Here is a 71,811-nt window from a genome sequence, read left to right as displayed (position 1 = left end):
TCGTCGCATGTTTTAGGCTCACTTTAGCATGACTTAGGACTGTTTTGGGTCATACTTGCCATATGCTCTTTGTTTTGTGTAGCTTTGGTTCAAGTCCCTCGACTAGTCTTAAGCTTCAGTCTTGAGCATGCCATGCTTGACTTGTTTATGTGGTTTGGCATCACTCCTAGCCTCATTTCAGGGCATGTAATGTTGTCATATTTGCATGCTTTTCATTCTTTTTAAGTGTTCTTAAAAGTTTCCCTTTTATGCTTAAGTATTGGACCATTTAGCATGCATGTTTGTATGTGCATTGGCCCTCATGTCCTTAGCATTTTGGCCACTAATTTGGACCTATTTGAGAGCCGTCCATTTTGGTTTAAGTCCATCCTTTGCATGTTGTTGCATGCTTGCCTTGCATGCTTGTTGCATGCTTGTTGCGTATTTAGTACATTGCATATTGTTGCATGCTAGTATGTTGCATGTTTGTTGCATACTTGACCCTTTATATGTTGTCACATGTTTGCCTTACATGTTGTTACACAATTTTCATTGGCATTGTTGTTACATGCCTTACATGTTTATTCGTCTAGGTTGTATGCCTATTACACATTGCTTGTTTGCATACTCATGTTGCATTAGCTTGCTTGCATGCCTAGGTTGCACAGCATTAAGCATGCATCATTTGCCTCTTGATCAACCATGATGGAGGTTGGGGTCCCCTTTCCGTGTTTGTGTGCATTTCATTTGATATAAATTGCACACTTGGCCTCTTTGACCATCATGCATTGAATTGTGTGATTGGTGGTCCGAGGGCCGAGAGCCATACTCCCTTGAGTTCATAGTATGATAGGGAGTGTGGTCGTGCAAACATCGCCTTGTAAATGCATTGCCATGCTTTGTTTGTCCTCTGCTGCAGCAAAACCAGTGTTCTGCAAGAATAAATGGCCGGTCGGCCACTTTCAGTGCCGGCCGACTACCAATATCCAGCCGATGGCCCCATCTTTGGTCGATGACTATCCTTCCATGGCTGGTAGTCCTGTCTTTTGGCCGATGACCTCCCACAGTGCTCAAGGAGTGGTTCAGAAGCAGCCTTGGGACTTGCGCAGCTTTCAGAGGCATGAAACAGTGCAAACAGAGGCAATATTTGGCATGGCAACGGGTTTCCGAGCGAAGCCGCCCGAGCATGCATTCATCCCTCGCCTCGAGGTCATTTCAATGCTTTAATAACCTAGACTGGTTATTTATTTTGTTTTGGTTGTGTAATTAATTAATTAGCTACGGTAGTTAATTAGTTAGTTAAATTGTATTATTCTTTCGGTCCCTCCGTCGAGAGGGCGCAATTGTGTAATAAGCGTGCGTGTGTGTGATGCATGTCTTCCAATCTCTATTTCTTTCCCCCTTTTATTTAACCGCTTACGATGGTTAGATTTAGGGCATATTTCAGTTAGCATCCTTAGGCTATGCATGTTTGCATCATTCATCTATTTTTGTACGCACCACGCTCGGCGCATCATACTAACTGCATTGTATTTCAATTCCAAGTTGAATACATGTATCGAATCGTCGCATCTCATATGCCATCTTAGAATAGCCGAGCCTATTTCTAGTTGCATTTCGTATGTGTTGCATTAGTCATCTTAACATAGCTAGGATCATGCATTGATTTCTAACTAGCTATTGTTTTGGCTTGGAGTACTAGGTAAGCTTTTATGCTTTAGCATCTTGCATGAGTGTAAGTGTTGTCATGATAGCATGCTTGTCATGCGGCTAATTGCTTACGTGACCTAAACTGCTTGAATGCCTGTGGGTGAAGGTTGGGTTGCTTGAATTGGGATAATTCATTGAAATCTGTGATTTAGCCTACTTGCGAGTAGCAAACTTTCAAACTGCTTTCCAAACAAACGGATACGCGATGCTTTGTTTCGAATTAGGCGATCTAGTCTATACTTGTGTGTTGCGCGCATCACATAGTAATTCTAGCTAATTAACCGGAATAAGAACGAATGTGTTTTCAAAAACTAGCTATCACTTTTAGTACAGACCGATCTTTGATCGGGCGAGCGGGGGTGCTCATAAATGACCTTCCCCAATCGTACCCAAGTTCCCAAGCCGAGGCAACGTCGGTGATGACGGTACGTGGCCTTAGGCACGAGTTAGGGTTTCCTAAATTTCCCCAAAATAAAATATTTAGGTGGCGACTCTGTATCTGGCAAAGCAGTCCATGTTTGGCACTTCTTTACAAAAATTTGTTTTCCAAAACGATTTGCCGGATTTGGACTCTTTGATGATTTATCAGTCTTGCATTGCACATTGCAAGATCAAATTAAGAACCGTGACAATTTGAGTCCGAACTGTAGCATGAGGCCCTCGGGGCGCGTCTACAGTCGCGACCAAATCAAAGCTGGAAGCGAAGCGCCACAAGGCAGTATCGCCAGAGTTCGAGTTGACGGGAAAAAAGACGGAGCTAGACCTGGTCCAACAAGCTTGCACCACTGCCAATGAGAGATAGGAAGAGGCCCTTTCCAACAACAAAGAGCTGTGCGACCAGGCCATCAAGGACAAAGAAGAGGTAGATGGTTGGATCGCAAAGTTAGAGAAGGCACTGGCAGAAGAGAGGGCCAAATTGGCATCTGAGAGGGCGGCGTACCCCAACTTGTGCGTGGCGTGTGACGCCCAAACGCCCCACTCCCGGGTCGTTAAATACACTAAAATGGCCCTAAAAAAAAATACAAGTTTTGCTCCCAAAAATAATAATTACGAAATCGTCTCCCAATGGTACAATATCCTCCAAATATTCTAATTACCTCCAAAATAAACGATATTACAACTATCTCTAAATTTAATAATTACAGTGGTGGGTCCCAAATCTCTATATTAATAAATCTTTCTAATCTCAATTTTTAGCTCCGTTAAAATCTGCTCCGCACCTGAAAAATAAATTAATTCGGAAAGTATACAATACGACAGGAATACAAGGCTCGGATAAAGAATAAATTAACAAGAATCCAGCAATTTATGACATTAAATCAACAATACGATAATCAAGCAATTTATCAAATTGCAAACAAATCAACTATAATTTATCTGGACCAAATACTCGGTCTTACTCAGTACATGACCAGTGAATAGATTCATTTATTCACCCACCTTACCCAAGCTCCATGCTTATCCGGGCATATTGGTGTAAACAATTAATAAGATTCACTCGATCCATGTACGGAGTATTTCCATGTTATTCAGTTAGACAAATCACCATTTAACACAGAAATATTTGTAAGAAATTTTACCAAATGATCAGAATATCAACAATTCGACTATGAGATGATTTTACAAAATCTATTAATAACCACAATAATCAAGTGGATTACAAATTGAGGATAATTAAAAATAGAGAACTCTTTGGAAAAAGATTTAAATAGAGCATATCGTATAGAACCCGAATTTACCTCAAAATAATTAATTCCATCACCATAAATCTGAAATTGCTCCATGGATCTCCAAAAATAATTCTGATCTCTTGTAAAATTACTAACTCTCAATTTAAATATTCCTTTGTTTAAACTTGTAGATAGAATTTTATTTATAATTGTATGAAAATTTATGATGGCATAGATTTTGTTGCTTTGCTGTTGTTGTATTTTTTTTTTATTTTTTTATTTTTTTTATTTTTTGCACGTAATGGGGAATTGGGGAATTGTAAGAAAAGTTTATTTATTATTATATAACAATATGATAGATATAAAAGAGATGAAATAAATACAAATAAATAATTTAAAATTAAATTCTTATCTAAAAATCTCACCACTAAATTGTTATAATAAACCACCAATACCACTCACTAAATATTAATACCTCAAAAATACAGGGTGTTACATTCTATCTCCCTTAAAATAATTTCGTCCTCGAAATTCCAATCCGAAATGCTCCAAAATTAATTCTCAACTAAAACTCCAAATAACACGGCCATAGCCAAGTTTTTGGTTCACTACTTACACGCCTCGTTCCGTCTCTTTTTGCATGCCGTCGGATCTCCAAAATTTGACGAAAAATAAGATAAATCAGAGTTATAATGAAAAAGATACAAGAACTTGAACCAGTGGGTTTGAAACTAAAATTCTGGGTCTTCTATTCGTGCATGCTACGGTTGTTGGAGAAAATGAATTGAATTTTATCCAGCGTTTCTCGGCCCATGGTGCTACGGTGCATCCTAGTACCTTTAGGTTAATCGAGTGGTCCTATGACTTTGGGGATGACCACCCTTAGGTTTTTCGACGTGTAGAATCCATTTTTGGGGTTAGATCTTTCAAATTCTAAGTCTAAGATGATGATCAACAACTAAAAGTTCTAAGAGAATCCAATGAAAGATCAACGGTGAGATCGTGTCTGATTAATGTGAAATTTCAGCAAGACGATCATGGAGCCAGGATGGTCATGTCTTACGATCAGAATCATAAATCAAATTCGGACGATAAATCGCTAGCAACCTAACATAGTAAGAAAACCCTCTCAACCCTTTCGTTTTTTTTATATATTTGAAATTTTCAGATTATATACATATGATAAAATGTCTAAACTTGTAGATAGAATTTTATTTATAATTGTATGAAAATTTATGATGGCATATATTTTGTTGCTTTGCTGTTGTTGTATTTTTTATTTTTTTTTTGCACGTGATGGGGAATTGGGGAATTGTAAGAAAAGTTTATTTATTATTATATAACAATATGATAGATATAAAAGAGATGCGATAAATACAAATAAATAATTTAAAATTAAATTCTTATCTAAAAATCTCACCACTAAATTATTATAATAAACCACCAATACCACTCACTAAATATTAATACCTCAAAAATACAGGGTGTTACATGGCGGCCGTGGAGCAATTCAAGGGGTTCGCCGATTTCCAAATGGCCATTGATGCCGCGGTTGTCAGGAGCATAGCGATGGAGGGGGAAGGTGGTGCTGGGCCGTCGGGAGTGGCCGCTGGAGAGGAGCGAAGAAGAAGTGATCCAAAGCTTCTAGCGGTCAGACTTCTATAAGCACGAGATAAGCCAGTACTAGGACAACGACTGGATGAGCTTCAAGTATAAGGCACAAGAGCTGTTCCCAGGCATGGTCTTCAGTCTCGTGAAGGTAAGAGAGGACGACGTTGCCCAGACCCCCTTAGATGAGGGGATTGAAGAGGAGGATCTCGCCTCCAGCGAAGGGGATTAATCTCTGTAACGTAGTGTAAAATTTTTGTTTTTGTTTTTGTTTGTTTTGTTTTTGTTTTTGTTTTTTTTTTTTGTACATGCAAGGTCTGTAATGAATTGTATAAAAGTGCAAGTTTGTTAATAAAATGACGAGTTTTCTTATTGTTGTTATTGTTGTTATTGTTTTGATTTGTGAAGTTTAAATGGTTTAGTAGAATTGAATAAAAATGGGTAAGAAAAATTTGGGAATATGAAAATTGATAAATTTGGTAAAAATGGGCAAGTGGATAATTATGAACTGATTTTAACTGAGTCTGGCAGCGACTGATTGTAATTGCATACTTAGTCTGGATGAGGCCAGTTTTGACTCAAACTGGCTGAGTTCTTCGCGCTCAGTCTGGTTGAGACTCAAAGGGTTGAGGCTTTAGTTGACTCAAACTATCTAAGCTATTCCTCATACTCAGTCTGGCTGAGACTTGAAGGGCTCAGGCGGGCTGAAGCTTTAATTATCTCAATTAGGCTGAGTTCTTCACGCTCAGTCTAGTTGAGGCTTGAAAGGCTCAGCCGGGCTGAGGTTTTAGTTATCTCAGTCGAGCTGAGTTTTTCATGCTCAGTCTGGCTGAGGCTTGAAGGGCTCAGTCGAGCTGAGGCTTTAGTTATCTCAGTCGAGCTAAGTTCTCCATGCTTAGTCTAGCTGAGGCTTGAAGGGCTCAGTCGGGCTGAGGCTTTAATTATCTCAATCGGGCTGAGTTCTTCATGTTCAGTCTGGTTGAGGCTTGACTTAAAAGTTGTTACTGAAACGCAACACAGATAACGAAGATTCCAGATTGTTATCATTTAAGGCACAACCCTGTTGATTGCAAATTTACACCATACATGGAAAGGGCACAAACGAACAAGTGTGCAGATCGGGAAAAGAGAACATACAACAATTGAAAAATATAAAAACATGAGGCGCCATTTCACTGGAAGTAACGCTTCAAATGCTCGGCATTCTATGGATGGGGGAGGTCTCTGCCTTCCATATCTTGGAGACGGTAAGTGCCCGGGCGGGGTCTGGCCTTGACAACATAGGGTCCTTTCCATTTGGCTGCTAGCTTGCCCTCGATCGGATTTTTAGTGGCAAGGGTTGCTTCGCGCAAGACTAGGTCACCCACTGCGAACTCTCAAGGTCAGACTTTGCGGTTATAATGTGTTCTCATTTTCTGCTGATATGACGCCCGCTTGACCACAGTTGTCTCTTGGAGCTCTTCAATCAGGTCCAAGTCAGCCTGGCGCAACTCTTCGTTTAGTTCTGGATTGGGGTGTAAAACCCGAGGGGTCGGCAGGCCGATTTCCACTGGGATGATGGCCTTAGCACTGTATGTTAGGCGAAAAGGGGTCTCCCCAGTAGGGGTTCGGGCGGTCGTCCGATAAGCCTAGAGCACGTTCGGCAATTCTTCGGCCCAGAGTCCTTTGGCAGCCTCCAGGTTAGTTTTGATAATCTTCAGAAGGGAGCGATTGGTGACTTAGACTTGTCCATTGGCTTAGGGATGACCCGGGGAGGAGAAACATGGCCTAATGTGGAGCTCTACACAGAATTTCTTAGACTTGGCATTATCAAATTGCTTGCCGTTGTCCGAAACAATGGCTTGGGGGATTCCAAATCGGTAGACGATTGACTGCCAAATAAACCTGGTGGTGTTTTGCTCAGTGATTGTTGCGAGGGGTTCAGCTTTCATCCCTTTGGTGAAGTAGTCAATGGCAACAACAGCGAACTTGGTCTGGCCTCTACCAGTGGACAAAGGATCGACTAAGTCGATGCCCCGCTTGGCGAAGGGGTAGGGGCTGCTAAACGTAATCAGCTCTGTTGGTGGAGCATGGGGGATGTTGGCAAAACGTTGGCATTTATTACATTTGAGCACAAATTCAATGGCATCTTGGTTGAGAGTAGCCAGAAGTAGCCAGTGCGAAGGATTTTATGGGCCAGAGACCTTGTACCCAAATGATTGCCACAGATGCCTTCGTGGACTTCTCTCATCACATAGGTCACTTAAGTAGGACTGAGACACCTGAGGTATGGGCGTGAGAATCCTCGTTTGTACAGTAGACCGCTGATGAGGATGTAATTGGACGACCAGACTCTAACTTTGGCGGCCTGTTGTTTATCGTCGAGCAACTCCCCTCACATCAAAAACAAAATGATGTCTGCAGCCTAGGAGATAGGTTCATTTTGGAGGAAGTGAATCTCCTGCTGATTTGGCGAAGTAGCCGAATGGGTCATGTATTCAATGCGAATGCCGTGGTCAAGGTCTGACTGGTCGGCCGAGGCTAATTGGGTCATTTCGTCTGCCTTGGAGTTTTTTGATCTGGAGAGTATTAAAAAGGCGAACAAGAGGGAGTGCAATGTCCCTGTAGGCCCGCATCGTGTCTTCCTTTGCATCGAACTCCCCAGTGATCTGCCCGACGATCAGTTGGGAATCACTGAACACATGAAGGTGGCTTACACCAATCTCTCTAGCCAGACGAAGACTCGCTATCAAGGCCTCGTATTCAGCTTCATCATTGCTCGTATTGAATAAGAGACAGAGGGCACACTAGAAATACCCGCCCTCGGGGGCGGTGAGGATGAGACCGGCCCCACTGCCTTCTTTGCGGGATGACCCATCAACATGAAGGGTCCAGGAATGGGGGTCTTCTGCCTGGGAGTTGAATTGCGTTGGCGAAGGGGACACATTCAGTGTGAGATTGGTGAATTCCAAGATAAAATCGACGACAGCCTGTCCCTTGATCGACTATTGCATCAATCTGCCTGACAACTCTGGCTGTTGTATGACCTTTTTCAAAGGCTGGTCAATGAGAACCACTATGGAGTGAGCTTAGAAATAAGGTCGAAGGCGCCTTGAAGCTATGACTAAGGCAAGGGCCATTTTCTTCAACAAAGGATAGTTTTGTTCCACCCCCCTGAGAGCGCGGCTGATATAGTAGACCGGACGTTATACTGAGCTATCTTCCCTGATGAGGGAAGTGCTGACTGCAATGTTTGATACGGCTAAGTAGAGGAAGAGAGTTTCGCTTGGGAGTGCTTGAGAGAGGAGGGGGGGTTGGCCATGCACTGCTTAAGTTGTTGAAAAGCTTCCTCAGATTCGGTGTTCCACTCAAAAGCCTGTCGGAGGACTTTAAAAAATGGAAGACACTTGTCTGTTGCTCGAGAAATAAAGCAGTTAAGGGCGGCAACTCTGCCCGTGAGCCGTTGAACCTCCTTGACCGTTCTGGGAGACCGCATTTCTATCAGGGCCTTGATCTTTTCGGGGTTGGCCTCGATGCCCCGTTGGCTAACCATGAAACCCAAAAACTTTCCAGATCCCACGCCAAAGGCGCACTTCTCTGGATTCAGCTTCATTTGATATTTGCGTAAGGTTTCGAAGGTTTCTTGTAGGTCTGCCAAATGATCAAAGGAGAGTTTACTCTTGACTAACATGTCGTCAACGTAGACTTCCCTGTTCCGGCCTATCTGGTGTTGAAAGAAGGTATTGACCAGACGTTGGTAAGTTGCTCCGGCATTTTTTAGTCCAAATGGCATAACACGATAGTGATAAGTTCCTCTGTCTGTGATGAAGGAGGTGTGTTCCTGATCGGCCGGGTGCATCAGAATTTGATTGTAGCCAGAGAAGGCATCCATGAAACTAAGCATCTGGTGTCCGGCTATGGCGTCGACCAACAGAACTATCCGGGGAAGGGGATAACTATCTTTGGGGCAAGCTCGATTAAAATCGGAATAGTCGACGTAGAGTCGCCATTTACCATTATTTTTATGGACCAGGACTACATTGGACAACCATCTAGGGTAATCCACATTTTGGATGAACTGCGCCTCTAGTAGCTTGTCTACCTCAGAGATGATAAGAGCATTGCGTTCCGAGTGAAAGATACGCTATTTCTGGTGGAAAGGTCGGGCGTGGGACTCGATACTGAAATGGTGAGTGATGAAAGAGGGATAGATGCCTGGCATGTCGGAATGGGTCTAGGTGAACACATCATTGTGCTCGGTTAGGAGAGCTGTGAGGTCGACCTTGGCCTAGGAGTATAGTTGGCTGCCGATCCTGGCTGTTTTGGTTGAGTTCTTAGGATCGATGGGGATTTCGACTAGTTCTTCCACTGGTTTCCCTCTGACTAACTCTTCTTCGTCTCTGACGTTGAGTCCTTCGATGATCATAGCTTCCTTCAGCTTGACCTCTTTTAGTGAGGCTACGTAGCATTCTCTGGCTATCGTCTGCTCGCCCCTCACGGTGCCTACCCCAAGGTCGGTGGGGAATTTCATGGCCAGATGATATGTGGAGGTGACAGCTTGGAAGACATTAAGAGTTGAGCGGCTGAGGATTATGTTATAGGCAGAAGAACAATTGACGACAAAGAAAGTGAGTAACTTGGTTGTCTATCATGGGTACTCTCCAATGGTGATAGGAAGATTGATGGAACCTATGGAGGTCACCCGATCCCCCGTGAAGCCGACTAACGGGGTCTGGAGAGGGGACAATTTTTCTTCACCGACTTTGAGCTGGCGATAGGCGTTCATGAAGATAATGTCGGAAGAACTGTCATCGTCGACAAGCACCCGTCTGACTTTGTAATTGGATAGGAGAGCAGAGATGACGAGGGGGTTGTCAAAGGAGAAACGGATGCCTGTGCAATCGGCCTCCGTAAAGGTGATGGGTTCAGTCCACTACTTGGGGTGTTTGAAAAGGCGATCCAATTTGGCGACTTCCTTATCAGAGCCCTGCCTGATTTTTCTAAGTTCGGCTCGCTGTGCCGAACGGGATGGTCCTCCGCATACAAGCCCGGCAACGATGACTCTGATCTCTCCGACCGGGAGAGCAGGGTTTCCTTGGGGTCGGGGTTGTAATGGGCGTCTATCATTGTCTCGGTTAGGTTGTGGGGGTTGTCGGAGAGGGGTTTGTCGGCGACAACCCCCGGCGGGTTCGGTTCTTGGCCGCTGTTGGGGGCAGGCTGCTGTGAATCGATTAAGGCGACCCTAGCGTATCAGATTCTCCACTGGTCATTGGGGTTAATACATTCCTCAGTGTTGTAGTCGTGGTCTTGATGGAAATGACAATACTTGGATTGATCTCGCCGGCTGGAAAGAGACCGTGAGGGTTGGGGCCATTTCAAGTTGTAATCCCGCTGGATCTGGTTCAAGACTTGTTCCATAGGGGAATTGAGGGAAGTGTACCGCTCGAGCCAACCGGGTGGTCGGGTAGGGACCGATCGATCAAGGCGAGCGGGTCGGTCGATATACTGAGGGGCTTGCTGTGTATATTGGGTGTGTAACAACCCCAACCTATAATTAACACAAATTCATGTTTAAGTATGCTAGATAAGTAATTAAAAAGAAATCCCGAGTCGATTATATGTGCATTGCATCATTTTGTGTTTATATCTATTTAACGTAGAAAGATCTGTTCACGTCTTAGTTTTTTATTGCGAATTGAAGGCCTTATTGGCATCTAACTCAGAAATTGACTTGATTTATATGTTAATTAGGATTTATGGAATTTTATGATAAGTTTAATTAATAGTCAATTTGGAACGATTAAATTAGATTAAATAAATGTCCTTTTATTTGGCTTTAAATTAATTACACTTTTGTCCAAATCTAATTAAGGCATTAGTGGATTTTTTTGAGCACCAAACACTCCCAATTCATTCCTTTGATGATACGAACAGGAGAGTGAGGGAAAGAAGGGAGATTTGGTCCAAGACTTGAGAATTTGGATTCAAAACCAAGGATTGCTAGAATTGTTGTCTAAGTGAAGAAGATTAGAGGGTTTCAACTTCAACTCCTGTAGATTCAAGCCTCTAGGTAAGGGATTAAACTCTTAATTGAGTAATTAAGTTGGATTCTACAAGATTATTGATGAATTAAGTGAATTCATGTAGGAATTGCACTAGAATTGGGAAAATTTGAGCCATACCATGCATGCATGTTCGTTTCTTCACAAATTGAGCATGTTTTCAAAGACTTTTTTCATGCATGTGTTCATCTCACTTACATTTTATTTAATCATCATGTTTTCTATCCAATTGTCAAGTTTGATCATGTTTCGAAAAGGTTGAGTTCAAGAAAATTCTTGCATGTTGTGTTCTTGAAACATTCATCAAGTTTATGTTGGAATTTTGTTCAATTGGCATACTTTTGGCCCTTGATTTCATGAAATGATCTTTAAACCATGATGTTTTGTGAGTTTCTAAATATTTTCCAGAATTTTGGCCCAAGAGGATGAGTTTTGAGGTGATAGGTTCATGTTTTGAAGCTTGAGAGCAAATCTGGAAAACCCAGAATTTTGCTTCCACGCTCGAGCGAGGGATCCTACGCTCGAGCGACCGTCTTTTTTTTCATGCTTCCGCTCGAGCGACAAAAGGCTGGCTCGAGCGTAAATTGCAAGCTCTCAGGAATTTACGTGTTTAGACGTACGCTCGAGCGACAAGACTTACGCTTGAGCAAGGAACTGTGTCTCACGCTCGAGCGAGCGTTGAGCGGAGATTTCATGCAACTAGAACTTTTCACATTTTACAGACCACTTGAGCGAAGGAGTCCACGCTCGAGCGACCACTCGCATTTGGCATGTCCACTCGAGCGAAGAAAGCCACGCTCGAGCGAGACCCCTGTTTTAGCAAAAATTCGGCTAAGTGTTTCAAGTACATTTTTACATCCTCATTCTATCCTAGGCATTCCTAGGCCATGTTTAAGACTCTATAATGAGGTTAAAGGCTAGAGACACACTAAGAACAACGAAATAAGTTATGTTTAAACCAAGCATGTTTATTCAACGTATGTATCTACCATGTTATATAGGTCACGTGCCTCAAGATAAGTAAATTGCCCACTTTGCCATCTGATTGGAGCTACCAATTATCTGTGAGTAATAACTCTGTAAAGTTATGTTTAACTTTAATTATTTTCTGATGATATGAAATGATTAGTTTTCTGAAATGCTATGTTTTGTATAAATGAATGGTTGTCCAATTTTCTTTGAAACGTATTCGTGGTATCCTTAGCAGAGGCCATTGCCCAGGGGACATAATACTGTGGCTTATGGTCATGAGGCCCTAGCTCGGGGGATAATACCGTGGCCCAGGCCCTTGCCCGGAGGAAATAATACCATGGCACAGGCCCTCGCCCGAGGGAAAAAATACCGTGGCCGATGTATGAGATATGCTACCCGGTACCGGATGTTCCTCTATGGGACTTAATAAGCTTTACCTAAGAAACATGTTTGTGCTAATGGATGTACCACACATGAATTTGAATATGGACAAGATTATGATTCTATTCCGTTATCTGATTATGATTCTCTCTGCTATAAGATTGAAGATATGTTATGGACATCATTCATTAAAGTCTTTACTCTGTTATTATTCATTGGGCTTTAGCTCACTATTTATATTATGTACATAGGTGAGCACGCACGTGACCAGGCCCAGAGTTGATGGCCTAAGTCCCAATTTTGGTCAGCCAACCTTTGTGCCTCTCGAGCAGGTTCCGATTGAAGTCAAGTTTCATGGTTGTTTTTGTAATCATGTTAAGCTATGTTTATACCATGTTGTGTTTGGACAAGACGTTTGGTGATGTGTATCTGGAAGTGATGTATAAAGTTTGTATCATTGTTATAAAAAGTTTTAAGATATCGGTTCCATGTATGTCTGCACAGCTCTATGGACTATGTATGTCTTGATTAATTACTTCCGCAGCCCCTGCTACATGTTATTATGCCAAGAGGCGTTTGGTAATCCAAGGATTAGTGGCCAGTTACGATGCTAAACCTATAGGGACGGGTTTGGGTCGTGACAGGGTGGGTTTGGTTTCAGATTCCTTTCTCTTCTTCCTGGAGGTTGGGTTTTTAGTTGTAGTATCTTGGCAGGTTGCCAAAGAGTCTTCGGCGTTCATATATTTTTGGGCTTTGGAAATGAGGGTGGCCATGGAGGTTGGAGGGTTTTTAGAGAGGGAGAAGAGGAAATCAGATGATCTTGGTGGCGTTTGGTGTAGCTGTTAAAACAGATTATAGATTATAGCTTAACAGATTATAGATTATGACTTTAATCAGAAGCGGTTAATCTGTTTGGTATAGCTGTTGGATTATAGATTTAAGTTGCTGAGTAGTGTTTGTTAAATAAGCTGTGAAGTAGCTTTTTCAATTAATTTTTATTTTTTATTATTCACTATTTGTCTACATTTTTCATAAAAAATAATAATAATATTTAATAGTCCATTTGAGTCTTTTTCTATTTTTAAAAAAATAAAAAATAAAAAAATCTAAGAGTATAACCGTGAATTAACATGTCCACAGCAGAAGCTGATAATCAGAAGCAAGGGGTGAGCAGCTTCTCAGAATCAGCTTTTTTGACTTAAAATAAGTTGTTAGAATCAGAAGCTGTTTGAAATAAGTTTAACCAAACAGTCCAAAATAACTTTTTAAAAGCCAGAAGCCATAAGTTGGCTTAAAAAAGCTGCACCAAACACCACCCTTAAACAGGCCATGAAAGCCGTGAGAATGACCTTTGTTGTCATTTTCTGCCACTTGTAGGGCTTCGGTGTTGAAACGAGTGACAAAGCTACGTAGCGATTCCCCCTCCATCTGACAAATGTTAAGAAGCTGTGTTGCCGGATGCCGTTGGCGTTGAGCCCCAATGAAATGGCTCAGACAGGAGTCACTTAGGTGTTAGAAAGTAGAAACGGAGTCCGGTGGTAGCTGACTAAACCATAGTCGAGCCGATCCCTTAAGCGTCTTGGGGAAAGCCCGACACATGATCTCATCTGGAAAAGCATGGAGGATCATTAGGGTTCTGTGAGTCTCCAAATGGTCAACTGGGTTTGTTGTGCTGTCGAAAGAGTCGATCGAGGGCACTTTGAACTTGGGAGGTAAGGGTTTGTCCTTGATGGGGGTGACAAATAGGGAGTTGGCTGTTGTTGAGGGTTTATGCTGTATGTTCTGCATAACTCCTTGAAGCTGGAGTTTCATGGCTCGGAGTTCCGCATCCCAAATAAGAACATTATCACCCCCCGAGGGTAGTGGAGGCTGAACGCTACTAGCCTCTCATTCAGGGGAAAGTGTTTGATTGGACGGATGTAAACCTCGAGGTGACGGGTTCATGTCTTGGGGTGGAGCTTGTCGACCCTCTAAGTTGGAGAGGTGGGCTTATTAGAAAGGATGGCTAGGGTTTGTTCTCAATTAGGAGGGACATCTTATGGTGGTAGGGGAGGTATAGGAAGGTTTCGGTGGAGCAAAACGTTGATCAAGGCCTGGTTTTGCTCGGCCAAGCAATTGATGCTGTTGGTGAGTTCTGTGAAGTACTGAGGTGGGTTATTTGGATTGGTAAGGTCGGCTTGGGGGTCGACGACATTATGTTCAGAAGCCATGGATCTCGTTGTGACCATTCACCTTGATGGCCAGGGGAGAAGGAATTATCGGGAACTGGTCTTCGGTAATAATGAGCACAATTGTCACGCGGAATGGTGTTTTCCACAGACGGGAGTCCCCCAGCAGACCCTCCGACGGTTAAGTTAGAAGAGAGAAAGGTTAATGGCCAATGATAGGAGAATAATGATAAAGCACTTAACGTTTTTGTGTCTTGGAAGCCTCCTTATATCCTTTGTTCATCATTTCCTTGTCCACTCCGACCTGTCATATTGGCCGAAAGTTTATGCTCTAGCTTGTCTTGTTCATGGTGAGGCTGCCTCCTCCGACGTAAAGAGATTATCGCATTTAATATTATAAGGGTTTCATTAATGGCTGATGTGTGGTGCAATAACTTTGCAGGATCTTTGTCTGCTCACGTGGCTGGTTCTCCTCTTGACAAGTTTTTAGATGCCATTGATTCTTAGTGTAATGTTGGGTTCCAATAGTGTTGAGCTTTGGTGTTTAAACCGTGTATTAGGCTCCAAGTGGTGGGCCAAAAAGTCTCTATGGGCCCACCGATGTCAAAATTAATTAATAATTAGTGGAATATGTATTGATTAAATTTGGGTGACTATGTGAGGCAAGTCTAACAATATAAAAATCTCAAGAGGGCTTAATGGGTGCAACGTAGGGCCTAGTGGGTATAACTTAGAACATAGGACTGTATTCCTTCTAGATCTAAGGTTCAACTCCTATTAGGAGCAATTCGCTCCTTGGAACTACATCTGCGGGTTCTATCTGAGATTTGTCTGTTCCAAGTAGAGAGATTGTTGTGCGTGGATGTCATGACCCAAACCTGCCCCTATGGGTTTAGCACCATAACCAGCCAGTAATCCATGATTACCGAAGGCCTGCTTAACAGTCAAGACAGTAATACAGAGTATAGGGGCTGGCGGAAGCCAAAACAGTAAATAAAAGGTGTCCACTTCGAATAATTTCTCAATGCCGAGGACCCACGTTTCGGCTTTCAACGGATCTAATCCCCCGTGGAACTGTGGTGGTTTCATTTTCTTGAATTCCTTGGTGAGAGCTATAATCCGGTCATCATTCTGATTATCTGGCACGGGTGGTGCCGGAGGTGGAGGTGGCGGGTGTGGTTGCTGCCACTGTTGTTGCCACTCATGTTGCTGTCTCAAAGCTTCTGCCATTTCCTGTATCAGTCTTTCCATTCTGTCCATTCTGGCAGTTGAGGATTCTTCTATTTCATCTCCTCTAGTTCTCACCATCTGATTAAACTTGCATTATATTTTATACAAAAGGTACACAAAGATGCACGTAACAAGGAGCATACATATTCAGGTAATTTGCAATGCGAGTAATTCACAACTCATAACTTATAATTGTTCATATCAAAACATTTAAGCATATAATCAATGCTTCCAAATTCATATTTATCACATGAATGCATCCTAGATCTTATCTAGACGCTTATTGCTCTTTTTGGACAAGTGTGTGAGTTATTAACTCGTGCTTTGATACCACTCTGTCGCGACCCGAACCCGCCCCTATGGGTTAAGGACGTAACCAGCCAGTAATCCTGAGATTACCTGCGGCCTCAAACCAAAATAGACATAACTCAACAGAGTAAAGGGGCCAAACGGAAGCAATAATCAAAAACTTTGTCCATAGAGCCGTGCTTATATGCACTACAAAACAAACCATACTCATATACGTTAATAACCCACGTCAAAAGTATAGTACCATAAAATTCTTTACAGACAGGATCATCCAACTAAGTCAACCCATGACAGACTATTTACAAATATACATAAAGTCCTTTCCAGCAAGACAAAATATAGTTACATAACAAAATGGAAAGGATAGGTCTCGTGCGTGAGACACAAGGCTGACTTTCTCAAACTCATGTTGTTCCTGGAAGACTTCACTGGGCCTGGGTTTGGACTTCCCTCGGCTCACCTACAAACACATGAATGAGACAACATACTCCAAACGGCCTTGGGCCCAATTCATGTTCCTACTTAACATATGTACATTTATGCAAGGTTTAGATCGAGTGACTGTAGTTCCAAACATACTGGCCTTTGGCCCATTCATTTATGTCAAAACGGCCTTCAGCCCATTCATTTATGTCACAACGGCCTTCGGTCCATATATTTGTAGCAAAACGGCCTTCGGCCCACTCATTCGTGTCAAAACGGCCTTCGGCCCACTCATTCATGTCAAAACGGCCTTCGGTCCGTTCATGTACATCAAAACGACCTTTGGTCCAGTCATTTCTATCAAAACGACCTCTGGTCCATTCATTTCTATCAAAACGACCTTAGGTCCAATTATTTCCATGTCAGATTTTTGTCCACAATCCCAATCAGCAAATCATAAGGCTTATAAGGGAATAAACAATTGGACATTCACAATTATTCGAATATCGATATTACTCACAGTGATCGGCTTGTGGATTTGCCCTGGAGCTTGACCCTACACATTTCATGAACACAAGAGGGTCACTAACAGTTCAATCCGTTCTTTGATTCACATATTCCTCTTTAGGCTTTATTCTTATCTCATTAACTCATTTACAATGCTTAGCATATGCCTAAGAGTGCTTACAAGTGAAAGAGAACGGAAAACAAAACACAGAACGAGCATACAAAATTTCAGAGAACAGGGTCCCCGCTCGAGCGTCAACTTCTCCGCTCGAGCGAACCCTTAAGGCCTGCAAAAGTACTGGTTGCATGAAAAATACGCTCGAGCGTGGGATAGAGCGCTCGAGCGGAAGGCCTGTCTACAAAAGCTCCCCGCTCGGGCGTGAGATATACCGCTCGAGCGGACATCCAACTCTGCAAAAAGTGCTGGGAGCACGATTTTCCCGCTCGAGCGGCTCTTCCCCTGCTCGAACGGACATCAAAAATCTGGGTTTTCCAGATTGAGTTATTGAGCTCCAATTCGAATTCCCAGCTACATTACTTGCATGCAATGGCCCAAATCTCAAATATAATCATACTAACATGGCACCAATGCAAGATTATAACATCATGAGGCTCAATTTCTTGATTTATCTACATGCATGTCCCAAAATATGCCATACTCAACACCAACATAACAAACTCATGCATTCAAGCTCATATCTTCTCAAGTTGTACATTCATGTGATGAATTAGCCACATTCTCAACTTAGATGCACAATTGGTGATCAAAACATGAGTTTCAACTACAATTTACATGGATCATACCCCTTTGAGTTCAAAACATGCAATATTCAAGACAATCACACACATGCATATATGGGTCTCCATTATAACAAATTCAACTCAATTTCCTTATGATCAGACAATTCCATGCTCTAGACCCTCTTTCAACCTTGAATTCGCAAAATGATAGTTAAAAATTTACATGAACTACTCACCAAGGAGTTTAATCTTCACAATCTATGACAATTTTGGTGTTATCTTCAAGGCATTCAAGGACCAAGAGCAAAACTTAGATTTTTCTCCCCTCCCTCTCTCTGATAGCCGACCCTTCTCTTTTCCTCTTAGAGTTGATCAGCCAAATCAATGTAAAGGGAAAGGAATTGGCTCTAATAAGGCTTATAATAGCCCCACTTACATTTTATTTCAATATGAAATAATTGGGTACTCAATTCATCAATTAAATCAATTTAACCTGACCTGGATCAATTTCCAATTAAATTTCACCGTAGGCTCTAAAAATTATGCCAATCACAATGACGTAATCAATTTCGGGTTCTGTGGCCGATAAGGCCTTCAATTTAATTTCCAAAACAGACTATTCAGACAGATATTCCTACGGTGAACAGATAAAATTTCAAAATCACATATATTCACATAATGGCACATAAAATCATGCTAAACACATAATCATACTCAAATTAAGGACCAGTTAGCATACTACGGAACAGGGGTATCACAGTGCAAGTCTCAACATTTATTACAGAACAGAGGCAAAAGGAGAAATCTAAAACACCCCAAACCAGCCCTGGGCTTTGACGCACTCGGAACCTCGAAGTGAGGCACAATGGTTGGCTTTAACAAAACAGGAGCTTAACCTGACGCTCCTTGCATCGGTCCGGTGCCTGGACACCAACATATATATATATATATATATATAAACAGTGAGTTAAAGCCCAGTGAATAACAGTTATGTAAAAAGGTTAAGAATGAATGTCCTTTCAGTAATTAAACAGTCATATCAGTCGTTTAGAAACTGTAGCAGTCATATGTGGTACATCCCACAACAAAACAGTACAATAAGTCTTAACAAACCGAACAATCAGTTGATGGCCATCATAACAGTGACAGTAGTGGTTCCAAACTTGGGAACCGACAGAGATCTCTGTGACAGTAGCAGTAACAGTACAGTAACAGTGAGTTGCTAAGGATGCCACGAATACAGTTTACAAATAGGACAAACATTCGTTCATTAAACAATAATGTTTCAGTAAACAGAACAGTTGATCATTCAGAAAGTAGTCATAATTGAACATATCTTTACAACATTGTTACTCACAGAGCACTGGGCTATAAGCAGCTAATGAGCGTCCTCGGATGCCAACCCTACACAGTTACAGAACGAACACACGCTAAGTTACACACTTAGGAATTAACAACTTAGTCCCTATCTTGACTCGGTGTGGTTCTATACCAATATCCTCATTAAGATTCCTTAAACTAGGCCTAGGAATGCCTAGGATGAAATGAGGATGCAAAGATGCACTTTAAAAACACTTTTTAAAATTTTCAGAAAACAGGGGTCTCGCTCGAGTGTGGCTTTCTACGCTCGAGCGGACATGCAGACAAAGGAGCTCCGCTCAAGCGTGACTTCCTTCGCTCGAGCGGACTGTAAACTCCATGAAAAGTACTGGATGCATGCAATTCACGCTCGACGGACGCTCGACCTCCGCTCGAGCGTAAGACTCAGGTCCTCGCTCGAGCGTGAACTCTCTCGCTCGAGCGGACTGTAAAACACAAGAACTTCTGGGTACATGTATTTCATGCTCGAGCGCAACTTTCCACACTCGAGCGGAAGGGCGACTCAGAGGGTACGCTCGAGCGTGGGTCCAAAATTTGAAATTTTTAGATTCATCCCCAAGCACAAAACTCAAGCATTTAAGCCTCAAACTCGATCCTTTTTGGCTAATTTTCTAGAAAAACACTTTAAACCCATAATACAACATGTTTCAAAGATCAATTTGAGAAATCAAAGCCCAAGGATGAGTCAATTGAACACCATTTTCAAATAAACTTTAAGAACAAAGTTCAAACACAACATGCATGATCTCCTTTAAATTCCAACACCTCAAATCAAGATTAAATTGGCAATTCAATGGAAAAACATGATGAATTCATGGACTACAATCAAAACATGAACTTACATGTAAGATTTCATAAAAACAACTTCGAAATGTCATAATATGAACATACATGCATGGAATCACTTTTAATTCAACACTTTACACCAATTCTTAACTTAAATCACTAATTTACCATGGACCATGCAAGAAATTACTTGAATTCACAATTAAGAAGGTGATTTTCCTACCTTAGGCCTTGAATTCTAGATATGGAGGCTCAAATGTGCAAATTCCCTTCAATCTCTTCTAAGTCTCCAAGCAATTCTCAAATGAAAACAAGCTTTCTCCTAACTCTCTCTCTCTCTCTCTCGGTTATGGTCTAGGAAGATGAACAAAGTGATGCATCAAAATGATATAAAGTGGAGGAGAGGTGGTCTTGAATCAAGCCACTTAGTGGCAAAAGTGCAAATAACTCCAACTAATGTAATTTTAACATTATTTAATGTAATTTAATCATACCAAATCACATTTCAATTAAATCTATCATAAAATCACATAGATTCTAATTATCATAAAATACCAGTCGATTTCAGATTCGGCTGCCGATAAGGCCTTCAATTTACAGTTCGAACTTAAAACATGAATAGATCAATCAATTGATAAACAGATAGAAATGCAACCAAACAACATACTCATGCAATCAGTTTAGGATTTCCTCCTAATCAATTACTTATCATATTCAGTCACAGTTTAACAGTAATCAGAGATGAGGGTTGTCACAGTGGAGTCCTGAGATTAATTAATGTGCATGTAAACTGATTCGGATACTCGATCATAAAAAAAAGTCTACCAACATAAATTAAACAAGCTTTTATTCTTTTATTTTATACAAAGAAACAAAATTTTGTTTGATATATACAAATATTTTTTAAAAAAAATTTAAACACATAGTTTAGTGCCAAAGATAATGGTCAATGGTATAAATGGTCAGAGTATTGTTGGAGGTAGGGTTACAAATAAACATAATCATTCGTGAACATGTTTGAGTTCGGTTCGGTAAGAGCTTGTTCAAACTTAGTTCGCTAAATTCTTTTTGCATTTGAGCTCAAACTAGAGCTCATTAAATTTTTAATAAACAAGCCCAAACATTCTAAAGTTCGGCTCGTTAGCTGGCTCGTTCAATATTTATTATTTATATATTAAATAATATAAAAATATGTATAAAAAATAAGATAAATATGTTAGTTATATATTTAAAAAATATAAATGTAAACAATAGTTAACTATAGATAGTACATTTATATAATAGTGGTAGTAGATATTATTATTTTGATAAGATATTGACTTTTTGTTTAGAATGTTCATATATATATATATATTGTATATATAATTGTATAATCAAAGTTTTAATCGTAATTTTAGTCTCACACACAAGTATGAATTTATAAAAGAAAATTGCTCGTTAAGGCTTGTGAATAGGCTCAAGCTCGAGCCAAGCCTAAGCCAACTCGGCTCGAGCTCGGTTCGTTAAATTTTTATTGAGTTCGAGCTCGAGTTTGTTAAAATCTTAATAAATAAGGCCGAACATGTTAAAACTCAGCTTAACTCGATTCGTTTGCAGCCTTAGTTGCAGGTCACTAAAAGTCATGACGAAAGGGTGATTGAAGACTATATTGAAGGGTAATTGAAAATCACTTGAAGGTAGTTAGAGTCTGTCTGATATCAAGAAAGGGTCATCAAAGATCACTAGAGATTGGTTGATTAACCAATAGTTAACAACAACCAATATCCAAAGGTTATGAATGGCAAAGGTGGATGATTGAGAGGGTGATTGAAGACTATATTGAAGGGTAATTGAAAATCATTTGAAGGTAGTTAGAGGCTATCTGATATCAAGAGAGGGTCATCAAAGATCGCTAGAGATTGATTGATTGACCAATAGTCAACGACAACCAATATCCAAAGGTTATGAATGACAAAAGTAGATGATTGTCCAAAGTGGTGTGAAAGGGGAAAAAAAATTAGAGAAAAATGGTGATAAATTCAATTTAAGAAGAATATAAGATATTAGATTCAGAAAATATTTTTTGTTGGTAAGAGGTCCATACTTTATAAAATAATTTGGTAAGAAGTTCTAAAAGACATTTTGTTTCCAATTTTACCAATTGCGTTTTTTTTTATCTGTTTGACTTTTCATTGACTATATATTCAAATTTATATCTATCTGTTCGTTCAAATTTTTTAACTATCTGTTCAATTTTTTTCTCCTATATGTTCAATTTTTTTTCCTAAATTCTATCCATTTATTCAATTTTTCTTATCGGTTAAAATAACAATTTCTTATCTGTTACTCAAATTTGGCAGCCCGTTCTTTTTCTCTCATCTATTAAAATTTTTATTTTATCTATGTAAATTTTCTATCTATTAAAATTCTATCTACATAAAATTTCTATCTGTAATTTCTATGCGTTGAAATTTTTGTCTTAGTAATTTTTATCTATCAAACTGGTAAACACATATTTGATTGTGTGTTTTTCAGATCACATTTTTCAATTTTCAGACTCTCTCATGTTTCAAATCACATATCCATAATATAAGACTCGTCGCTCGCTCACTGTTTGAATATTAGGAAAATGAAGTGAGAAAAAAAATTCTTCATCGATTCTTAGGGCTTCTCTGAGACTTTTCTCCAAACAAAATTCAAACAATATATATATAGTATAGTATACATGAAATGGGGCAAAGAACACCACAAACTCAAACTCCGAATACGGTGGTGTTAGAGCCAATCGTCACCGATGGAGTGGATGTAGACTCGGCTTTGGGTTTGTAGAGAGAGAGAGAGATCTGAGAAACAACAAGGGAGATCTGAGATCGGTATGAAAACCCTGTTCCGTAATTAGCTAATTGGTCCTTATTATGAGTTTAATTATATGTCCTATATGATTTTGTATGCCATTATGTGAAAATGTGTGATTTTGAATTTCTATCTGTTCACTGTAGGAATATCTGTTTGCTTATCTGCTTTGGGAATTAAATTGAAGGCCTTATCGGCCACCGAAATCAAAATTTGATTGCGCCATTGTGATTGGCATAAGTTTTAGAGCCTACAGTGAAGTTTAATTGAAAAATTGATTCAGACCAAATTAAGTTGATTAAATTAATAAATTAGTGCCCAATTGTTATTATTATTATAATGAAATTAGTGGAGAGTGTTGTAAAAAGGCACTACACCTCAATTCTTCTCCTTAGTTGCATTTTGGCTGATCTTGGACTCAAAATTAGAGAGAGGGCCGGCTATAGAGAGGGAGAATGAAGGATTGTGCCATTTTGGTCTTGAGGCTTGGAAATTTGAAGTCTAACTCAAGATTTGATCATAAATTGGGAAGAGTAAGGCTCCTAGGTGAGTAAATTTGTGCATCTTAGTTTGTAATCTTTGTGAATTGAAGTTGAATGTTGATAAGGAACATAAAATGAATTGATCATGATGAAATCAAGTTGGTTTGTTGATTTGGTAGTCTATATGCACATGCATGTGAGAAAGTACCTTGAAATTGCATGTTTGAACATAAAAATGTATAATCCATGTGCAATTTTAATTGAAACTCATGTTTTGGTCACCTCTTCACCAATTAATTTGTGAATGATGAGCATCTCCCACATGCATGTACAAATCATGGGGGTGTAAGGCTTGAATGTTTTAATTTGAGCATCTTGGTGTTGAGTTGGAGGTAATTTGAGTCTTGCATGTGATTAAATTGTGAAATTGAGCTCCATCGTATTGTAATTGGGTTTGGTATCATGTTAGTATATGATTATGTAAAGTTTGAGCCAAAAACATTCATTTGGAGCCTTTGAACATCGAATTGAAGCTCAAGAACTTGATCTGGAAAACCCATAAATTTAATGTCTGCTCGAGCGGGGAAATCGCCGCTCGAGCGTGAATTTCGTGCTCCCAATATTTTCTGCAGACCATGATGTCCGCTCGAGCGGGTAAGTCCACGCTCAAGCGGGGAGCTATGTAAGATGGACTTCCGCTCGAGTGTCCAAGTTCCATGCTCGAGCGTAAAAATGACATAGCCAGTACTTTTGCAGGACTCATTGGTCCGCTCGAGCGAGGAGTCCACGCTCGAGCGGGGCGGGGACCCTGTTTCCTGAAATTTTGAAAATGCATTCTGTGTTCCGTTTTCTGTTCCCTTTCACTTCTAAGTTCTCTTAGGCATACATTGAGCATTGTAAATGAGTTAGAAGAATAAGAATTAAGCCTAAAGAGGAATATGTGAATTAAGAATGGATTGAATCGGTTGTGACCCATATGTGTTACGTGATGTGTAGGGTCAAGCTCCAAGGCAAATCAATCAGCCGATCACTGTGAGTAATATCTTAATAAAGATAGTTGGAGTATGTTATTTGTTCCCAATTTAAAATATCTGTTATGCTATGTATTGGGCCAAAGTCCATCTGATATAAATAATGATCCGATACAAATGATCTGACACGAATGATAGTCTGATGATCTGACACGAATGATAATCTGACACGAATAACAGTTTGGCATAAACCATAAGAAACTTATGTGCACTATTATATAATGGTATACTTGGGAAACTGAGATTATTCTGTTTCTGTCTATCTGTTCCGATTATGCTATGTTATGACATGATATGGATTGTTCGGTCATTAAGACCTAATGACTTCTGGTAAGGAACAAAGTGTTGTGCGGAACTAAGTGCTACAATGTGAGTCACCTCTAGAATCCGTGCGAGACACCTCTTGAGTCCATACATACATGAACTGGGCTTAAAGCCAATCTGGGCCTATGGCCATTCTGTATGATCTGTTAGGCCTGAGGCCAATCTGTATTTTCTGGTATGAAACAAAGTGATGTACGGAACTAAGTGCTACAATGTGAGTCACCTCTAGAATCCTTGCAAGACACCTCTTGAGTTCATACATTCTGATAAGGGCTTAATGCCATTCTGATAAGGGCTTAACGCCACTCTGTTTAAGGGTTGAATGCCACTCTGTTCAAGAGCTTAAAGCCGTTTTGATTAAAAACTGGGCCTATGGCCGTTCTGAAAGTAACTACAGGATAAGTCTGAAATGAAAGTTTGAAAGGCCTAAAGGCCAGTTTGACATGAGTGAATTGGGCCCAAGGCCGTCTAATGTATAATGTTCCAATGTACTTTCTTTATTTGATATCATTCACTGGGCTTTCGCTCACGCTCATTCATGTCTTTGTAGGTGAGCCAAAAGAGGTCCAGACCCAGCCCTAGTGAAGTCTGTTTGGAACAACCGGGTTTTGGAGAGTCAGCCCATGTGTCTCACGCACGAGACTCGCCTTCGCCTTTTTATCATTTTGTTCTCTATTGTCATGTTGGCGAAGTCTTTGTATATGTCGGTATACAGTTTTCATGGGTTGACTTAGTTTTGGATGATCCTGCATGTGCAGAACTTTATGGTATTGTATATTTGTTGTGAGTTATTAATGTATGTATGTATAGTTTGTTTTGGCGTGCCATGTAAGTACAGCTCTATGGACAAAATTTTAAAAATTGCTTCCGTTTGGCCCCGTTAATTCTGTTAAAATACGTCTGGTTTGGTTTGAGGCTGTAGGTAATCTCATGATTACTGGCTAGTTATGTCCTTAACTCACGGGGGCGGGTTCGGGTCATGGCAATCCGGAACAATATTATCCATATATATATACTACATTATCTAAGACTATAATTTATAGATAATATTCTCCATTAAAATGCAACTTTATCATATTGATTAAAAATAGTAGATTCCACTTCACCATGACACCAAACATTCCACTAATTTACTAGCAATTTTAGCATTAGTCACTGTAATCATCTCCACATTGCATAAAGGTTCATCAGCTAACAACAAGAAGTCACACAAATCAAAATCCAAAGCCCAAACAACAATAATAATATAATTGACAAAAACAACAACAATAATATATAATAATACGTAATTGAAGTTGCTTTGCTCTGTGACAGATATGTTGTGATTGAGAGATTTGAGAAGGGATTAGGAAAGAGAAAGAGAAAGGTGTGTGAAACTAGTTGAAATATTAGTATATTTTATTCACATTTCACTTACCTTTTCCCTTTCCCTTTCCCTTTTCCTTTCCAAATCCCTAACAAAACATAGCGTTACTGTGTGGAGCGTAACTTCAAGCCATGGTGCAGATTTCAGAGGACTAATGCTACCTTTTTTTACGAGAGCCACTATTCTCACTTAAGGAGCATTCAAGCCCCTTACCAAAGAATTTTTTGTTCGCTTACAAAATCGCTGATAAGGAAGCGGTTTCCTGCGAAGACCACCACCACGCCCCCATCTTTGACTTCCACCGTCATTGATCAAAGACATCGAATAGGCTCAAAATTGAAAAGTTCCAAAGTATTAGTTCAGTAGATCGGCGATAAGTGGTGGTGGGAAACGAATAACTGGATTTGGATCTCACGGAAGCGAATCTGGATATGGATCTAGATTTTAAGGTCGGCAGTAATGAAGCTACGGATCTGGATCTCGTGGTGAATGAGGGTAGAGAAGTAATGACGGAGGAGCACTAACTGGTGAGCAACGACGGAAGAGAGAGAGAGTTTGAAAAGAGAGAGTGAGTGATTGTGTTCACTTTAATGTATATATGATATATAATAGGGGTATTTTGGTTAGGAATGAGCAGCGAATATACCGATCCGTCCAAATCGGCCGAACCAAACCGATCCGCGCACATTTTTAATGGATGCGTGATGATGAGCGAATGGTTGCAGATTGATTTTTTTCAATCCGCCTAGTTTTGGACAGATGGCAGATTTAATGTTCCTTTGGCCGCAACCGAACCGCAAAACCGCGAGCACCACTAGTAATATGTAAGACTTTGTGTTTTTAATTTGTTTAGATATTCTGTTAGTGTTTTTAATTGAAAAAGAGTTTAAATATTCAGTTGAAAAAGAGTTTTCAACTTGAATATATTTTTTGAATTAAAAAAATAAATGTATTATTTATCTATATTTTTTGGTTTTTAAATCTAACTCTAAAAATAATTAATAAAAAAAATGATATATGCTGGTTCGTTTTTGTTTTCAAGGATATAGATGTAACAATACAGAATCATACAATCGTTATTACTGTTCTGTTTATGGTTTTGGTGGTTTGAATTGTTTTTATATTTTAAGAACCACATATTGTAATACTTTATGTGAATGATGCATGTTGTGATTGTAATATGTAGATGAAGCATGCAATGATTATAATATTCTAAAGTTTCAAACTTTCTTTATTTGGATGAGGCATGCATTGATTGTAATACTTTTTTAAGTCATTGACTGTAAAAAAAAAAATTTTGAGGAAGTGTACAAGTTGAATTATGTTAAAATTTATAAAATTTTAAATTGCCAAATTGATTCACACCCATCTGCTAATCCATATCCTCCGGATTAGCAGATGGATGCAAATTGATTTTCTTCAATCTGCCAATTTGACGGACGAATGACGGATTGGAGATTCTGTGGCCGCAACTGATTCGCGCCCACCATTAATTTTGGTCATTTTATCTAAACTTGTCATTTTGAACAAAATATTTTAGCGCTTGGATCTTTGGCCAAATAAAATTAAGATATGGATTTATAGACATAGTGTCCAAAAAAAATAAGTGAAAACTTATTTTGAAAATATATATTTTTTTATTTTCCTTTTTTATTTTTTAATTTAAAGATTACAAAACTAATTATTATTATAATATATATTTTTTAATATACAAAAATATCGTAAGTACAGCGTAGATACCGTACGCGAAGTACACAAACGCCGTCAATTAACCGCGGAAAAAAAGGAAAAAAAACAAAGAAATGTCCGTCAAAATTCCGTCCCACTATATATTTGGTTCCAATTTTTTTGGAAATTTTTTTTAAAAAGTGATTTGAAAACTCTATTTTGAAAAAAAAATACATCATTGTATTTTTAAATTTTCTTCCAATTTAAGGAGAGAGACAATTTTTAAAAAAATTATCACATCAAAAAATATTTTCATCTTTGTTGTATATATATATACTAGTATATGTCCGTGCCTAAAAACACGGTGTAAATAATATTGTGATTAAAATATAATTATAATTTATACGTATCATGTTAAAATTTGTGAAGTCTAACATTTTTTGATTCTTCTTAAAGAATTTTCAACAATTTTACTTGTATGACGCGCTTTATAGAACTTAATTAAAATAACAACTTCCCCTAGCCTTAATGCAAAACAAAACAGTAAAATGTAAAGTAAAAAAATAAAAATTTATAACTCGTACACTCTATAAAACTCAATTAAAATAAATTAATTCAGAATGACAACAATCTCATTGCACTATAGAACTCAATTAAAATAAATCAATTTAGAATGACAACAATTTCACTGCATAGAACTTAATTATGACAAATCAATTCAAAATGACAAATTTCATGCATAAGAGGAATTATGAATGAACATTTTGGTACAAAAGAATAATCATTATAGCTTATTAAAAAATAAAAAAACTAATCATTTGACTGAAAAGACCAATCATTAACACACATAGAAAAAAGCAACACAACCACAATGTTTCTAATGCTAATCAGTCACCTGTAACAAATCACTCCAAAACTTGAATTCGACTTTAAAAAATTAGCTAAAAGAAATCATAACGAGAAAACTCATTCAAAATATTTATGAGAAACAGGAAAATCAATAATTATGAATTAAGAGAAATTGAACATAAAAAAGTTTCTAACATAACTCTTCTTGATAAAAGCACCAGTGTCTTCCCCAATTTACCAGCAATTAGCAAACTAAATACTAGCAATTATCACATTCATAAGTATGTGATTAAAATACATGATTCCTTTGCAGACTAACACCCCTCCCTCTCCCCGTTTAAAAAAAATAACCATTAAAAAAATGTAACACTTGAGAAAATCCAAACAATCGAAACTGACTAACTAAAAAGACAGGACACTACGTCAAGGTTCCTCACCTTCATAAGTATGAAAGTGTATTGTAGATAATCGGTTTATTCCCTTCAAAAAAAATTGCCTTGAGTTATAATGGAGTATTATAAAACTAAATAGGAAAAACAATATGAAGTCTTGCACTTCTTTTTACGTCTGTAGAGTTTAAAAAAAAATGACAATACTTCCAAATGCCTTCGAGAATTACTAAATGCATCCATCACTACAATCTGTGAATTAGTATTATAAAAGATTGGTTCAATTCCTTTGACTTCCCTGATCTGAAGAACCTTTACAGTTTGTTCACATAAAGCCACATAAGAAAAGTTAATTGAAGTAAGCCTGTCAAATAAATAAATAGGCATTGAAGTAAAAGTCAATTGAACAAAATTATTGACTACATCATGCATGATTTCATTATACAGTAATGAGACTACTTGAATCTTTTAAATCTAAGATCTTACACAATTATTAATAGTACATTATCTCCTGTTTCTCACTTAATCCCATTAAAAGAAATAAGTTTAGAAATTACGAATGTATTTAAACTAATTAAAAAAATCCATGAGATCCATAGCCATCAAAGCCACCATCTTGTTGTGCCCTTGGGTCAATATTCATTTATCCAGCTTTTCATTGGAAGACAAATCCGGAATATGCAAACCAAAAAAAAAAATCCTGCATGCAAGAACAAATTAGTAAAATATAATTTGGTATGGATACATGTCCTACCATAACCGTGTCACTTTACTGTAAAATTTCTACGCATTTCAACCACATAAAATGTAAATTATTTTTTCAAATTGGCATTAAAAAAATCGCAATTTTTGCAAATTTATTTACAAATTTGTGGAAAACGTACATATTTACAAATTCTGGAAAACATGAATTTATATTCAAAAATTTGGAAAACGAAATTTTGCGGAAAACGCCCAATTTTTACAATGTTGCATTAAAAAAGTTGTGAATATATGTTTAAATTTATTTACATATTTACAAAATCGTAAATTTATGTTTAAATTTTTTTTATTTAAATCGTAAATTTATGTTTAAATTTACGATTTACACAATTTGCTTCATAACATTTATAAAAAATTAATTCTATGAAATAAATTTTTTAATGCAAATTTGGAAAAAAAAATTTACATTTTCTGTGGTGAAAATGAGTGTAAATTTTATAATAAAGTCACACATTTAATGGTATGATATGTACCCATAAATTATTACATACCAAATTATATTTTTATACATATATAACATGTATATATATATATATATATATATCAAACTAAGAGGTTATGAGGAGTACATAATAGGCTCTACTTATGCCTATGCCTCTACGCATGATGTGTAAAGAACAAAATCCTCAAAATATGTATTTTGAAAAATGAACTCACTTTTTGAAATAACCAAATAAGTATCCAAAAATTTTCAAAAAATTGTATTTAAAAAGCCATAGCCAATTTTTTTTTTTTTTTTTTGATTTGATCAAAATCTCCTTATAATAAAATAAAAGGTAAATTACAAATACACCCTATAGATTTACTTAAAATATAGATTGTCCTTTGTGGTTTAAAAAATTACAAATACCTCCTTGTTAGAATTTTTTATTTAACAAAATTAACTAAAAAATAAAATTCATAATTGCTCTCCTATTCAATAATAAAATTATCTAAATTATTAATTGAAACATATTTTTAATATCGTTAAAAACAGTTAATTGGCTTGATGATTTATTAATAAAATGGATGATTTGTTATGAAATTAGAAACCTCAGGGGATGAAATGTAATTTTCAAAACCACATGAGGCGATTTATATTTTAATCAAATCTCAGAGGTGTATTTGTAATTTATCCTAAAATAAATATAAAAAGTTTTTCTTGAAAAATTCAACAAATACCACTATTATCAAAATATTAAATTTTAAAATAATATATTTTTGACGTAAATGCCGATTTTTAATAAAATTAATATTTTTAGAATCATCTCATCAAAATTTATCAAATAAGATCCATATTAATTAGGAAATTCTTAAAAAATATATATTACCATCGAAATTGATATAAATAATGACATGTTACTTTAATTCATAGTAACATATTAATATGATAATATTGTTCAAAAAAATATTTATTTTATCTCTACTCAATTATATATTTTCTCGTTAGAGAGTTTATGAAATAAAATAAAATATATTATACTTTTAAATAATATATTTTCTCGTTAGAGAGTTTATGAAATAAAATAAAATATACTCCATCTGTCCCAAAATAATGGTCCCTTTTGGGGAATTTAACTTTTTTTGGTAGTACAATTATTGCATTTGAAAAAAGTTAATTTTCCAAAGTTATCCTTTTGATAGTACATTTTTTGGGAATATCAATGTCATAATTGTACTTTTTATATTATTTATTAATTTAAAAGAAGGGCAAAATAGGAAATTTATATTATTTTTGTACTTAATTTTTGAAGAGGGACTAATATTTTGGGACAATGAAAAATGGAATAAGGGACTAATATTTTGGGACAGACGGAGTATTATATTTTCAAATAAGATTTAAAAAATTAAAAAAATAAAATAAATTAAGGGCTGGTTTGGCAGCTCCATAAAAAGTCAAAAAGTTATCAAAAAAATTAAAAAGTTATCACTATTTACCAAAAAAATATTAAAAAATTAATATACATAATATTAATTACCAATTAACTTCACGGCAGCGTATGTACAGACATGAAAGCATAGGAGTGAAAGGAAAAAAATAAACAATTCCGATTCGTAGCTCAAATGTTGTGGCTCGAGAGTGGCCCGAATGTTGTTTTTTACCCTCTGCGGGCGTGTGCTTGAATTGAATGAAGTCTCACAGCCAAGCATCATATTTGGCGGCAAAACAATAAAAATAGAACGCAAAAAGAAAGACACAGTGAGAGCAATGATCTGCGTTGCACAGTGAGAAGAGCGATGTATCGTTCGTAACCTAGCGGCACTGTACATTTTCGATCTGAGTTGTTGTTGCTGCCGTGGGTGCCGGAAGCTACTGCCGTTGTGTCATCCATAGTTGAAGAAGAGGAGTCTTGACTGGTATTTTTGTTTCCCTTGTGTGATTTGCTCGTCATTTGCTCTTCAACCTATTGTATTTTTGTTTCCCTTGTGTGCAAATCCACTCTGTTTCTCTGCAAATCCACTCTGTTTCTCTACTCATCATTTTCGTTTATATATATGATTCGGTTCAAGTCACTCAAGTTCCCATTATCATACTCAAGCCTGACCCAAATTTAATTCAAACTTTAAATTCTATCCAACCCACACCAAACTACTTCTTTGGACTCTCCTTACACACAACCAATCTTCCCTCCTAGTGGCTATGGTCTTCCTACTACACCGCACCCCAACTTTGTCTCACAGTAAGTCATAACTTTCATCATCATCCCAACTCAACTTAATACTTTCTTACCCCGCAACCCCTCTTCAAGCATTGTCAATTCCTCATTATCTGAAAGTGAATTTGTATGATTATTAATAGATCCCATAGTTTAAAAATATTTATTTAGTTCTTAATTAGTTTTGTAATTGTTTGAAAGCTATTTGAAAGTGGTTTGGTATAATTTTTAGCACATCCGTGTGATTTGAAAACAAAGCCATTGAAACTTTGTTTAGATTTTCAGTGCCAAATAAACTTAAAATATTCAAACTGGTTACGCTAAACATACTTAAAATGTTTGGTGAATAAAACTAATTTATTCTACTTTTGGGTGTTTAAGTCTGAACATTTTAAGTTTGTTTTGCGACATAAGTCCATACAAATTAAGTTTGTTCGGATGCAACTCAAATCCAGAATTTTTTGTCTGTAATTGCAAAAAAATTATTGTTCGAATCAATATCAAAGCCAGAGCCATTGAAAAAATTATTGTTCAGATGTAGAGTTGTCATGAATTTTCTTTATCTAATGTAGAGTTGTCATGAATTTTCTTGAATTCTTTTTTCTTTGTTTGTTTTAATTCAACTGTTTCACAGAGATGTTGTCTGTAATTGCAATATATTAGCTTCACATGTCTCCTTATTTGATTCCATAGCATTAGATAAAGGTAATTGTTTGTAAGATAATTGTTTGTACTCTAAAATTTTGTATTCTATTTAACATTGAAGGTAGAATGGATATTGACTCAAACAATAATTTTTTCAATGGGAGTGACAAAGTTGAAGAAGAAGATAACACTCTTTCATTTAATGAGTGTGGTGAAGTTTAAGAACCTAAGAAGAGAATGTATTTTAGATCAAAGGAAGAGGTGTACGCATTTTTTGCAAAATATGTGAAACACTCAGGATTTGCTATAGCTTATAGAACACAAAATTTAACATGTGATGGGGAAGTTAAGTACTTTGGAATTGAATGTACTAGGGCGCGAAACAGAACAAAAAGATCAGAAATAAATCCCTTGGAACCATCTTTGTCATCAAAAATTGAGTGTAAAGCCAGGGTAAGAGCCAGTCTACAAAAGGATGGAACATATAAGTTAACCACAGTTGTGCTTGAGCACACTCATGATTTGGTTGCTACTGACTCACGGCATTTTGCAATGAATAAGAGGATTGTTATGCCGGTGAAGAGGAGATTAGAAGTTAACGATGTAGCAGGAATTGGGGTGGCCAAGAATTTTCATTCCATAGTTGTTGAAGCGGGGGGATATGAGGCATTAACGTTTGATGAATGAGATGCAAGGAATTATATCGACAATGCTAGAAGGTTGAAACTTGGGATAGGAGACGCCGAATCAGTTACACATTATTTTCATAAAATGCAACAACAAAATTCAAACTTTTATTCGGCAATTGACCTTGATGAAGATGGTCGCATGCGCAACTTGTTTTGGGCGGATGCAAGGAGTAGGGCGGCTTACAAAGCATTTGGGGATGTTGTCTCTTTTAACACAACCTATTTGACAAACAAATATGATATGTCATTTGCTCCGTTTGTAGGAGTTAATCACCATGGACAGTCAATTTTGTTTGGTTGTGGGTTGTTAAGTAATGAGAACACGGAGACTTTTGTTTGGCTATTCAAAGAATGGTTAAGTTGCATGTCAAATGCTCCCCCAAAAGCGATAATAACTGACCAGTGCAGAGCTATGCAAAATGCCATAGAAATTGTCTTCCCACAGGCTCGGCATCGTTGGTGTTTATGGCATATTATGAAGAAAATTCCCGAGAAATTGAGAGGATATTCGCACTATGAGTCCATTAAGGTTGCTTTCAGTAATGCAGTTTATGATTCATTCACAATAGATGAATCTGAGGAATACTGGGCAGCAATGATTGAAAATTTCAATTTGAATGATAACGAGTGGTTGGGGATATTACACCGTGAGTGACATAGGTGGATTCCTGCCTATGTTAAAGACATATTTTGGGCTGGCATGTCAACTACACAACGAAGTGAGAGTATGAATGCATTCTTTGATGGATATGTGAACTCCAAGACAACCTTGAAGCAATTTGTTAAGCAGTATGACAATGCGTTGAGAAGTAAGGTAGAGAATGAGATAAAAGCAGATTTTAAGTCTCGTAACAAATTATGTGATTGCTTAACGGTGTATCGTTTTGAGAAGTAATTTCGTGCAGCTTACACTAATTTCAAATTTAAAGAAGTTCAACTAGAAATGAAGCGTCTAGTGTATTGTTGTGCAAATCTTATCAAACATGAGGGAGCAATTTGTACCTATCATGTGAGGGAGGCTATTGTTGTGGGTGAGAGGATGAAGAAAGTGGAATTTGTTGTGTACTTTAATTCAACTGAATGTGAGCTCCAATGTATGTGTCGGTTGTTTGAGTTTAGAGGTATTATGTGTGCACATTCACTTTCTGTGCTCATTAAGAGATCCATATATGAGGTGCTAACTAAATACATTGTTTCGAGATAGAGAAAAGACTTGGAAAAAGGCTACACATGCATTCCAACCACATATACTAACTTTGGCTTTTCTCTACATCCAAAGTTACATGATAACTATCACAACACGTTGGATGAGATCCTAGATCTTGCTACCAATGATGATGCTAAACACAAAGTTGTTTAACTTGGGTTGATGAAAATCAAGAATGAAGTGAGAACAGTTAAATCAAGTAGTGCGAGTAATGTGCCATGTACTAGTACTTTACCACCTTCCCATACTTCACCAAAAAGTCCGCCTCGTATCAATTCTACAAAAGAAAGCATGACTTGCAAGGTACGAAGTCCTTTGGTTGCTCGCCGAAGAGGCCGTCCATGTACGAAACGGAAGGTTAGCAAGGTTGATGCAATAGTCAATCGGTTAAAGGGAAAGAATAAGAAGGCTAATCCGTACAAGTACATTTTTCATTCCGCAGTACATATGTATATTGCAGAATTTGTTAAACTTCAAATATTCATCAATGTTTGGTAGTATAGGGTCAAAAGGTGCGTCAAGATGAACCTCGTAAGTTAAGCTTTCCTTGTATGGGAGGCATGCAACACACTATGTATGAACCGGTACGTGTTAAATATGAAGGTTGTTTGGTGTTTTATATTTTGGCTTTTAATTTTAGTGCTTGAAATTAGTAATTAACTTGTGTTACTATTTCATCATTAGGTGTCGCCAAGTCAACATTACTATTGTCCTTCTATGGATGCCATAGCAGACCCTTTCCTTGTACCGGTATGTGTTGAACGGACTTAATATATTGCACTTTGTTTGTTGTCGCTTGATATTGGTGAATATGTTTGTGGAATTTTGCCTTGAATTATTTACTTTATTTTTACAGGCACCAGTTACCACAAGTGGGGACGACATTGGGAGCACATCTCACCAAGAAGCTGGAATGGCCAACAAAATTAGCAGTCAAAGATCGATAGTACCGTCATATTTTGTTGACTTGAACATCGACGGGGATCCAAATGTCCCATTTTTTTTAGTTTCGAAGTGCTAATTGTACGTGAATTTCATTTGTAAACTTCGAATTGTTCACTTGAATGTTCCATATTTTTGAGTTGAATGAAGTGAATGTCCCATATTTTTGAGTTAAATGAATTGGATTTTTTTTTTCTTCTTAGAAATGGTTCTGTAGTGCTTGTTGATTCTGTTAGAAATGTTGATTCTGTAGTGGTTGTTTATTCTTAGAAATTCCATTTGTTGATTCTGTTTATTCTTAGAAATGGTTCTGTTAACCAATATCATCAAAAGAAGGCCTGTAGTGGTTGTTTATTCTTAGCATCTCTATTGGTGCAAACGAGCTGTGACCAGCAAGAGCAGGTCGCAATCCTTCAGACACCACGACTGTTGTAAGTTGCTGTTCAATATAGGCCTATTTTAGAATATGAAAATTATATGGGAAACTTGAACCATGATAAGCAGTTATATTCATGAACATATGTGTGCTCATAAACTGAATGACAAGAAAAATGAGGAATGGTATAAGAAGTAATCTAGAAAGCAGGAAGAGAAATCCCACTAGATGTTAAATGAGATTGAACAACACAGAGTGGCAGAAAATGAAAGAGCTTAGCGTGGTGGTCAAACTACATGACCTTCAACACAGAGTGGCAGGAAATATACCCTAAGTCCCAGAAAATGAGTTCATGCCACGCTTGCCTGATATTGCTGTGGTTAAACTGCAGGATTCAACAGATTTCAAGCATCCCAAGCAACTGTTCATTCAACAGATTTCATCCCAAGCAACCAACTGTGGTTAACTGTTCTGGCATCCCGAGCAACCAACTGTTCATTCAACAGATTTCATACATTGTCCCATTAATCAATACACACTGTTCATTCAACATATTTCACTCAACAGATTTCATGAGAAATGCCCCTGTTCATTCAACAAATTTCATGTCAAGTTCAACCTGTTATACACCTTCAACCTGTTCAACATGTTCATTCAATACATTGTTAATCAATACACCTGAGTCATTTGCAAACCATCACATACAATACACATTGTTAAGCAACCAACTGTTCATTCAACAGATTTCACACATTGTCCCATTAATCAATACACACTGTTCATTCAACAGATTTCACTCAGCAGATTTCATGAGAAATGCCCCTGTTCATTCAACAAATTTCATGTCAAGTTCAACCTGTTATACACCTTCAACCTATTCAACATGTTCATTCAATACATTGTTAATCAATACACCTGAGTCATTTGCAAACCATCACATATGATACACACTGTTAAGCAACCAACTGTTCATTCAACAAATTTCACACATTGTCCCATTAATCAATACACACTGTTCATTCAACAGATTTCATGTCAAGTTCATAACATCAGATACACCTGTTTTTCCAAGACCCTATTAATCATTCAAGACCCTGTTAATGAACAGATTTCATGTCAAGTTCATAGCATCAGATATACCTGTTTTTCCAAGACCCTGTTAATCATTCAAGAACCTTTTAATCAACAGATTTCATGCCAAGTTCATAGCATCAGATACACCTGTTTTTTCAAACCATCAAATTTTTAAGTAGAAAAGTACAAAACTTAACAACTAGAAAAGTAGATTACATCCTTAAGCATCTAGTTCCAAAACCTAATAACTGAGTCATTTATATTATAAAGTACAAAAATATACAAAATACAATGACATAAGTCATTGCCTTGAAAATCTTCTCCATCCTTTGAAGCCTTCTATCATGCTCGTGAATTGCATTCTCCATCTCACCAAGCCAAATCCTTTGATCATTAATTTCTTCTGTTCTTGAATCTGTCCGAGGTCTAGCATTCGCACGGATTGTGGAGGTAACGTCGTCGTCGTCATCATTTGCAAACCTGAAGTAATTGCAGTGTTCGTTCACAATCTACAATGCACAAGAATCAGTTAATCAATAAATGACAAATGAAATTTGTAAAAAATAAAAGATTAATTTATATAACAGATACTTACATATTTTGTTGGGCAAACAATAAACACACGTCCTTCATTTTCATTCTCATTGGTTCGTACAATATGCATGGAAGTTGTTCTTTCATAATTACACAATCTTGGCTTTAATCTTATGGTCCTATTATTAGTAGAAGATGAAACCATTTTTTTATCTACATAACAAAAACCAACAGATTCAACTACCTATTAGTAGAAGATCATGTTCTTCCTATTTTTTTTATCTTCGAAACTCTTGTACCTATTAGTAGAAGATGATGATTCAACTACCTATTAGTAGAAGAGGATAATTCAAGTACCTACCAACAGATTCAACTACCTATTAGTCGAAGATGATGATTCAACTATCTATCTGTTTCAAATAGAGACAAATGCGTTCAAGATTGAACTCTTTTATCAGGTTAATCTGGAATTAACTTTGATAACAGAGTTCAATCTTGATATGTTGAATTAACCAGGTTAATCTTGATAACAGAGTTCAATCATGAATTAATTTGGCTAACAGGTAAATCTTGAATTAATTTTTCACAGAACTCTGTTCAATTGGTTAAATTAAGATAACAGAGTTCAATCTGTTTTTCACACACAGAACATTGCATTATTCATTGAATTAATTTTGAAATTATTTAACATAGGAACATTTCATGAAGTTCAGGAACATTTGATCAATTTTTCACATAACATTTCATGAAGATTAAAAATTAATTCAAGATTAACCAAGAATCCTATTCATTCAGAAATGACCCTGTTCATTCAACAGATTTCAGGAACATTTGATCAATTTTTCACATAACATTTCATGAAGACTAAAAATTAATTCAAGATTAACCAAGAATCCTATTCATTCAGAAATGACCCTGTTCATTCAACAGATTTCAGGAACATTTGATCAATTTTTCACATAACATTTCATGAAGACTAAAAATTAATTCAAGATTAACCTGTAATTGTACAATATTAACATTGCAATGCATTCATACTCATGACAGATGTGTATTTCAAATTCAAGATTAACCTGTAATTATACAAGATTAACATTGCAATTTGTTTAACATTGCAATGATCAATTTTTTTTTTTAATATTTAAGAAGAATCAGATTAAAATAGTTACAATTACAAGCTAAGTTATGAGATTTATATATACACAGATCTGTTAATCCTGGAAATTTGAATTAACAGAGATTAAATAGGTATATACAAGTAAGACAATTGAAAATCAAGAGAATGAAAATGAAGAAAACAAACTGAAAATTTAATGATTAATTTAACATTGCAATGATCAATTTTTTTAATTATACAGATTCTTGTTAAACAAATTCATCCAGGACAACCTTGAAGCAATGTATGAATGCATTCAAGATTAACATTGCATGACCAAACTCATGACAGATGTGTATTTCAAGCAAAACCCTAACCCTAATCCTAACCCTAACCCTAATTGCAGCAAAATCCCAAACCTTAACACATCACAAATTAAAGCCAAATCCCAAACCCTAACACAAATTGCAAGCAAAATCCAACCCCAAACACTCCCAATGGACTAATTTTGCGATTTCAGGTTTACCCTAACTGAAACCCTAACTTTGCGATTTCAGGTTTACCTCAGATTCGTTATCGTTCGTCCTCTATCGTGGTTCGTCCTCCTCCGTCGTCGTTCGTCCATCGTCTCGTCGTCCTTCGTCCACCGTCTCGTCCTCCTTCGTCCCCCGTTTCGTCGTCCTTCGTACTCCTTCAAGAGACAAGTTAGATAGTCCACAGTGGAGAGATAGAGGGGAGAGAGAAGCGAGAGTGAATGAGAGAGACAAGGCGAGAGAGTGAGGTGAGAGTGAATGAGAGGGATGAGGCGAGAGATGTGAGAGAGATGAGGCGAGAGTGAGAGAGATGTGGTATAGTTGAGAGGGACGAGATTGAGAGGAGAGAGAAATTTATCCTTTCGAGCCATTCGGGCCCCAAATATTCGAGCTACGGCTCATTTTCCAAAAATAAAATATTACATGTATATTTTCATTAAATTTAATGGTAAAGTTGGGCCCGTGTGGGCCTATCACGGGTCTCATTTTTCTAATCGGAACCATCAATGTGTAGAACTCGTCGAGTACTATATGTTTGTAAAAAATCATGTCTATCGGATATCGCTAACTATATGATCAAATCAGTTTTGTATAAAAAAATGGATGGTGTTATAGTTAAAATGTGACCAAAAAAACTAACATGATCAGATAGTTATCGATATCCAATGAACGTAATTTTTTAAAAAAATATAATACTCGACGAGTTCTACACATTAAACGGTTCTGATTAGAAAAACAAGACCTGTGGCGGGCCCCCATGGCCGAACAACACCGTTCAATCAAAGGCCGAAAAGTAGGCAATCTTTTCCCATATCCTTTTCAACCGAGGCACTGCCCAACGGTACGGATTCATTAATTATATTCTCTTACACACTTATTTATATAATATTTTAATACACATTTTTTTCATAAAAAGTTAAAAAGTTAACCCAAATATTTATATTTTTTTTCTTAACTTTTTAGTCTAAAAAGATAAAAAATGCACTAATTTATGACGCCCTAAACAACCCCTAAGTTGTGTTAGGTTAAATGAATAAATTTTGGCTAAATTATTATGGGTATGGCTTCTGTTCAGTCCGAGATCGGATTAGACCGTGCTGTTGGGTCCGTGGGGGCCTATCACGGGTCCCGTTTTGATAATCTGAACCGTTTAATGTGTAGAACTCGTCGAGTACTATTTATTTATAAAAAATTATGTTGATCGAATATCAATAACTATATGATCAAATCAGTTTCGTATTAAAAAAATTGGACGGTAAACAAATTAACGGTTGATAAAAAACTATTTTGATCACATAGCTATCGATATCTGATCAACGTGATTTTTTACAGGCATATAGTACTCAACGATTTCTACACATTAACGGTTCAGATTATCAAAACGACACCTGTGGTGGGCCTTCACAGGCCCAACCGCACGGACAGAAGCCATACCCAATTATTATTATTATTATTATTTTTTAGATAGGATGTCCCATCGTTATAAGTTCATGCTACTGGTTCAATTTCAGTTCACCAGTTCGCTCTGCACACCAAAAAAAGCTTTCAAATCAATCTCCGATCTCTTTTTTTCTCTCTCTAGCTTCGCTTCTTTATTCCACCACTTTCTATCTCTAGATTCGGTGTATTTATCGCGGACTCACTCGAATTCAATACGCAATCGATTATATTGTTCGATTTTGCTCTCTCGGATGTGCGTCAAGAAATGAAGATTGAATCTTGGAGTGTTCGTGGAGTGTTCTAGAGTTTCGCAACAACAGTCCGCCTTCAATGGCGATTCGAGGCGTAGATTTCAAGTGGTGAGTTCCAATCTTTCTTTAAATTGAATTGAATGATTTTTATCAAATGGGTTTCGATTTCAATTCTTTCAGGTACGATGGGTTTTTCTTGTCAATGCTTGCCACAAGTATGTATCCTTTGAAATCCAATCTGTTGTTGAATAGTAATGTTTGAAAGGATTGATTTTGTAGTTGTGAGCACACTTTCTTGAAAATTTTCTTTTTTGCTGTCTGGTTCTTTGTTTGTAGTATTTGTGTTGATTCTTTAACGATTTTGACTATTAGAATCATTGTTGCGATCAATTGGAAGCGGTACCATTCTTGTACACATCCTTTGCACACATGGATTGTGGTGGGTATAATCAATCTCTTAGTTATGGATCTAGTTGGTCTTATTTCTGATGCTATTTTGTTGAATTACTGGTCTAAGTAATGCCTTGATTTTTCATGGGTTAGGTTGACTACACTATTGTGTTTGTTTTTCGGCTCTTGATGTTCGTAGATAATGGGCTTGCTGCTGGTATGGGATTGTAAGGCCCCCAATCTTGGACTCTTGAGGTTATTACTATTTTTGAAATGAAGATCATATTTGTGACGTAAAATTTTAAGTCTAATGATTTTCCTGATGCAAACTCATTAACAAAAAAAGAAAAAAAAAATTCCATGTGCAAAAAGCTTGTTGCCTTGATATTGCACAATGCCATTGTCATATCTGTCAAATGCCAGGCAGTTTATATGAATTCTTAGTAACACAGACTAAGTAAACTTGTTTCTGTCCATTTGCCCAGCGGTCTTGTTTGTGAAATCTTCTAAGGTCAATTTCAATCAATTTTAGGGATTTCGGATGGCAGCAAAGATATGCACGTTTTTGTGGAAGATTAGTGGTTCTTTCAATTCTCTCTGTGCTGCTCTATCCATTTTTGTGGGCGTGGACTATTATTGGTACCCTGTGGTTCACTAGAGCAAGAAATTGTGTAAGTCTTGCTTTTGTTTTTCCCTTATAATCCTATTTGTGGGAAATATTGTGTTTAAAATGTGGTATGCTTTTAAATCTTGCAGTTGCCTGAAGAAGGTCAGAAATGGGGTTTCTTTATTTGCTTGCTTTTTAGCTACTGTGGACTCCTTTGTATTGCCTGCATGTCTATAAGAGGGGTTAGTTATACTTTCTGCACTTCAATACTCTCTGAAAGCTTTTTAATGGCTCTAAAGTACCCTGTTCTCCAAAGACTCAAGTGAAACCTCTTTTTCAAGTTCTTTATCCTTAATATCGTATGCTTTGTTTTGGCATGTTCACCCACTGCATATTTCCAATAATGATGTTACTATACACAAAACATGCAATTTGGACTCTATTGCGGGCCTCTCTTTTGCAGTGGTTAAAACGGAGACGAGCACACTTATTACGGGCTCAACAGGGGATTCCTGTTTCAGAATATGGGGTAAGTTCTATTCATATCATTATTGAGTTTGCTATTGACTAAGAATAAGGTAGTTAGAGGATAATATTGAAAGGAAAAGAGTGTCTTTTTGAGTCATGTAAGTATTGTAGTAAGGACGATCTTTAAATTTTGAGCAAGAGCGAAAAGGAAAGTTGGACTTCTCGTATACATTTTGAGTCTTGAACTAATATATTGGAGCTACTTCATGTCGGAAGTGAAATTGCTTAGAAGTTTTAGAGAAGGTATATCTTTTATGGACACTATTATGTGTCTTCCTCGAGTTTTAACCAAAACAAAGAGTCCCAAAAATTTGGGAAGTCATCGTAGCGAAACATTTGCATTTCATAAAAAATGCCAAGTTTTTGTATTTTGGCATACTGCATACATAAAGACCAATACAAATGCAATGTTTTTTGCCTTTTTTGCCTTTTTTTCAATGTAACGTGTACTAGAAGTCCATATTATTATGTTATGTTTGTGAGTTTCATTTATTTCATATTTTGTAATGTCTTTTGTGATGTTATGGCCTACCATGTTTGAGGTAGCTCAATCTAGTTGATTATCTAATTTTTAATCCCATACTTGGAGTAAGCTTTCTATAATTACGTAATTTTCCTACTTAGAAATGATTGTTCAAGAGGTTTAAGCAAATTTTGTTCCTCAGATCATATACCGTAAAGCATATTTCGCCTCTTTTCAGGTGTTGGTTGACATGATTCAGGTACCGGATTGGGCATTTGAAGCTGCTGGCCAAGAAATGAGAGGCATGGGCCAAGAGGCAGCATACCAGCCCGGACTATACTTGACAGCAGCTCAGGTATCAATTAAGTAATTACTGTAGCTAGAACTGATTCACATACAATTTTCAGTGAATTGTCTCTCTCAGTATGTGACCTGTAAGAAGGCACCCAAATAATAGTGGTAACTTTAGGTGGACTTGGGGCTTGTCACAATGTGGTGCTGTCTTTATTACCATTGAAAGGTTTATTAGTTGCTATTCTCTCTCTGTTACCCTGCCTTTTCTATTGAAAGCCCTTATGCAGATTCCAATGTTACTGGAATGCATGCAGAGAGAAGCAGTGGAGGCACTGATTCAGGAACTTCCAAAGTTCAGGCTCAAGGCTGTTCCCACTGATTGCAGCGAATGTCCCATCTGTCTAGAAGAGTTCCATGTGGGAAATGAGGTAAATATATTGTTGGTCCAATACATAATCTTTGAATAACCTCCATTTTGTAACTCGTCAATTCCATATTCCAATTGTTTTTGTGTGTATATATTGCCATTTCCCGTAATGAACTTGCTTAAGTTCGGAAAACCTTAGATTCGTATTTATAGATTTTTAGCCATATCAAGTACCATCCTGGCTGTGCTTCTCCTTTTCCTTTCAGATTGATAATAATAGGAAGTTGAAGCCAAAATGCAAGTTGATTTGACAGGGGCAGAGGGCATCCCCTTAGAATTCCCCATACTCAACAATACATATATCAAGGCTCTGTTTGGCAGCAATACATACATCAAGTTCAATATTTTTTACTTTTCTGACCTGTCTAATCTAGTAAAATCTGAAAGTAAGAAATTTTTTTGAATTTTTTATTATAAAAAAGTTAACTAAAACATAAAATCAACAAAAGATGCTAAAAAATCAATTGCCAAACCCACTCTAAAATACCTTTTGGTTGCTCTATCTAGGGAAGTTAAGCTAAGTTTCTTATTAAACATGGTGCAGGTTCGTGGCCTTCCTTGTGCACACAATTTCCACGTGGAATGCATTGACGAATGGCTTCGTCTGAATGTGAAATGCCCCAGGTGCCGTTGTTCCGTCTTTCCAAACCTTGATCTCAGCGCACTATCCAATATCCGGCCTGATTCTGAACGGTCATCATCTTCCAGTGTCGTGACAACAACCCGTTATGCGAGAACCCCTCAACCTCCTAGCCAGAGTTACCTATTGAGATTGCAAGGTTTGTTACGACCAGTTCATACAGAAACTGCAGGGCTGGGCCATGATGCAGACGTTGCGTTGGAAACCGCTGAGAACAGAGGTATGTCAGTTGCAATTCGGGACCCCACAAATGTTGATGCGGGATACCCTGTTGTTGAACACATAGTAGTTGTGCAGTCAAACCCTCCTCAACACTAGTCTCTTTTTTGGACTCTTTTGTGATTAAACCGGTATTAACCGCTGAGAACAGAGGTATTTCTGTTGCAATTCGGGACCCCACAAACATGGAGGAGGGATACCCTGTTGTTGAACACATAGTAGTTGTGAAGTCAAACCCTCCTCAGCACTAGTCTTTTTCTCAGACTCTTTTGTGATTAAACCGGTGTTACTTCTTAGTCTAACCACACGTGAAATGGAAGTGTGTCCATTGAATAGTTATGTTAACATGATTTTTTTGATCTGAAACCCCTGTAATTGAATGTTTCCTTTGGTATGTTTTCTCCTACTGTTTTTACGTCGTTATGTTTCTAGCAAGGATATGAAACAATAAGCCAGTGCTTACCAGAGGATGTGAATGAAAACAACTTTAGGCAGATCTAACTGAAATCTTTCTTGTTTGTAAGGCTATGTTTGGAATCAACAACTAAGAATGAGAATGTTATTACTATCAATGTAATTTGTTTGGTTTGTTTAGGAATTCTCTATAGGAATATGATATAATTTAATTTTGTGGGTCTTTTTTATTTTTATTTTTATTTTTATTAAATTAGCTACATTTTTCATGGGAGAATGTGGGAATAGGATCCCACTATGATAATCTCATTTTGTCTGCGAAGCCAAATTAGAATTACATTTATAGTTTTGAACGGGCTCAAAAAGTGGAATGAAAGAGACTTGGAATGAGATTTTCATTTAGATACTTCATTTATGCCATCCAAACACGACCTAATGCAAAGGAATGGCATCATCTTGGGATCTCTTGGTTATTTTAATGTTTTGTTTGCATATAAATGAAGTATAATTTGTTTCTCTTCCTTCTCAAATTTTTACATACATGCATTAGTGATAGAGTTCGTTTGCATAGTTTATACCAAAAAAGTAGTTGTAAAGTGTCATGTAGTGCAAGAAGTCTGAAAGTGGAGCAAGATCTTCTTCTTGGATCCTCTCTTTAGCTTCCTACTTGATAGGTTATTGGGCTTATTTTTGAGTTTAATTTTGATAATTTGAACTATTCACATTTTAGAATTTGTCATGTATACCATACTTGTAAAAAATCAAGTTGATCGGATATTAGAAAAATTAAAAATCATTTATTAAAAAAAATTTAATGAACAGCTTTATTGTTTAATAAAACTTTTACTTCACGTGATTTTCGATATGCGATCAATTTAATTTTTTATAAGTATGATATACAGGAGCCAAGGAGACGAGAGGATCTTACTCGTAAAAGTGTGGTGGTAAAGGGAGCAACTTGGCTCTAGTTTGAGATTGGATTAAACGGTGTTGTTTGGTCTATGGGGGTTCACCATGAGTCTTGTTTTGATAATTCGAACCGTTTAATATGTAGAACTTGTTGAGTATTATATGCTTGTAAAAAATTACGTTGATCGAATATCGATAGGTATCTCATTGGATCAGTTTTTGTCAATCGTTAATTTGTTCACTGTCCATTTTTTTAAATACAAAATTGATTTGATCACATAACTATCGATATTCGATTAACATAAGTTTTTATAAATATATAATGAGTTTTATACATTAAACAATTCAAATTATCAAAATAGAACCTCTGATAAACCCCCACGGCCTAAACAGGACCGTCCAGGCAAGCTACATCCGCTGGTAAAATAGCCAAACATTGATCAGACAGACGGTGATGGAATGTAGGACCCCCGTGACTTATGAGAGAGATGGAAATATTCACATGGGCTTGCATATATATATATATATAGTTTTCTAAAGAAAATTATGGATGGCTCTTCATTGGCTAACTTACACTAATGGTCTTATAATTTAAATTTTGTATCATTTTAATTCTTAATTTTTTAATTAAATAATGTTAAAAATTCTAAAAATCTATCAAAATTTTTATTAAAGGTTTCACATGTGGGTCCCATATCCATATAAGATATTTGGTAGAAATTTTGTTAAAACTTTTAGGATGTCTAGCATTTTTGTTTTTAATTATGACACATTTGATCTTGAATTTTGAATCTTGTTTCAAATAAGAACAATCGAAGATATCATCACTCTATTTCAATAGCAAAATCATCAATTTCATAAAATATAAACTAATTTGATAAAAATAAATGTCAAAAAAATATTTTTGAATTTTAAAAAATTATTTTTACCTACCAAAGATAAAAGAGGTATTTTTTTTAAGGTCTCTGATATTATAATTTTATAGTATAAAGAACATCAAATATTTTCATGATGTCTAAGGTCCCTCAACATCAATCCAGAGAAATTTCAGTCTCAGAGAAAATTGGTCCAGAGAAAATTCACGTCACAGAGAAAATTGGTCTAGAGAAATTCTAACCAAAGAAAATTTAGTTCAAAAACCAGAGAATTTCTCTGGTTTTAACCCAGAAAAAATTCAGTTCAAAAACCAGGGAATTTCTCTGGTTTCAACTTCAAATTAAACAAAATACTTAATTGATCCCAATTACTTAACTGAAACAAAATACTCATAACCTACCAGTTTTCAATATATAACAAATGGCATATTCATTCGATATATAAGATCATTCAATGCAGTTTATAGGTTAACAAAGAAAAATAATAATAAAAAAGAAATGACTGGCAGATTCATATTAAATCTCCTAATCATTAGTTACCACTTCCATAATTACAAAGTAGCAAGTTTCTTAAAGGCCCATATCAGATATTGTTCCCTAAATTCTGAAGCCATGCTTTTATGTTGACAGCCCCAAGTTTTCACCTTGCAACAAGCAATGGGCTTCAGGTCCATCCAAAGCTCCATAGAATATTAATCACTGCAAAATTCATTATTAGTAGCATTTTGTCTAATCATATTTGAAAAAACTCCTTGATTCCTTCCAAAGATTGGACACTTGAGAAAGTTGAAAATTCAATACACAACTCAGTCAACACTTAAATGATCACTTTTCTTCTTTTTGGGCGAAAAAAATGATTTTTTTTTTTTTTTGTTGCAGGCATTGATTAACTGCATGGATAAACAGACACATTTGGCTGCTTTTGTACCACCAACAGATCATGCATAAGCCTAGAATAAAAGCACACACAAGAACATTTTTGAAGCGAAGGCCAACTGATGTACTAAGACAACAAGTACTAAATAGGCACGGTATCGACTTCCCTCTATGTATCATGCGCACGCGCGCACACAGTTTTGCATAGTTAGGAGATGACGAGAATGTCCACCAAGTCCCAAGTCAGAGGAACTGCTTTGTCTATTAGGAACTTTATCACCCACATAATCATTGCAAATTTGCAAGGTGAGAAGCTACTAAACAGAGAAATTTGAATTTTCTCTGGGTTGAACTCAGAAAAATTTTGAATTTTCTCTAGAACTATAAAACTCTGATTTGATCAATTTATCTTTGGTTCTACTGCTGCTGATTCAATCACAATTTCCTGCACAAACAAATTAATAGTTCTTCAATCACAATTCAATCACAAATTCATGGACTCTAGAGAAATTTCAAATTTCTCTGCCGTGGGTTTGATCCTCCACCGTTGTTGCTACTGTTGTAAGTGGCTGTACTGATGTTTCAAATTTCCATTTGCTCTTGCCATTTCACACCAATCAATAGAGAAATTCTGCTCTGAATTTATCTCCAGAGAAATTTTGAATTTCTCTGGAACTGATATTGATGAACAAAAGACAAGGAAAAAAAAGAGATGAGAGAGGCTAGCTATGAAAAAAGTAATTGTTTTGTTTCAGGTTCTGGTGATGGAGTATAATGACTATGTTGTTGCTTATGTGGCCGTGACAAATCAACAACCTCACTGCCAAACTCCAATGGTCTGAGATTGGGTTCTGGTGAAGGTGTTTCGAACGGGAACGACCTTGACATTGTCTGCCTTGACATCGGGCCACAGAGGCTGAGGAAGACGACGGAGGACAAGGCGGTCCGTGGCGGAACCAAGCATGGTCGATCCGGTTGCGAGGCCGTAGACACGGCCCGTTCCAAGCCCTAGCCTCCGGTGCCAGACTGTGACAACAGCGACTGTTCCGACGCAATCGATCACGTTCGACTTTCTCTCTACTCAAATCAAGCTTACTCACCGCCTCTGTATGTATGTATGTACATGTCTGTGTGTGCGCGTGAGAGTAGACAAAAGGAAGGGGGTTGAATTTCTCTGTGATAGATGGGAGGGACTTTAGACATCAAAAAATAATTTTGTGTATCTCTTCCATTACGAAAAGTGGGAGAGGGACCCTAGACCAATTTTCCCAAGTTAAAATCATATAAAATTAATAAATCTTTTACACATTTATTTCTTTATTTTTTTACTAAATTAATTTTTATTATGTGTTTAGATGATGATCATGTAATTGGTAGTTGTAAGATTTTAATGTGTGATCGTTTGATTTAATAGATTGATTTAATAATAATATTAAAGTTGTCGCTATATTTGACTTTTAAAAAAATAAAAATTAATTTGATGAAAATAAAAATGATCAATCATTACATAATCATTATTAAACATATAATAAAAGTTAATTTAATAAAAAAAATAAATTTATAAAAAACTTATTAATTTTATTTTTGATGGACCAGCTTTAATTTGGGTGTTAAAGTCCAATTTGACCTATTGATTCGTTGGCTCAGCTTGAGAGCCGCTATAACATATGAAAAAAAATTGGGTGAATTATACCTATGATCCCTATAGTTTGGGATTTGTGTCATTTTTATTCTTGATTTTTAAATTATGACATATTTAACCTTAAATTTTAAATCTTATTTAAAATAAGTACAACTGAAGATATTATTGGATTTTTCAAGGGTAAATTTGATAAAATATAAATTAATTTGACAAAAATAAATATCAAAAAATTATTTTTAAATTTTTAAAAATTATTTCTACCTACTAAAAATAAAATTATATAAAATTAATAAATCTTTTAGAATTTTTTTTTTTACCAAATTAATTTTTATTATGTATTTGGACGATGATCATGTAAAATTAATTTTTAAAAATTAATCATGTAATTTTTATCAATTTTACATAATTTTATTTTTGGTTGATAAAAATAATTTTTAAAAAAAATTTCGACATTTATTTTTGTCAAATTAGTTTATATTTTATTAAATTGACGATTTTGCCCTTGAAATTAAGGGAGTGTTTGTTTCAGCTTTTCAGAGTCAACTTATGACTTTTAGCTTTGAAAAAGTTATTTTGGACTGTTTGGTTAAACTTATTTCAAACAACTTCTGATTCTAACAGCTTATTTTAACTCAAAAAAGCTGATTCTGAGAAGCTGCTCACCCCTTGCTTCTGATTATCAGCTTCTGCTGTGGACATATTAATTTATGGTTATACTTTTAAATTTTTTTATTTTTTATTTTTTTAAAAATAGAAAAAGACACAAATGGACTATAGATTATTATTATTATTTTTTATGAGAAATGTAAACAAACAAAAAATAAAAATTAATTGAAAAAGCTATTTCACAGCTTATTTAACAAACACTACTCAGCAACTTAAATCTATAATTCAACAACTACACCAAACAGATTAACAACTTCTGATTAAAGTCATAATCTATAATCTGTTTTAACAGCTACACCAAACGGGGCCTAAGCAATGGTATGTTCAATTGTCCTTATTTAAAACAAGATTCAAAATTCATGGTCAAATTTGTCACAATTGAAAAGTTAGGAATTAAAATGACATGAACTCTAAATTATAGGAGCTATTAGTGTAATTTGCCCAAAAAAAATAAGAAAACAAAATGAAAAAGAGTGAAAAATGTGAAAAGTAATCTCGAATCTTGGTCCGTTAGTCTATGTGGGCGATGTTTGCTGGGCAAGCTTGGACTTGGGCCAAGGTTTCCCGCCGTCGGAAAAAAGTTAATCAAACTTAGCTTATCAAATCACGGGGGTGGTGGTGTAATGGAGTAAACATTCTTCTCTAAAGGCGTGATTCAAATTCGATTTTTAAGGAGAACGAAATGTTGGTCCTTTTAGTGACTCATTTTGGTGACTTCGCTCTTTATTCCGATCGAAACCTAGACTCATTTGTAGCGTATGGTTAAGGTCCGGTAGTGTCTCGGTGACAGGTCCCTTCTTATGGGTTGAGTTAAATCAGGTTGGCAACTAACTATTTCAGGGCATGGGCTCACGAATACCGTGATGACACCTTAAAACATCCTATTTTTTTGATAAAAAACAAAAAATAAAAACTTAACTTATCAAACTAGCATGTTTAGGTACTATTCACGCGACTCATCTCAACCCAATCTTATGTTAATTCTTAGGTAATAGGTATTTTACCTATCTAAATATTATTATAAAGTATACATTTTATTTTACCTATCAATTGTTTCATGTTTGTATTTCAACCATGCTTTTTATTTTAGTTATTCATCCAAATACTATTAACTTTATAGAACATCACATCAGCAGCAAAGATTAAGGAAAATGATCCTAATGATTAAATACGTTTTGCCTAGCCTTGAAGACTAACTACATGTAGCTAATGAATGTGAGTTGAGTCAAAATACCTAATCATATGCCTAGTGCATTGAAATTGAAAAAAATAAATTATACTAAATATTTTAACTAACAAATATTATATATCTAGTGAATTTTAGATTCTCTTACACTTAATGTTCCAGTCACTTAGCAAATTAGATTATTCACACCAAGTCTGTATGTATTATCACTATTAGGTTGATATCTACCTTGTGGGTGCTTCTATTTACACACCATTTTCTTAATTCACACTACACCTATTTTGAATTATTTGATATTTTTTGAATTCACACCAACAATTTTCTAAAAAACCCAAAATACCCTAATTTTCCAAACTCTCCAACCCTTATCAAATTGTAACCCTAATCTTAACTACTACCATCACCAGTGGTTGCCATCCCTTTCATCGCTGCCCCTGTCCCCAACTTTCTCCTCTTTCTTCTTCTTCTCCGGCGACTCTCACAGCCCATCCCTTGCCCATCAGTTGATACAAACATACATTCGTCTTCCCCAACCCTAACCTTAACCCTAGCCACCATCCATCGTCACTGCCGTTGTCATCTCCATCTTCTCTTTCTCTCTCAAAATCGCGATATGCTCTCTCTCTCTCTCTAGAAATTGCCATCGTGAAATCGTGATTTGCCCTCTCTTCGTTGTCGAGCTGCGATGGCACTGCAAAGGGGTGAGGGTGGGTTGTGAGGCTGCAAAGGAGGCCTTGGCAAGGTTGTGGGAGGTGCTCTGCCAGAGTGGAAAGTGTTGGTGGCGAAGGTGAAGAGGGCTTGGGGTGGCACTAAAGGTATAATGGTATGCAATGGTAGGGTAGTGACCAGAGGTTGTGCGATGTAGAAGGTGGCTACAACGACGACAGCATAAAAGGGACGGCCGGAGTTAGGAGCAGCCAGCGAAAGTGCAACGTTGGTTTATGGCTGCTGTGTAATTAGGATTCTGTCCAAAATGATAATTTGACTAATGGACATAAATGTAGTAAATTTTTTTTATAAAAATGGTGTGTGTTGAGTCAAATAGTGGTGTATAAATAGAAGCTCCCCTACCTTGTTATAATTTTTTGTGCTTTAATTATATAGAATAGAATTAAAAGAAACAAAGAGGAAAAAAAATTAAAATTTATTTATTTATCAAAGTAAACTGCATATAGCTGAGAGGGATATTCATATAGGACTATTTTGAACAATGCGTTAAAAGTTACTTCTCAGTTTTTAACCTACTTTCTCTCTCACAAAAAAAAAGTCAAAAATTAATTTTTAACCATCTTTCCAAAACACCTAATACTATGGGATATGTTTGAGATACTATTTTGGATTAAAATAATTATATAAGATAAAATTAATTATTTTAATTAAATATGATAAAATGTCATATTCAACTTATAATTATTTTATTTTTTCTCTTATAAAAGTAAAAAATAAAAATAAAAATTCAAACGATACTTTTTTAATCCATTAAAATAGAAAAAAAAGGGCGATATGCCAAAACGTCCTCAAAGTTTGAACTCCGCACCAGCAATGGCGGTGGCCAATGTATGGGGCACATCACATTAAATCCCTTTTCCCCAATTCACATCTTCTTCTTCTTCTTCTTCTTCTTACTGGTTTTTGGCGGTGGCAAATGTATTGGTTTCAAATCGCAGAAAGCAAAACAACACTTGAAAGCTTTCTTGCCATGGCAGCGACCACAACAACAACAACAACTACAATTCTTCTTCCAACTGGGATTGGAATCGTTGGATCCGCCATTTCTCTGAAACTGAAAAGGCCCAGAACTTCCAAATCTCTGTGTGCGTGTGTGTGTGTGTTTACTTATACAATTTTGTGTTCAAATGTTGATTACTCTTAATTCACTTTTGTGAAGTGGGTTTTTGATATGCATTGTGCCTAGTTGCTGAATTTGTGAGAAATTTATGTGTTTCTGTGTTGTTTTATTATCAAGTGTTCATCAACTTAGTAGTATTCCATAATTGAGCTTGGTGTAGCTTCATAAAGATTTTCTTTTATAATGAATGTTTACTTGCTATGGTTGTTGCTGTTTTTCATCCAATTATATGATTGCTGTGAATTAGTTTTAGAGTGACTCATAACTGTGCCTTCTTTGTCAGCAGTGTGGTAGAAATTGTTAGGAAGTAAGTAACAAACTTTCCACCATGTTATGTTTTTTTGATACTTGAGTAGAGCCTCAAAGTCACTTTTCCTGTGAAAATAAATGGCCATGGAGCCCTTTTCTTCTTGCTTATCGCATTTTCCACACAGCGATGAGTGCATGTTAAAAGGATACAAAACACTGTTGGTTAAGACATTTTACATATGATGTTCTGTGATATACAACAAGCTGCATACATATACACGCATGTATTTGTGCGCTATGCATAATATCCATTTCTTTCGGTAGTTCAATAATAGACATGATTTTTCATGTGTGCATCGCTTTTTTTGTTTTCCTTTTCCAGATAATTCCATAGCAAAGGAAACCAACCTCTACATGGTGTGTCAAAATCCTATACAATCACCAAGCATAAAAGGAAAACCACTTTATCCAGCCAATACTTTATCCAGAGAGAGAACTTTGCAAAGAGAAAATGGGTAGAGCTTGGAAAGAGAAGAATGAAGAGTCTACAAACCCTCATTTCCCTTCTCTTCATAACTATCCAATTTTGGACAGGAACAAAACTGGCATTGCTTAACCACTCCAGAAAAATCTAGGATTAAATTTCTTACCATTCAGTTTCTGCCATGTAGTTATGGCTGTTAGCCCAGAATGTTATGCTTCAGCACCTGCCATTGCGTTCTGATATTTCCATACTTATCTAATTTATCAAACAATCTGCAAATTGGCAATTACACAGCATAATATTTTTCCTATGATTTTGTGTAAAATGGCCAAGTAATGCAATGAATTATTTGTTTGAATTTTCTGGGATGTCCATACCTGAGATATATCCTCCTTGGTTATAGATTGTTAATCATGAAAAGATGAGAAAGTTTCCCGTAAATTTATTGAATCTCCTGATTGGTCCGTATGCTTTTACAGTTTCAACTGGAAGATGCAATTGAGATGAAAGACTTCCAGGAAGCTGCCAGGTTGAAAATGGCTATTGTAGAAGCAACATCAAAAGACAGTGTTGCTGAAATAATGTCTCAGACGAAGGTTGGATTGGTTTTTAAGTTATCATCAATAAGTATGGTCTTACATGTAATTTTTGCCACTTGATCTGATCTTTCTGTTTTCTTTTCCAGAATGCAATAGATGAAGAGCGTTACCATGATGATTTGCAATTGTGTAGATGTACAGGAAGTGGGCTGGTAACTCTTTTAGCTTGTACAAGCTATTATCTTCCATAATCTCCCTTCTCAGTTAGTGATCCTTGCTTTCTACAATTCTTTATTTTTCTCAATTTTACAATCCTATTTTTACAAGCTATTTTTAGTTTTCTTAATTTTTTTTCTCAATTTTCTTCTTGCTTGTAATGTCATCTCTCATTGTGACAAAAGCAATGATGTAAGTGGAGGGTTTTATAATCTTCCCTTTTCTTCTCTTCCTAATAACATTCCGGGTGTTCTGGTGGCATTTATAATCGTTTTGTCCCCTCTTATATGCAGGTTGGTTGGTGGGTGGGTTGTTCTAACGATTCTGATGATCCCTTTGGCAGGCTAATACATATAACTCCTGGTGTGGGAAGATTTCTTGGCAGTAGTCATTGTCCAAAGTATTATTACAAAAATAAGTGAAAAATAGAACTCCTGGTTTTGATTAATCTCTGATCTGCCAGAAACACTAATGATGATCGTTTATTACAAACAGTTGGTCACCGCATTCTCTGGAACTCCTCTGTTTGAAATTTTTGTGATCAAAGATGTTGATGAGACATACACTATAAAGGTGCTGTACGAAGGCTTTTTAGCCCTTAAAAAGTGAAATCACGAATTTTTTAAAATGTTCATGCTGAGTTGAAGTTTATAAGATTGAAGACTGACCTGACTGGTACGTCCTGTTGATATTGCAGCATGCACATCAATCACCACCATTTTTGGATTGCAATCTGATGACCACTACCACTATTGATACGTCCCCACTCTTGTCATATAGTAACCTATCCTGTCTGGCTGTGTTCTTCATTTTGCATAATAGGAGATTGCAATGATACAAGTTCAATTGCCTACCCAAAAAAAAAAAATGATTCAAGTTCAATTTATGCAAGGCATATGTTGAGTGTGGTATTGAACAGTAATTTAATGAGTGGTGATAGTGTTGTATGGGGCTTATTAGAAATAGTTTTTGGAGGATCTGCTGGCAAAGAGTTGCTGCAATGGCAGGTGTCAGGGAGGGCAAGTTTGGGGTTAAATTAGTTTGGCACAGAAGATGGGAAAAATGGAATGTGACACCATTGAAATCCATTTCACCTACTCCCTATTAGGTTCCCTATTAGACAATACAGAATAGATGACTATGAGGATTAAAAAAATTTCACTTGTTCCTACTAGTAAGAAACCACATTGAGCCCCAACTTTATCTGTATTTCTGTTAGTGATGTGTTTAAATAGATGCTGTTGCCCCTCTGATCTGTCAGATTTTCTAAATTTTCTTATCTAGTTTATGCAAACTGGTGAAAATGCATATCTTTGTTGGAACTTGGCAGGTAGTATTCTTGCAACAAGCCAAAAGTTTGACAAACTCCACAAGTTCATTATCCAATTCCAAACCCACACAAGGGCCAATTACTTCTGAGACTGAGGATGCATCTGTAGTTGACATTAATAGGAATGAAGTTAAAGCAGAGAAAAGTGAGGGCAAGAGTATAAATGTTGAGGGAGCAACTAAGGAAGGGATAACAAGTATGATAAATTTTCTAAAAGACAAAATTCCAGGATTGAAATTAAAAGTGATGAAAATTAATGTGATCGAAGAAGTTATAGAGGATGTTGATGCTCTGAAGCAGTTGATGCAAGAAGACAGCAAGAATACACCTGGCAAAGATTCTGATGATGAAACCAATAATTTGGTTGATGGTGCGATAGAAGATGGAAAGAATTTAGATATGGAAGTTTTTATTTGAGGGGTTTTACGTAATATAGAAGATACTTCTACCAAGGATGAGTGTGTGCGATTGCCAGCTGAAATTAAAGATATGGAGAGAGATTCTTTTGTGCTTCATGTTCCTGCAAGAGGTCAAGATCGTGATACTGATGAAAGTATAGCGTCTAAGGTCAAAGTGGCCTCTATAGCAGCTAAAGGTGTTTCTGAACTCATGCCTTCTGATGTTGCCAAGGCATTTTGGAGTGCTGATAAGTTATCTCCAACGGTGAGATTGACATTGGCTTAGGGTTCGTTTGGCTGCAAAATTTACATTATTCCAATTTGAATTAAATAAATTAATTCAAATATTTTTCCAAGCATTAAATAGAGCAGATTTTGAATCTCTTATTTTTACATTAGCTATTCTTTGTTTCGAAAGAAATGACTAAATATGAATTTTCATGACGAGTAAATATTGTAGATATTTTGCATTTTGGTGGTGTGGGTTCAAGTCGTGAAAACAATCTCTTCAGAAATGGGGGTAAGGCTATGTACATCTGGCCCTCCCTAGACCCCCACTTTAGCTGTAGATATGTAAGTTGTTGTATTTTTCAACCAAGCAGATCTATTATCGTATTTGTAAATAAACTAATTATAAATTGATCCAATTCACATTGTTGGGGCCAGTAAATTGGCTCTTAGTATATGGATTTAGGAAAATGAAACTTGGAGATGCAGTTTGATCCAGTGGTGAAATATCTACCTGTGTTTATAATTTTATTTTATCAATGCGCTCTTGAATTGGTTATAGGTGTAAATGGGAATGGCTTGAAGCATAGAGGGTCCTGGTATTCACTTCTATTCTATTGGAAAGAAAAGAAAACCTTTCTGGATGCCATTTCTTCTTCACTGGTTATGTAGGATTGTATATTTGCTCATCTATGATCATACACTAATTTTTAAAAATATGTTCAGAAGAAATTGCATCTTGGTTCCACAAAGGAAATACTGGAATTTCAATGAGGGGAAAATCAAAATATTTGTGTAGGAGAAATTCATCAAATATCAAAACTATTGAAACTGTGACGATTGTGCATGATTTTTAACCTGCCCCTTTCCTTTTGTGAAAACCCCTTTTTCTTTTTGATTGGCAACATTACATTGATCGATTGATTTCTATGACTGTCATAGGTTTCTATAGATATGTGTGAAATTGTCAAACTTGCTGTTAGTCAGGCTCAGAAGCAGGGCAGGTTATCTGAGTGTACAAGCTTTAGTCAAATTACCTCGTCTGAAGGTGATTTAGATCCTTCTGTTGGTGAGTTTGATTCTCTCTCTCTCTCTCTCTCTCTCTCTCTCTCTCTCACACACACACACACACACACACACACACACACACACACACACACACACACATATACACAGATTCAATTCAAGCAATACTATTATCTTTGTTGATGAAATATGCTGTTGGATTATAGGCCTATATGTTGGTGCATTTGGCGCCTATGGCACTGAGGTAGTTCAGTTGAGGTGTAAATATGGTAATTGGAATTGTGAAGATGATACTGACAAAACTTCAGATGTTGAGTTCTTCGAGTATGTGGAGGCAGTAAAGCTAACTGGAGATCTAAATGTTCCTACTGGCCAGGTACATGGCTTTTTCTCTTTTCAGATAGTTTTGTTGGCTTGTATATTGTATGTCATCACATGTTGATTATGTATGATAGTAATGGAAATTATTTGCATACAAACCAATAACTTATTCACCTTTTGGTTCTTCAGGTTACTTTTCGTGCAAAAATTGGAAGGGGATATTGCATCGCCAACAGGGGGTTGTATCCAGATGAATTAGGAGTGGAAATTATGTTTGCAGTTTGATCTCTCTCTCTCTCGTGTGTATGAGTGTGTGATCAATGTAACAAAAAGATAGCACATCATAGCCTCCTTCAACACCATGCACTACTCACATCTAGTGTGGTATATACATGTAGATTACACATGTAACAAACATGCGACATACATACATATGGGTGCTAAACTAAACATGCATGCACACTGACACCGTACATTCTAACTTACATGCAACACAAGTTCAAATTTGTGCATGAGGTTTTTCTATAGTTGCCCAAAAAGGGGAAGTAGAATTGAGAAGCAATATTGGAAGAGCAATGCTAGGTATCATGAAAAATGCTTCATGAAAATTTTTTGACTCTTAGATTATATATACAATAAGTTACAAAGTGTAATTTACGAATGGAGATTCTTTCATGCTCATTTTCGTGAAGCATTTTTCATGATGCGTAGCATTTATGGAATGAGTAACCTGATTCAAAAAATACCATACGAAATAGTAGATGATAAGTGATTTGAAATTGAAGAAACATTAGAAAAGAAGCATGGTGGCAGCACATAAGAATCAGGTTTTGAGGAAAGATATTTGTAAGAGTTGTTCTGTTTTTAGATAAAATAGGTTTCAAGTGCATAGAAAGATTTAAAATTAATGGGAATCGCATCAATGTGATTTTTCCCAATGTCTCCCAAATGTTTTTAAGGGTTTCCTTCCTACAGGCTACAATACAACTTCCAAGCATGTTTCCCCAAAAAAATGTTGAAAGTTTTATCCTAGATTCAGAATTTTTAAGGAAATGCATCTTCCATATTAAACAAAGTTCTCCTGAGGTTATGATATTTTTTTAGGCCAGTGGGATGGACTAGGATTCTCTACAATAATTTCGGTGCGATAATCTTGCAATGGTGATTCTAGGGTAAAATGATTTCTGCAAGGTGACAGAGCGTTTCATGCATATTATGAGAGTTTTATGCAGTTATATAGTAAATCTGAGTAACTAGGCATGCTTGTGAATGTCCAACTACGCATGTCCAGGGACCAAGGCACATGAGGCCCGGTGGCTCACATGCCCTTCTCAACTTTTGAGAAATTATACTTGTGTCTCTAACAAAAAAAAATATTTCAATTTAATCCTTTTAAGTAATGTCTTGAAATTTTATAGGGTCGACAATGGGTTCTAGAGAGAGAGACTTTAGAGGTTGGAGGCCGGTGGTTCGAAGACATGGAAGGCCAGGATCATGGAACACGCAGGTGCGGGCAGTCACCCACATCATTTTTGTGGATGACATTCCAGATTCGATGGATCTGAGAAGAATGCACTCCTTGTTTTCTAACTTTGGTGTTGTGAGAGATGTTTTTATCCCTTTCAAGAGAAGGAAAACGACACACACCAGATTCGGTTTTGTCAAATACGACTGCCCAGTAGCGGCAAACATGGCTGTTCAAAAAACAGATGGGCTGTGGTGTGATGATAAAGCTCTCAAGGTCAAGTTAGCAGAGTTTGGTAAGGAGGTCGTTGGGAAGCAGAGATCAGCTCACCCGATCTATGGTAGGCAGTTCAAAAGTAAGTCCATAGCTGCCTCTGTCATGCAAAATGGGAACAAATCGTATGCTCAGGTTGTCAAAGAAGGGGGATCCTCATCCAAACCAACTATTACCATTATGGCAACTGAAGAAGGAAATGGTTGGTTATATGAGAGTGTGATTATTAGGTTGAAATCTACCTGCTCTGCAGCCGAATTTAAGAAGGAATTGCAGATCAGGGGCTTAGGGGATGCCAAGTTTTCTCTATGTGGTGGTAGAGATGTCATACTCTCTTTCAATTTTGTGCCATTGATGAAAGACAGTCCCAAACATTTGGACGGGTGGATTAAGGAGTGGAGTGACTCGGTTAAAGAATGGAAACAAGGCATGGTGCTTGACCAAGAAAGGCTTGTGTGGCTCAGCTGCTATGGGGTCCCTCCAAATTTGTGGAGTTTCAACACCTTTAGTCGCATAGGGAAGTTTTGGGGTAAGGTTGTTGAACTAGATGATGATACACTGCACCTCAACAACCTTCAATGTGGTGAGATTAGGATAGCAACATCTTGTATGGAGTCCATCAATTGCACTGTTGATCTGGACTGCAAAGGTATTTTATACCCAGTGAAGATTTGCGAAGAGCAAATTGTTATTTCTAAGGTTGTTATGACGAAGTGCAATTCCCACTCCCAGCAAAGGGATAGGGCCGATCTGAGTTCACACAGGGAAAAAGATGTCCTGAGTTCAAACAAGGAAGAAGAAGACCTTAGCATACGAATGGTTAGCTTGCAGGCTGTCCAGCGTGACGATGTGGTGGGGGGTCAGAAAGCTGTCAACTTGGCTGCAAGGGAGGTAGGGACGGCACATGTGGATGTCAGTCGGCAGAGTGTGAATAGTCAGCAGAGTTCTTCTATGGTAGAAGAAATAAACACCATCATGGCAGTGCCAAATGCTGGAGGCGCACGGGATGTCAGTGTTTCAGAAAAAATTGTGGGCTCTATGCATGGTATGAGTGATAGAAAACGTATTGTGGAAGGCGAATTACTCACGCCAGGCTACATTAGAAGTGTAAGTGGTTCTGCAGGTCATGGGCCAGGTTTAAATCTAGAAGTTGTGCTGAGCAAGGCCCACAGTGGGGGGGAACTCTGTTAGTTTGGCCCAGAAATTTAGTGGCCCTAGCAGCCCAGGCAACCCAACTATTTCTAAGAAAATTATTCTAGATGCTGGTGGGGCTTTAGATCATGACCAGATCCAAATAGGAAAAGGCAGTGGAGTCATTCTTGGCAAGTTTGGGGAAAGTTCCATTTCAGCAGCCCAGAAAATGAAGGCCTGCAGGAGGAAGAAGAGTAAAGGTGTGAGAAGAAAAGCTTGGAACAAGAAATGTGGTCTTGAACTTGGCCACAACATACTAGGGCCATCTATCAATCTCAGGAAATGAGCTGTTTTTAGATCTGCTGCTGCAGCAATTTCTCTCTCTATGGCAAGTGCATCCGATCATGATAGGATGTTACTCAACGAGGCTGAAGCAACTTTACAAATGGGGAAAGCTCTTGGGCTCAATTTCGAAGATAAAGAGGATGAGGTTGTGAGTAAACTTGTTGAATTGGAAACAAAGGACATGGAAATGATTCAAGAAAAGGGGAAGGGAGTAGTCTGCTGAATGACTATTCCAGGAGGCTTAGGAGTGCCAATTTTTATTAATGAAGTTGTTATCTTGGAATATTAGGGGGCTAGGAAAGCCTGAAAAAAGAAGAAAAATCATGAAGGTTCTCAAGGTAAGGAAGATAGACATGGTGTTGTTGCAAGAGACTAAAAAGCAGGGAATCAATGTAGAATTTGTGAACTCTATTTGGGCTGGAGAAAAAGTGGAATTCATGTCAGTTGACTCAGAGGGTGCAGCTGGGGGGTTACTCTGCATCTGGAATCCTAAGGTCTTTCAGCTCAATCAATGTTGTTGCAATCGTAACTTTCTCCTTCTCGCAGGTACGATCTTTTTTAACTTTAATTGTGTAGTGGTGAATGTCTACGGGCCAAATGATTCTGACAAAAGGAAAAATGTGTGGGATATTCTAGTGAAGCTCAAATCACAGTTCTTATTTCCATGGTGTCTGGGGGGTGATTTTAATGAAATTAGATGCACCTCTGAAAGAAAAGGATGCTCTAGGAGGGATAAGGGGATGAGAGAGTTCAATGAAATGATTGAGCAGTTAGAGGTGTCTGATCTATCAATGTGTGAAAGGAAGTTCACATGGTGTAACTCATATGAGAATGAAAGATGGAGCATGTTAGATAGATTTTTACTAAACCCAGAATGGTTGCAGTCTTTTAATTTCAAGTTATGGGGATTACCAAGATTGTTCTCTAACCATTGTCCCATCCTCCTAATGGAAGATGAGAGAGTTTGGGGCCCTAGACCCTTTAGGTAACTTAATGCCTGGTCTATGCATCCTCAGTTCTTGCCATTTGTTGAGAAAACTTGGGCTGAATTACAATGTTGGGTTGGGCTGGTTTTAAATGTTTAGTCAAATTAAAATCCTTGAAATCTGCCCTAAAGAAGTGGAACATCGACATGTTTGGAAATGTGGAGAACAAGTTAAAAGCCACAGAAGAGGAAGCACATGTCCTTGATCTAGTTGCTGAAGAAAGGCCATTATCTGCAGATGAACTGGCTAGGAGAAGAGTATTGCATGGCGATGCTTGGAAGATGAACAAAATGTTAGAGAGGTTGTGGCTTGAAAAATCTAGACTCAACTAGACAACATCGGGCGACAGAAACACTTCTTTTTTCCACTCTGTGGCTAGTTGCAGGCGCAATAGGAATGCCCTATGCTCAATTCTAGTGAATGGTATTAATATTGAAGATCCCATAGGTGTTAAATCAGAGGTGTTGAATCATTTCAGAAATCTTTTTGCTAAGCCTTGGAAGAAAAGACCTTCCCTTAATGGCCCTTTTAAGTCAATTGGGGATGCCAATGATTTTGGCCTTTTAGAGGCAGAGTTCACAGAGGTGGAAATCAGTAATGCCATCAAATCTTGTGGGGGTAACAAGGCTCCTGGGCCAGATGGTTTTAATTTGGGCTTTTTTCAGAAATGTTAGAGTATAGTTAAGGAGGATGTTCTGCACTTTATGAGGGACTTTCACTTTAATGCTAAGTTAGTCCATGGTTTAAACGGGCTCCTTCATTGCTTTAATTCCTAAAGTTGATAACCCAACTTGCCTAAATGAATATAGGCCTATCAGTTTAGTAGGTTCATTATACAAAATATTGGCCAAGGTTCTATCTAACAGGTTGTCCCAGGTGTTACCAAGTATCATAAATGAAACTCAATCAGCTTTCATCAAGGGTAGATATATCTTCGATGGTATCCTTATTGCAAATGAGATAGTAGAAGGCTGGAAGAAGGCTGGTGAGAGTGGTATTATGCTTAAACTCGATTTTGAAAAAGCCTTTGACTCAGTAAATTGAGAATTTTTGTTTTCTATGCTGTCAAACTTTGATTTTGGGAGTAAATGGGTGAGTTGGATGAAGGAATGTGTAGTAACCGCAAGAATTTCAGTTTTGGTTAATGGATCTCCAACCCCAGAATTTTGTCCACAGAGGGGGCTGAGGCAAAGAGATCCACTGTCACCATTCCTGTTTATTATTGTGGTTGAAACCCTCAACATTTTGCTGGAAAGGGCCAAGCATTTGGGTCTAATCAGAGGGGCCTCTGCAGGCTCAAGTGGTCTTAGGCTTACCCATTTACAATTTACAGATGATACTATTTTGTTTTGCAAAGCTGAATGGGGAGAAGTAGCCAATATAAAAAGAATCCTGAGGTGCTTTGAAATTGTATCAGGTCTTAGGATTAACTATAATAAGAGCGTGGTTTGTGGGGTGGGAATTCCTGTTGAGCTGGGCCAAGAGTTCGCGGCAAGTTTGAATTGTCATCATCAAATCTTGCCTCTTAAGTACTTGGGTCTGCCATTAGGTGCTAGCCCAAGTAGGAGAAGAACCTGGCAGCCTGTGATTGATAAGTGCAAGCTTTGTCTTGCTTCTTAGAAGAGAAGATTTCTATCATTCGCTGGGAGATTGACCTTGATCAAATCTGTTCTTGCTGGCTTGCCTATTTTTTATCTCTATCTCTTCAAAATGCCCGAGATGGTTGCAAAAGAGATTGAAAGAATAAAATCTGCTTTCTTATGGGGTGGTTCGGATCTAAGAAGGAAAGTGCATTTGGTAAAATGGAAGGATGTCTCCAAAAGTAAAAGCATTGGAGGGCTAGGTGTTAGTAGAGTAAAAGTTATGAATATTTGTCTCTTATTAAAGTAGTGGTGGAGGTTTGGTGCTGAAGAAAATTCCCTCTGGAAGGAGGTGATTTGTGGGAAGTATATTGAGCAAGGTAGGGGTTGGTTCCCTTCAACAGTTAGGCAGTGGCGGAGCCAGAAAATTAAATTAAAGGGGGCACTTATTAATTACAATATCAAAAATTTTTACAAAAAATATTTTACGCAAGTTTTTACGATTGATTTCGAGAAATATCAAAAAAATAATGTTATTTATAACTAGTGTATCATAAACAATATAAAAAAATATGGATATAAGTCCTAAAATAAATTATATAATGATAAATTATTTTTTCATACAAAGTTTGATTAAAAATTCAATATAATGGTAATACCACGTCATCATTAGTATATGATATCACCAAATAATAGTAAATAAACACATAGAGAGTAAACATCCATGTCAAATGTAACTAACAATCCAATAAATTTCAGATTTTTATAGTGAGATTACTTATACTTGTATGTCAATAATAATGACATCACCGTTACATTCAAAAAAATTTATGAAGTTTTCATAGATATTATAATTTATAGTAGTCTCTTCATTTTCAATCAAAACAACCATTATTGTTCTCATAATTTTTAAAATGTCATTGATAATTCACTCTAATAATATTTTTATAATTTTTTTATTTAAAATATTTTCTTTATATTTGTTAAAAAAAAAAAAGAAAAAAAAAGAAAAAAGAAGGCCTATAATCCGGGGGGGGGCACGTGACCCCCCTGGTCCCCAAGTACCTCCGCCCCTACAGTTAGGGTCAGCAAGATGTCTAAAATCTGGGGTGATATTGTCAACATTGTTGCCTCTAGGCCAGAGCTCCTTCACTTCTTTAGGAGCAATGCAGTTGTTTCCATTGGTGATGGGCAGATAGCTAGTTTTTGGACTGATAGCTGGTCAGGAGGGTTTTGCCTCAGAGATGAGTTTCCAAGACTCTACTCGCTATCAAATGGCAAAGATGGGTCTGTGTCTCTGTACCATTCCAATAGAGATGCTTCTAGGAATTGGGTTTTTAATTTTAGGAGACCCCTCTTTGCTTGGGAAGAAGGTGAGCTGAGGAGACTGTCAGTCCACCTCAGCAGCTTCCCTCTGCTCATAGCCCATGTTCCGGACTGTTTGAAATGGAATGCTACTCCATCTGGTGTTTTCAGTGTTTCTTCTGCCTATCACTGGTTTGAACTAGGTTTTGGTTCTTCTTGCATGGTCTCAAGTTCACTGTGGAAGAATGCTGCACCACCAAGAGTTCAATTTTTCGGTTGGTTGGCTTGGAGGGGTAGAATTAAGACTGCTAGTTTCTTGAGAAGAATTGGTATGCTTAATGGCAATGTGGACGTTTGTTGTATTTTTTGTAAAGAGATGGAGGAAACTTCTATTCATGTATTACTCCATTGTCCTTTTGTTTGGTGGATTTGGTCTTACTTTGTTAATTGGTGGGGGCTGCAATGGGTTCTACCAGGTTCAGTTCAGGACCTGCTGGATTGGTGGGCTGGGTGTAGGCATACTAAGATGGTAAAGAAGATTTGGAGTGTAGTCCCTTTGGCTATTTTATGGTCAATCTGGAAACAAAGGAATGATTGTGTGTTCAATGGGGTGCAACGCTCTCTTGATGCTTTATGTGAAAACATTAAGGTTATAATTGCAGTGTGGGTCAAGTCAGCTTTTACCTTGGATTACTTTGTCTATGACCTGATCCGCGATCTCAATCAGGTGAAAATCATGCCTCAGTTTGAATATGATGGTTCTGGAGAGCCTATTGGTTGTACATTGGATGTGATTATCAAGACTACATAAGGGAGTACATGGGACTACTATGTTCAGCAGTGACTGTAGTGAGGCATTGCTCTATTCCTCCATGTCTTGCTGTTTCATTAAAGGGGGAGGTGAACTGCTATGGTCTGCTACAGTGGACTTGTGTATGGTGTATTTCTATATTGCTGTATTGCTATTTGGTCTGCTCTGTATTGTCTGTAATTGGTTGGCCTACTCTGTTTTCCTGTTTTGTTATTTTGATGTTTGGTCTGCTCTGCTAGGTTGTTCTTGGTCAATTTACTGCTGATATGTTTCTGGTATACCAGTTGGGCTGCAATTGGTTTGGTGCAGGTGAATAGAGATGGTGGAGCTGCTGTAAATTAGGATAGTTCTTTGGGTTGAATTTCTCAACTTGAGATTATGCTGCTGTAAATTAAGATAGCTCTCACATGGGAGCTTTTTGGGAAGGCTGAATGGTCATGCCTACTAGTCTGCTATTGCTTTGTGGCTGCACACCCATGGTCAATTTGGATGGTTTAGAGATACACTCTCTTGTTCATGTTGGTCTTCAAATACACAATGTTGTCCTTATTGTGAGGAGGCCTGGAGCACACTCTGTAGTCATGCTTTGCCTTATTGTGAGCCAAAATTATATAACAAAATGAGATTTAGTGCATGAGAAGAAAGGGATTCTCAGTTAGTATGTTGTTTGTGGTTTAGAACCTGATCTAATCTGTCAGTGATCTGCAATCTGTTGGAGGTGTTGTCTGTTGGTGCCAGCCCAATCTGGAGGTTGTTGTTCTGCTATTTCTATTCTGGTGGCTCATGTGGGTATTGGGGCAGATTTTGATATATTGGCTACTGAACTAGTTTATGCTACAGAGTTCTTCATCAGGTGATGCTCAAGTTGTGGAGACTTAACAAATAGAGGGGAGTTTGCACTCTGTGTGAGTGTTGAAGCTGTTCTACACAGCTGAGTGCACTCAGCTGCTGCTGCTGATTCTGTGGTCAAATTAGACTAGACCAGCCAGTTTTGGAGTTGTTTAAAGGTGATTTTTGGAATGAGAACCTTGTGGAGCTAAAAGTCTGCTGCTTAGTCTTGGAATAAGCTATTTTGTCTTGCTGATTTGGTGATGATCTGTTGATCTGTTGGGAGTTAATAGAGTGTAATTTGGTTGTCAATGCTTCTTGTTTTGTTTTCTCCTTTTGTTGGTTTCTCACCAACTGGAGCTTCGAGCTTCTACTAGCTCCGAGCTCCTCTTTATTGATGTACTCTATCTTTTTGTTTGTGTCCATCAATAAAGATTTTTTTGTCGATCAAAAAAAAAAAAATGTCTTGAAATTTTATATCACTATTTTCTTTACTTTTTTTTCTTTAAAAAAAAAAACTGTTTAATTTGTCACTTTAAATATTTAATTATGCTAAAAAAATTCTTATAAATTTTATATTAAAGAAATGTTATATGTCACCGATTTTTTTATCACTGTTCAATGTGATTTTTCCCAATGTGTCCCAAATGTTTTTAAGGGTTTCCTACAGGCTGCAATACAACTTCCCAGCATGTTTCCCCAAAAAAATGTTGAAAGTTTTATCCTAGATTCATAATTTCTAAGGAAATGGATCTTCCGTATTAAACAAAGTTCTCCTGCGGTTATGATATTTTTTTAGGCCAGTGGGACAGACTACGATCCTCTACAATCATTTCGGTGCGATAATCTTGCAATGGTGATTCTAGGGTAAAATGGTTTCTGCAAGATGACAGAGCGTTTCATGCATATTATGAGAGTTTTATGCAGTTATATAGTAAATCTGAGCAACTAGGCATGCTTGTGAATGTCCAACTACGCATGTCCAGGGACCAAGGCACATGAGGCCCGGTGGCTCACATGCCCCCCTCAACTTTTGAGAAATTATACTTGTGTCTCTAACAAAAAAATATATTTCAATTTTAATCCTTTTAAGTAATGTCTTGAAATTTTATATCACTATTTTCTTTACTTTTTTTTCTTTTTTAAAAAAAAAATCTGTTTAATTTGTCACTTTAAATATTTAATTATGCTAATAAAATTCTTATAAATTTTATATTAAAGAAATGTTATATGTCATCGATTTTTTTATCACTGTTTTATATCACATCTTATATGAATACTTATAATTAGTTCATTTATTTACAAATAATTATCATATAATCAATGACAACTAATAATATATTGCTATGTAATTCAGTGAGTCAAAATAAAAAAAGAAAAAAAAAAGAAAAAAAAAAGAGTGATATATAATAGTCCTCGCGTATTATTTATTCGCCTTTTTCTCATTTCTTTCTCTGTTCTCTCTATATTTCTTTTTGTGTGTGTATGTTAATATAATTTTACTCTCATATTTGAAATTTGATTTGCTGAACTTGTGGTTTTTGGGTAACTTATTTTCCCAGATGTGGTTTCATGTAGGGCATGGGACCATATGTCAAAGGAACAGATTTAGGTTTCCTTTATGTTGTACCCAAGCACAGATTCCTCGTGTTATTCAACCGCTTAAAACTACCAGAGGGAATCATTTTGCTGTGATCTTTTAGGTCTAAACACCCCTTGCAGATGGCATGGCCTTGAGAAGAAACCCACATTGTTTCTTTGAGCAGAAAAGGCTGTTCTGCCTCCACAATGTATCATGCATGCACGCATGCACGCACGTTTTTTTTTTTTTTTTTCCCCTTCTTGTTTCTTGTTATTTCTTTGGCATTTCTTTTCCCCTTCTATACCTACTGTTGACTGTTGACTAAATGTTTATGAATAAAGAAAAAGGGGGAATAAAAAATAAAAGGGTGCAATGGATGAACTGTGATGTTTTTGAAGGGTTGCTATGCTCATGGTCTCATGATTTTTCTCAGTTTCTCTGTTCAAAACATGTTCACAAATAGATGATTCATACAAGCTAAGCTTTTTTGTTTTTGGGTGTAAACAAGCTAAGCTTTTTGATTGAAGCTATATTGACTGGATAATTTTGGGGCATATCAAATATATCCTTACAATTTTGTTATGGATTTCTGTGCATTATGTATTGTCGATCACGATTCTCTATAATAGTTTTTCTGTGGTAAATTAATCCAATGGTTTATGTTTAAATCATATCGTCTTAAAATGTGATTTTAATATCATTTTACTTTAGTTTTAACTTGAATATGTACTTTATTGATATGTCTTGTTGCAATAGAAAGTACACGACAAGATAATTGCATGAAAATTCAAGAAAAATCATGACAAAAATTAGACTCACGTATCATTTTAAAGCTAATAGATTGGGATTATCCGAATTGATTAGAACCCTTATACTGTGTTTAAATTATAGATTTGGGTAGGAATTCAAAAGGTGAAAGAAAAAAATTAGGTGAAATGTAATTATCTTTTGCTTATCTTTTCTCTTTTTATTTTCAAATCTCTACTTAAATTCTTATTCAAATCGTTGGTCGAAACACCTACACTTTACTTTCCTAGGAAGTAAAGAAAAAATATTTAGAGCTAGTTAGTTATAACAATGGCCAAAAGCTCAAATAATTGGTAGTATGGCAAAAAAGGCTATGGGCATGTACAATTAGTGACTATATAAAGAAGCCAAATTCCAAATGAAAAGTAGAAAGTGACATTTCTTGTAGTTCTACAAAGGAAGAGGCAAAATTTATTTGCCTTTCGCGCTTGGCATTTTGGCATTGAAGGCAATTAATATTGATCAAAACTTTGTGCTTTGATGAAGTAGAAAGCAGTGGCATTTGGTATTGTTTTTTATGTTCTTGAAATAAAAAAAAACGTAACCTTTATACCCAAAAAATGTTTGACACAATTTTTTAGAATTATATATATACATATATAAATAAACACTTTTGTTCAAAATTGAAAATGATTTTGAGCAACACTATCTTTTTTTTGGAGGGGGGGGGTATTTTTTTGTCTAATGATTTTTCTCTTCATATTTCAGTTTTTTTTTTTTTTTTTAATTTTACATTGTAGATACACTAAATTTTTTTAATAAATATTTTACATTTTAGGTGTGTTTAGATTTAAGTGCATCTAAAAAATTTAAAAAGATTAACTAAAAGATGAAAAAAGGAAATGTTCACTAAAGAAAAAAAAGAAGTGAAAAACAAAAAACTCAAACAATTAAAAAAACTAAACCAAACAATGATGTGTTTCTAAATTTTTCATTGTTTGTCACTGAAAACATAAAAAACGAAAAGAGTCTTTTTGCTATTAAGGCATTTCAAGTTGGACAGAAGTAACAATCTAATTGTTTTGAGATGCTCAACAGTAAAATGAGATTTTATCATATTGAGCCTTTAAAAAATTAGAACCTTGAGCGATAAGAATATTTTTAAATATTTTTTTTGGTGAATTTAAGCATTGAATTAAGTGACTTAATGGTTTTTTTAGCTGTTTAAGTGACTTAATGATTAAGTCAGATTCATATCGAATGTGATACTTTTCTTCTTTTATTTATTTATTTTAATATTTATTTTACTTTGAATTTTTTGAAGTTATTCTTTTTAAACACAATACTTTAGGCTATTGGAGACAAAAGGCATTATTGGATAATGTTGGGGAAAAGAGTCAGACCCGATCGTTCGAAAAGGTGCCTTGATTGTATTCTCTACATTTTGGAAAAAAGGAAAAAAAGAAAAGAAAAGAAAAGAAATAAAATTAGGAGATTGAGTGAGAATCTTTGCGCTTTTTTTTTTTTTTTTTTTGGCTAGAGAAAGCTCATCTTCAAGCATACCTGGCTCGTTATTAACAGCGTGTTTACTTTTTCCCCACTGATATGCTTAACGGGGTGTTTACTTTATTTTATTTATTTATTTAATTTTTGAAGAAGTACTTTAAGGGCAATTGTTAATGTATGAGTCGATTTTTGACCATATTGTTAAATAAGTATTCAATTTGAGAGTACTGACAGAATATATGGCGCTTGAATGACCTGTAACAGAAAGATGAGATTCCGACAGTGGTTCGTCTATCCGGGAGTACTCCGACGATCAAGTCAGTTATATCTCAAAGATAGCAAAAGTGCTTAACTCACTATTCAGAATATAAAAAGCGTACCTTAGACCCATGAGGGTGTCTCCTTTTTATAGCTAACACAATCCTAGGCCCAATAGAAGCCTAGCGTCAATGGACTTAGGATTACTGCTAATCTTAGACTCCCAGTAGGATTAGGATAAACTCTCTAAGAGTCTTTATCTTTACCCAAACTGAAGTCTTCTCCCATTCTAGGACTCTTGTCCCTTATCCACTCATCCCGGATTCTGATATTCTCGCAGATAACCTCGGCCTAGCCGAGATCATATCGGCATCATGACCAGGACACGTGGCACCCTAGCTAACACTTCGGTGACACCTCGGCCACGTGTCGTCATTCAAAATTTATGTCCTCACAATTGTCCCTTACCTTGGCATCTTGAGGTGATGGAACATATATCATTTCTTCCATCTAGAACGTCGGCTAAGCTCGCTTCATCAGTCATTGCCAAAGTCAGATCTCGTCGGCTCAATATGACCAAGACCTATAGTCTGCTTTCATCAATGCTTTGGAACCAACAACCAAGTTCGTTCAAGTTCATTAAGTCGAGATCGTCTCCTTAGCCGAGGTCTTTGTTTCATTAAACCAAGAACTCCAAGAGTTTTATCACGCGTATGAGCTGTCACGCACAGTATTTCAACCGTTTCTGCCGCGCGTCTTTCCCTTACTGGATCGTACCTGACACGCGCCATCAAGTCGCGTCGTTTTGGCGTGCGCCGTCTGACAAGCACGTCATCCTAAGCACATTGATGGTGTTTTGCCACCATTTCTCCGCGTTTGATCAAAATCAACCCTCTCTCTCCGTCTTTTCACTTTTGCATTCTCAACTTTGTGCTAACTCTCTTTCTCTACTCTCCCAAATCTGCCATTGTTCTCAAGCTCTTCGAGCTCTGCAATTACTTCCACTCTCCCTTTCCAACGAAGCCTTTGCTGATCCTTTCCGGTCGCTGCCATCATCTGATTCCGGCGTACTCTACACCGACTTCATTTTCTTTGGTGAGTTACTGTTTCTCTTTATTTTAATTTCTTGTTTTGTCTTCAAAGAACTCTACTGCTTTACTTGCTGCCTTTGCGAACTTGCTCGTGTC

At 36.8% G+C, this 71,811-nt stretch overlaps 5 protein-coding genes, 1 long non-coding RNA gene and 2 pseudogenes across 18 annotated transcripts; all 8 read left to right on the top strand.

The window, feature by feature from the left end:
* The first annotated feature begins 33,660 nt into the window (after positions 1-33,660).
* LOC145824118 (protein FAR1-RELATED SEQUENCE 6 pseudogene) lies at positions 33,661-34,233 on the top strand (annotated as a pseudogene).
* A 6,597-nt stretch (positions 34,234-40,830) lies between these two features.
* Positions 40,831-44,993, top strand: LOC114262709 (E3 ubiquitin-protein ligase SIS3). 12 transcript variants are annotated; one of them, XM_082866505.1, is made up of 10 exons: positions 40,831-41,139; positions 41,212-41,250; positions 41,404-41,470; positions 41,575-41,676; positions 41,954-42,092; positions 42,178-42,270; positions 42,492-42,557; positions 43,258-43,374; positions 43,628-43,741; positions 44,285-44,993. In XM_082866505.1, the coding sequence occupies exons 4-10, from the start codon at positions 41,624-41,626 to the stop codon at positions 44,696-44,698; spliced, it is 996 nt and encodes a 331-aa protein (XP_082722631.1). In that variant the 5' UTR covers positions 40,831-41,139; positions 41,212-41,250; positions 41,404-41,470; positions 41,575-41,623; the 3' UTR covers positions 44,699-44,993. The 12 variants fall into 12 exon arrangements, with proteins under 12 accessions (XP_082722631.1, XP_082722628.1, XP_028058893.2 ...); XM_082866502.1 differs by having other exon boundaries at positions 40,832-41,139; positions 43,601-43,741; XM_028203092.2 differs by having other exon boundaries at positions 40,833-41,139; positions 41,575-41,648.
* A 2,685-nt stretch (positions 44,994-47,678) lies between these two features.
* LOC145823457 (uncharacterized) lies at positions 47,679-48,976 on the top strand. Its single transcript, XR_014365744.1, has 2 exons — positions 47,679-48,019; positions 48,053-48,976. It is a non-coding gene; the product is annotated as an uncharacterized LOC145823457 (long non-coding RNA).
* Positions 48,977-52,987: 4,011 nt separating this feature from the next.
* Positions 52,988-66,993, top strand: LOC114268984 (protein EXECUTER 2, chloroplastic-like; annotated as a pseudogene). Its single transcript, XR_014327643.1, has 8 exons — positions 52,988-54,345; positions 54,435-54,500; positions 54,798-54,901; positions 54,993-55,077; positions 55,835-56,497; positions 57,403-57,529; positions 57,693-57,862; positions 57,997-66,993. The product of XR_014327643.1 is annotated as a protein EXECUTER 2, chloroplastic-like (transcript).
* Positions 59,234-66,993, top strand: LOC145789584 (uncharacterized). Its single transcript, XM_082866501.1, has 2 exons — positions 59,234-61,567; positions 65,988-66,993. The coding sequence occupies exon 1, from the start codon at positions 59,234-59,236 to the stop codon at positions 60,734-60,736; it is 1,503 nt and encodes a 500-aa protein (XP_082722627.1). The 3' UTR covers positions 60,737-61,567; positions 65,988-66,993.
* On the top strand, positions 61,375-62,010 carry LOC145824117 (uncharacterized). The gene has a single exon (XM_082923708.1). The coding sequence runs from the start codon at positions 61,375-61,377 to the stop codon at positions 62,008-62,010; it is 636 nt and encodes a 211-aa protein (XP_082779834.1).
* LOC114263159 (uncharacterized) lies at positions 62,076-63,627 on the top strand. Its single transcript, XM_082923707.1, has 4 exons — positions 62,076-62,299; positions 62,393-62,649; positions 62,918-63,042; positions 63,115-63,627. The coding sequence occupies exons 1-4, from the start codon at positions 62,076-62,078 to the stop codon at positions 63,625-63,627; spliced, it is 1,119 nt and encodes a 372-aa protein (XP_082779833.1).
* On the top strand, positions 64,681-65,703 carry LOC114263152 (putative ribonuclease H protein At1g65750). The gene has a single exon (XM_028203653.2). The coding sequence runs from the start codon at positions 64,681-64,683 to the stop codon at positions 65,701-65,703; it is 1,023 nt and encodes a 340-aa protein (XP_028059454.2).
* Positions 66,994-71,811: the final 4,818 nt, after the last annotated feature.

Source organism: Camellia sinensis, chromosome 4 (assembly GCF_055761805.1).
Source record: "Camellia sinensis isolate YWXY chromosome 4, ASM5576180v1, whole genome shotgun sequence".
NCBI lineage: Eukaryota > Viridiplantae > Streptophyta > Magnoliopsida > Ericales > Theaceae > Camellia > Camellia sinensis.
The sequence above is the reverse complement of the archived record's forward strand: the minus strand, read 5'-3'. Positions and strand labels throughout refer to the sequence as shown.

Excerpts from the sequence above, each read along its gene's own strand:
- LOC114262709 (XM_028203078.2), top strand. The coding sequence starts at position 41,111 with ATGGCGATTCGAGGCGTAGATTTCAAGTG. Across the intron at positions 42,558-43,257 it reads TTCCTGTTTCAGAATATGGG|GTGTTGGTTGACATGATTCA; the intron begins GTAAGTTCTATT and ends GCCTCTTTTCAG. Across the intron at positions 43,375-43,600 it reads TATACTTGACAGCAGCTCAG|ATTCCAATGTTACTGGAATG; the intron begins GTATCAATTAAG and ends GCCCTTATGCAG.
- LOC145789584 (XM_082866501.1), top strand. The coding sequence starts at position 59,234 with ATGGGTTCTAGAGAGAGAGACTTTAGAGGTTGGAGGCCGGTGGTTCGA.
- LOC145824117 (XM_082923708.1), top strand. The coding sequence starts at position 61,375 with ATGGTGTTGTTGCAAGAGACTAAAAAGCAGGGAATCAATGTAGAATTT.
- LOC114263159 (XM_082923707.1), top strand. The coding sequence starts at position 62,076 with ATGTTGGGTTGGGCTGGTTTTAAATGTTTAGTCAAATTAAAATCCTTG. Across the intron at positions 62,300-62,392 it reads GCTTGGAAGATGAACAAAAT|GCGCAATAGGAATGCCCTAT; the intron begins GTTAGAGAGGTT and ends GGCTAGTTGCAG. Across the intron at positions 62,650-62,917 it reads CAAGGCTCCTGGGCCAGATG|CTTTCATCAAGGGTAGATAT; the intron begins GTTTTAATTTGG and ends AAACTCAATCAG.
- LOC114263152 (XM_028203653.2), top strand. The coding sequence starts at position 64,681 with ATGTCTAAAATCTGGGGTGATATTGTCAACATTGTTGCCTCTAGGCCA.